The sequence below is a fragment of the Cervus elaphus genome, chromosome 30, assembly GCF_910594005.1.
Source record: "Cervus elaphus chromosome 30, mCerEla1.1, whole genome shotgun sequence".
In the NCBI taxonomy this organism is placed as follows: domain Eukaryota; kingdom Metazoa; phylum Chordata; class Mammalia; order Artiodactyla; family Cervidae; genus Cervus; species Cervus elaphus.
In genome coordinates, this window is record NC_057844.1 from 11,657,694 (window position 1) to 11,729,782 (window position 72,089).

Here is a 72,089-nt window from a genome sequence, read left to right on the forward strand (position 1 = left end):
TATGTACTTATCATTGCCCAATGTATGATTATATGTGTTCTATGACTACAGACGTCCACATTTCCTTAGATTCTAACACCAGACCCTGTTACATTTTTTTTTTCTTTCTTTTTTTTCCCTGTTACATTTATGTTGGACTTAACTCTCAATGCTCTCAGCTGTCTTAAAAATTAGAGAATTAATGAGCAGCATCTTCTAATCTGGCTCCCTTCTATCTGTGGTGCTGCCCAGATTGGACTCCAGGTTCCAAGGGTACCGATGTCTTGTCTTCGGCTCACCTGAAGTCTGCTCATTTCCTGACCACCTGGCTCTGGACACCAAGCACTTACACTCTAGGCTTATGTAAGCTTAGGTTCTATGAAATCAATTCCTTAATTACTCTTCAGAGATGTTCACGTAAGAAGACACCAGAACTGTTTCTCCAGCCACCCAGCTATTAAGAATTGTAAAGGTTAAGGTCTCCAGTAAACTGATTAGAAAAAAAATCAACAGAATAACCACATAAGTACCCACTATATTTAGCCAGCTAGTGATTTCCAGAGTAACCTGGCATTCCTGCCCCGCAGCCTTCTCGAACCCCGTGGGAAGTCTTCCGGCCAGAATATGTGATGTTCTCCTGGCCCAGCTTCTGGAGCAAGGCTACAGGGCTTGGAATATCTCGAAATATTTCAGCATCCCCCATAATAAAGGGGAGTCCAACTCCAAAAGCAACAGAAAGAAAACTACTGACTCTAAAATGGTTGGGTGAAGAAGCGCTGGTTCATAAAACAAAACTGTTATGTAAAATTTCAATGAGTCTTTTTGTTCCTTCCGTGTGTGTGAGGTATTGTCCCATTTCTTCAGTTGCTCGAGACCCTGTGGTCTGGGATGCGGGGAGGGGGTCACGGCTCCCACAGAACGGGATTCCCTCTCTGCAGTGTCTGTGCGCTCCCTGACCCCCTCTTCTTCCTTTGCCTCTCTATTCTTCCTCCTCTCAAGAAGGCCTACTTGTCACAAAGTCTGTCATTGACATCTCAGGATACACTGGAGTTCACCCATGGGAAGAGAGAAAAGATTATTGAAATAGTAACGACCAACACTTATTGAGCCCTTCCCATGAATCATCTCCATCAATTTAGGTAACTGTTCTAGATAATCTCTACCGGTTAAGGTAAGTCTTACAACCACCCAATGAGAGAGTTTGCTATTATTTAATCCTCACTTTACAAGTGAGAAAATTAAGGCACAGAGAGGCTAAGAAACTTGCTTAGGGTCACACAGTGGAAGTGAGTAGAAAAGCTGGGCTTTGAACTTAGACAATCCGATTCCAAGATCCATGTTTCCAATCTCTAAACTATTCTACCTTTCAGTAATTTTCTAACACCATCCTTCATTTTTTAGGGGAGTCTGGAGCAGAATAAGTGCTAAGTCTGGCCGTTTAAAATGGCCTTTTGATCCCTGTGTTCTAGTTGTGCCTGTTTATAACCCATGGGCTTCCCTGGTGCCTCAGACGGTAAAGTATCTGCCTGCTATGCTGCAGGAAACCCAGGCTCGATCCTCCCTGAAGAAGGGAATGGCAACCCACTCCAGTGTTCTTGCCTGGAGAATTCCATGGACAGAGGAGCCTGGCAGGCTATAGCCCATGGGGTCGCAAAGAGTTGGACACGACTGAGCGACTAACACACATAACCAATAGATCACCATCACCAAGAGGATGAGAAAGACAGAGGATGGCAGAGGGACAAGCTGTTCTTCAGGTTATAAAGGGAAGCTGTGAGTTGCTCGCTGGGGCTTTCACACCGCTCCTCTTTACCCCAGGGTTTCACTGTGGGGGGGGCAGGGCTCCGGGACCCCCAGCTTCCACCAGAGCAGCTCTGCTTCCCACTGCCTCACACGCCAGGTGTCTGGGTAAGATTTTGTTTGAACATAGAGATTCACGGCTCAAAAAGGTTCAGAAACCCCTGGGGATGGAGCAATCACCTAGGTGTCAGGTTCCTTAATTGCTAAACTCTCCTCGCGGCTGATTTACACAGCCCTGGACTCCCAGGAGGAACGGCAGGAGGGTGTAGACCAGGACACAAGCTGGAGTCTGTCTCTATGACTGTCAGCTGTCCTCACCTAAGGCGGGGAGTGCGTTCCTAGGGGAGACGGACACATTAGGAAAGACTGTGACTGTATCTTCTCCCCAGATAGGAAAGCCTGAAAAAATGTTAAAGAGTAAAAGGAAATCAGGTGAATCTGTGAGAGCCGTCCAGGATTCCCTTGTCTTCCAAATTCCTTTGTTCAGTGATGCTGTGTTTTCCTACAGTCCTCATACTATTTCTTTCTATTTCCCCATGATTAACACGTGTGTGTGTGTGTGTGTGTGTGTGTGTGTGTGTGTGTGTGTGTGTGTACATGCATCATGCACACAGAAGGCTTCAACGAGGCCAGCTCCAGGCACCGAGTTGAATTTTCTACTCTGGGTCCATTTCTTAGCAGAGCTTCTGTGGATCAGAGAACCAATATCCTCTTCTCAATTTACCTTCCAACTCATCACATCCGTCCTATTCAAGGCATTCTCAGATCTGCAAGCTCCAGGGAGGCCACAGAGCACAATGCATGCGTGTGTGTGTGTGCTAACTCACTTCAGTCATGTCCAGCTCTTTGCGACCCCATGGACTGTAGCCCACAAGGCTCCTCTGTTCATGGGATTCTCCAGGCAAAAATATTGGAGTGGGTTACCATGTTCTCATCCAGTGGATCTTTCCAACCCAAGGATCGAACCCTCATCTGCACTGGCAGGAAGGCTCTTTACCACTAACGCCACCTGGGAAGCCACAGAGCATAGTGGTCAGGGCCAAAGCCAGAGCCAGACACCAGTTCTGGGCTTAGATCCCAGTTCAATCCCTTACAAGCCAAGGCAATTCAAGATACTTCCTAATTGAAACTGTCTCAGGCTTTTCCATCCGTAAAATGGGAATAATCAGAGTGCCTGTTGGTAGGGTTATGGTTGTAAGCACCAAACATTTAGAACGATGCCTGGTGGCGAGAGTTCAATCTGCATCCACTATGAATAGCTACAGAAGCACTTGCCAGCCCCCTGGGGCCCTGCTCAGTCAGACCCACCTAATTCCACTTCGCTCGCATCAGATCTGCCGGCTACTGTTGCTGCAAAATGCAGGCAGCCACAGTCACACAGGAAGCGTCGCAGCCAGCCTTGCTGGAGACAATCAGAAGTTACAAGGTTCCTCGGAGAGGCTGGCATTTCATTAGGCTTTCTTCCTAGCATAACTTAAAATTGAAAATGCTGCCTGAAGCATCTTGCGATCAGAACAAATATTCTTCATTCATTCACCACATATTTATTGAGCACATCTTAAAAAATAATAGCCAACTCCAGATAAAGACTCCCTGAATGCGCTCTGTGCTGAGTGCTTTCCATCCATTCCCAACAACGCTGGAAGGGAGGTTACTGACATTCTCTCCAGTTTGCATTCGAGGCTCAGAGAGGTACGGTGACTTGCTACCAGTCACACAGCACATGGCAGAGCTAAGATTCCACCAGCCCTTGATTTCTGTCTCCTCTGGCCCTCTCATCAGTGAAATGGAAGACTGCTGCTGCTAAGTCGCTTCAGCCGTGTCCAACTCTGTGCGACCCCATAGACGGCAGCCCACCAGACCCCGCCGTCCCTGGGATTCTCCAGGCAAGAACACTGGAGTGGGTTGCCATTTCCTTCTCCAGTGCATGAAAGTAAAAAGTGAAAGTGAAGTCACTCAGTCGTGTCCAACTCTTCCCGACCCCATGGACTGCGTCCATGGGATTTTCCAGGCAAGAGTACTGGAGTGGGGTGCCATTGCAATTCCCTCTCCACTAGAGCACTGAAAACTCCCCAGGATTCCATCTACAAGGCATACTAAAATCAGAAGGCAACAATGTTGAACTGAGCTTCAGCTACACAAAATTCAGGCTTCAGTTTAAACTTTGCACACAGACCCATTCTATCTCTGCCGACACATTCAGATGAAACATGTGAAGAAAGCCTTCCTTGTTTGCAAGCAATACAGATGCAATTGTGATAAAAATTGTCTTGAGTGTGCCTGTCTTAGCCGTTTATTTTTAAACATCCGGGTAGGTATTTCGGGCTGCTTCAAGCAATGAAAAGCTTCGGAAACCTTTTTTTGTTTTTTAGAGAAATGAAATCCTTTGTTTATTGTAATTAGCAAAGAGTATTTTGTCAACTGAACAATAACACTAGGCCCAAAGCACAGACAGTGTAATTACAAAGGATTCAAAAGGTCTCTAAAAATATTCATGGTGACACCAAGTTAAATCTTGCTGCCTCACCCCCATACAATTCCCATTCAAACTAAGTGAAAGTCACACAGCTAACACCCCATGCAGTGCTTTGAAAATGATACCAATACAAATCCATAGAGTAAATCCTGTGGTTAAAACCATTTCTAGCACAGAGGCTGGGCCGGGAGCCCGAGGGTCCGCCTAGCTCCCCGTGGGTCCCTCTCGCTCCCCGTGGGGATTTGGTCAACAGCGCCCTCTCTCTGGAAGGGGAAAGAGCTTTCTTCCCTGGCTCACAGAGCATCATGCATCCCAGCTCTCTCCTGTCGGCCGGGTACCCCGCTGCCCGGGTTCAGCTCTGGCAGAGCCCAACCTTCTGCACAAAGCCCACAGTCTTCCGTGGGGGCCGCAGCGGGTCCAAGGAGCATGCGCCCTGGGGAGCGTGCGCACGTGGGCCATCGGGGGCGTGGCTTTGCCTTTGGCTGGATCTGAGGCCTATTCCTGACCTCCCTGAACCTCAGTTTCGTCGTGGTCTAGATGGTGAGGGTAGTACTTACCTCATAGGGTAACTGTGGGAAAAATTTTTCTTCCACAAGTAATAGTAATGGAAGTGGAAGGAAACTTCGGGAGGCAATGGATATGTTTATGGCCTTGATGGTCGTGAAGGTTGTGAAGATGTATGTTTACTCCCCAATTCATGGAGTTTGCATATATTAAATATATACAGCTTTTTATATGTCAGTCATACCTCAATAAAGTGGTTTTTTTTTTTTAAGGAAAGACAGATAAAATATATTAAAAATACTAGGAAATGCTCATTCAATTTAAGTCTTCTTGGTTGCCTTTCCCTTCTCCCAATGGAATTAGGAATTGAAACGGTTGATTAACTAGCTTGGCAAAAGTCTTTGGCAAAATCCTGAAAAAGGTGAAGCTAAAAGAGGAGTAGTGTGCTGGCGGCAGAAAATTAAGAATTCAGCTTGCCTACAGCTGCCAAAAAGGAGGGAAAATCCACACCAGAGAGGGAGGGCTCTGAGGCTGAGCCCCTCCTTGGGGCTTGTGGAGCCTGTCCACTGCCTGCCCTGCTATTCTCAGGGGCCTGTACCCCCTCTTTGTACTTCAGTCCAAACGTGGAACCTCCCCCACTCCCCTGACAAAGTTTAGACATTTTTGAAAAATTACAGTAATGGCTTAAGGATCAAAAAAGATAAATCAACTACAATAACAACATAACGAGCAGCCAGATTATCTGATATACACCACGTAGTTTATCCAGCTTTAGTAAGTGAGCCCTATGGGGACACCCTCCTGCCTGGCTCTCTGGTTGCTTCCATGTGGGGGAGGTCCCATTTAGCCCCTGCCCTCCTAGGAGATCTTGTGAATTTCTACACCAGAGATGATTAATTTGTAGCCTACGTGCTTCATTTACTCCCTATACTACTCTTGACAGACATCACCAATCAACCACAGTCCTCTTCCTCACTGAGAGCAGAGTAGATTCAGTCCTCTAGGTATTAACAACTAAAGAGTCAAACCAATCTGTCACCCCTACTTTACATTCCTCAATGTTCTTCTCTAAAAGGCCAGATCTAGGAGAAAGTTGGAACGGTCCTTTTCCTGCCTGCCTAAAGCCCACCTTCCAAGTTCTGGTTTCCTCTGAAGACCCCCTTGTGTTTAGATTAATGATCTTCAGGGAGAACTTAGGTCAGAGGTGCTGACACAAGCCACAGAGATGTCCTTCTAACTCACTAACTCAAAACATGTTTCTCTGAAAGTCAGTAAGAAAAGGCTCTTCACAGGAGTCTCACACTTTCTAACTCACCCCAGGTTCAGAATCAAAACCACCAGATACCACAGTATTGGCTAAAGAAGAACCTCGTTATCATGCTGCCATTATTCCCCTATGAGTATCCTAGCTGGAGACAGAGAAAAGTTCAAGCCACTAGCTAGTTAAAAGAATTACTTTGTGCCCCAAACTATACCTCCTCAAGTTCTATAAGCCAAGAGGAGAATCGTTTCTTCCTTGAAACTAGGTGAAGTGAAAGTCGCTCAGTCGTGTCTGACTCTTTGCAACCCCATGGACTATACAATCCATGGAATTCTCCAGGCCAGAATACTGGAGTGGGCAGCCTTTCTCCAGGGGATCTTCCCAACCCAGGGATCGAACACAGGTCTCCCGCATTGCAGGCGGATTCTCTACCAGCTGAGCCACAAGGGAAGCCCAAGAATACTGGAGTGGGTAGCCTATCCATTCTCCAGGGGATCTTCCCAACCCAAGAACTGAAGTGGCGTCTCCTGCAGTGCAGGCGGATTCTTTACCAACTGTGCTATCAGGGAAGCTCAAAACCAGCTGAGCACCTATCTAAGGATTTGAAGATGTTGGTTGAGGGTGCAGTTGTATCAGGGCCCCAGCAGGTGCCAAAGAATGTGAAGACTGTTCCTTCTTTTACCTGAACTTTCTCCTTCCCCACATGCTGGTTCTGGAGAGAAGAAACAAAAGTCACTGAGGGCCTGCTGAGCACTTTACTTATGTCCTTAAATTTTCACACTGACTCTCTGAGGTATGTGCTCTTAATGTCCATTTTACAGATCAGACAGGTGAGGCTTCACAAGATTAAGAATCTTTCCCAAAGTTACACAGTTTGAAACAGGCACTGTGCATCCACAAAACCCATGCTCTTCCTACACAATGCTGGCCATCATGTCAAACTCCAAAAGGCACAGTCAGAGGCCACGTGCAAAGCCGGACAGGCCCATGTGTGCTAAGTCGGTTCAGTCGGGTCTGACTCTGTGAGACCCTATGGACTGTATCTTGCCAGGCACCTCTGTCTGTGGGATTCCCCAGGCAGGAATATTGGTGGTGGTTGTTCACTCAGTCATGTCTGACTCTGCGACCCCATGGACTGCAGCGCGCCAGGCTTCCCTGTCCTTCACCACCTCCCAGAGCTTGCTCAAACTCATTGCAGGCGGGTTCTTTACCACTAGCGCCCCCTGGGAAGCCTGATGGGTCCATGACCAGGGTTCTATTGCTATCATCCTTGGCCTTAGGAGGTACAAGAAAAAATTTAACCCCTGAAAGAGGACTTTGATAATACTGTTCACATAATAAAGTATACAGGAGTGGTTTACAGAAAGAGCTGGCAATGACCAAATGCTGAAATCCCTCGATGACTCAGGAATCCTAACTTACTACCTCTGCGGTCATCAACTTGATGCAGGCACATGACAGAAGTGATTGATGACCATTCTCACGGATCAGAGACTCTAACCACAACCAACCCAACCAGCAAGCAGTGGCAGGCTTGCTCTAAAAATCTCAAATCAGTCCCTCCTCTCCTGTTTCTGCTCTTACCACCCTGGTCCAAGCCCTATCTTATTTCTTCAGGAACAGTGTAGTAACTCAGCTCAGCTTCCTTCAGCCACTCCACTCCAAACTCTTATCCCATAGCCATCAAATTGCCAGCTTGAAGAAGCCCGTGGCTGCTCTTCAAATAAAATCCAGGCCCCCTATGATGACCTTCAAGCCTCCACCTGCTCTGGCCCCTGCCTGCCCACCTCATATCTTATTTACTTCTTTATCCATTTTTGTCTGCTTCCAGTAGAAGGTTTCTGGTGAAAAAGGACATATTTCTGTCTTGTTCTCTTCTGTAATCTCAATATCTAGCACAGCACTTGCCTTCTGCTAAACACTCAAAAAAATACGGGTTGAATATCTGAATGAATGATATCTGTAACACTTAGAGGAATAAAAATCTCCCCTCAAGCAGCTTGCTAGATTTGTTGGTTTTAAGAGCTGGAAAGCTGTAATGACCTAGAAACTGGAAGACTTGGGTCTTAGTTGTTGCATTGCTACTTAAATTAACAACATGAGTCTGAGGAAGCCTCTTAACGTCCTTGGCCTCAGGTTCCTTGTCTGTTTTTCATTTCCAATGCACTGATGTGATGATCCTATTCATTTAGCAAACTTGTATTGAATGACTATTTGTAACTTCCTGTATCAGTTACTCGGGCTTCCTAGATGATGCTAGCGGTAAAGAACCCACCAGGAGATGGAAGAGATGTAGGTTTGATGCCTGGATTGGGAAAATCCCCTGGAGGAGGGCATGGCAGCCCACCCAAGTATTCTTGCCTGGAGAATCCCAAGGACGGACACGGCTGAAGCAGCTTGGCACAGCACCGTACCAGTTACTGGCAAGGCCAAGATGGGCAAGACACAGAACTAAACCAGAAGGAAGGCACAGATGATTTGGGGGCAGTGGAGGAAGTACATAAATATTAGTAATTATGATATCTTACTATGGGCACTAGGAGAAAACCAGTGTAGATACAACGTGATACAAAGGAGCAAGTTTCCCTTGGTATTCAGAGTGAAGACCACTCTTGATCAGGCTTTGATGGTTTAGAACTTCCCTGATGGGTGGGTCAGAGTAGAGCATGGAGCATGAGTAAATGCTTCATAGGGGACAGGTTGTTGTTCAGTCGCTCAGTCGTGTCCGACTCTCTGCGACCCTATGGACCACAGCACACCAGGCCTCCCTGTCCATCACCAACTCCCGCAGCTTGCTCAAACACATGTCCATCCAGTCAGTGATGTCATCCAACCATCTCATTCTCTGTCGTCCCCTTCTCCTGCCCTCAATCCCTCCCAGCATCAGGGTCTTTTCCAATGAATCAGCTCTTCGCATCAGGTGGCCGAAATATTAGAGTTTCAGCTTCAGCATCAGTCCTTCCAATGAACACCCAGGACTGATCTCCTTTAGGATGGATTGGTTGGATCTCCTTGCAGTTCAAGGGACTCTCAAGAGTCTTCTCCAACACTGCAGTTTAAAAGCATCAGTTCTTCAGCACTCAGCTTTCTTTATAGTCCAACTCTCACATCTATACCTGACTACTGGAAAAACCATAGCTTTGACTAGACAGACCTTTGTTGGCAAAGTAGTATCTCTGCTTCTTAATATGCTGTCTAGGTCTGTCACAGCTTTTCTTCCAAGGAGCAAGCATCTTTTTATTTCATGGCTGCAATCACCATCTGCAGTGATTTTGGAGCTCAAGAAAAGAACGTCTGTCACTGCTTCCATTGTCTCCCCGTCTATTTGCCATGAAGTGACGGGACTGGATGCTATGATGTTCATTTTTTTGAATGTTGAGTTTTAAGCCAAGTTTTTCACTCTCCTCTTTCACTTTCATCAAGAGGCTCTTTAGTTCCTCTTCGCTTTCTGCCATAAGGGTGGTATCATCTGCATATCTGAGGTTATTGATATTTCTCCCGGCAATCTTGATTCCAGCTTGTGCTTCATCCAGCCCAGCATTTCTCATGATGTACTCTGTATGTAAGTTAAATAAGCAGGGTGACAATATACAGCCTTGATGTACTCCTTTCCTGATTTGGAACCAGCCTGTTGTTCCATATTCAGTTCTAACTGTTGCTTCTTGAACTGCATACAGGTTTCTCAGGAGGCAGGTCAGGTGGTCTGGTATTCCCATCTCTTAAGAATTTTCCATAGTTTGTTGTGATCCACACAAAGGCTTTTGTGTATTCAATGGAGCAGAAGTAGATGTTTTTCTGAAATTCTCTTGTTTTTTCGATGATCCAAAGGATGTTGACAATTTGATCTCTGGTTCCTCTGCCTTTTCTAAATCCAACTTGAACATCTAGAAGTTCTCAGTTCATGTATTGTGGAAGCCTGGCTTGGAGAATTTTGAGCATTACTTTGCTAGCATGTGAGATGAGTGCAATTGTGAAATAGTTTGAACATTCTTTGGCATTGCTTTTCTTTGGGATTGGAATGAAAACTGACCTTTTCCAGTCCAGTGGCCACTGCTGAGTTTTTCAAATTTGCTGGCATACTGAGTGCAGCACTTTAACTGCATCATCTGGGGAGCAGGAAGTAGTTCTAAGTGGCCAGTTAGGGAGCAGGCAGAGAGGCACAGGTGCAAAGTGAGGTTGGACTGTAGGCTCAGGCATGGAGCTTCTGTGACAGCTAAGGAGTTTAAATCTTCTGCTGTACGAGGGGCTCTAGGCAGAGGCATGACCCAAGTAAGTGTGAATTTTAGAAAGATTACTGCGATAGCAGCCTGGAGGGTAGATTGGGAGGAAAACGTAGGAGGAGCAGGACTGCAGACAGCAAGCTAACATCCAGGCAAGCAGGGTGCCCTGGCAGTGTCTGACAGAGCCAGAGAAAAGGTAGAACCGACGTGAGCACTGGGCCATCCGCTCAGAATCTAAAGCCTAGGAGAGGTGAAGTTTCCAGGCTTGGGGGCTTGGCTGATTCCACTCTCCCAGATAGGGCCCAGAGGAGGAGGGAGCCATTTAGGAAGAAACAGACCAAGTTCCTTTCTGAACCTGTGAATCTGCTCCCGCCGAAGCACACGTGGTCAGGGCGTTGTGGCCATGCCCCTGTTGTTGCACGGGGGCTGCGGAGCGCGCTGATGCAGTCTCTGTGCTTACTGGGCCTTGTCTGTTCTCAGGCAGGAGGAAAGTGCGTCATGATCGCTTCTTTCCTCACGGGGGTGTAGTGAGGCTTTGTTTAGCTGTTTCAGGAGCCACGCCACATCCAGATGAAAGAAGGTCTGTTAGCGAGAAGCAGGAGGAGATGGAGCACAAAGAAATGTTTAAAGGGCTGCCTGATGGGTAAGAGACAGGCTTGCAGGGGGTTCCCTCTGGCTTCATAATGAGATTTAAAGACCCAGAGATGAAAAAACAAAAGGTACAGGCCGCAGAAGATACAGATTCATTCTCTCTCCAGATGGATTAACATTCAGATTGTTTGTCCCATATGTAACTGGTCAGGATTAAAAACCTACCACGCTTCTTTCCACAAGGGGCCAGGCGCTCGGAGGCGGTGGAGACCCAGGGGGCTCCGAAAGAGACAGCTGTCAGCCCATCAGCGCACCCCGGGGAGGGCTCTCTGCAGGGCTGGGGGCTGGGGCCAGTCGGGCCTCAGGCTGGAGATGCAGCTCTCCGCCACTCCAGGGGCCATCGAGGGCCCCCCACCCTCACGGCGCCCCAGGGGACAGGGCACCAGCTCCACAGCCCAGGAGCCGGTGGAAAACAAAGAGAAGTTGGCCTGGTGCTGAGCACCAGAGGGCTCTCTTTCTGAAAAGAATTTCCGAGAGTCCACAACATCCTTTCTTTTCCTGTCGCCCCTGAGGCAGCCCCTCCCAAATACACCTGCCTCCTACAAGCTGCTCTTCCCCAGGGGTGCTAGAAAAATGGGTCAGACCTGGTAAGGCCCAGAAAAACAACTTCCCCAGTTTCTAGAAGCAACGGCACCTTCTTTTGCCTGCCTGACTTGGCTCCTTCAAACTCACTCTCCCCCTCCACGCCCTGCCTGACCCATCTCTAGCATTTGAGTCTTACTCATCCTTCAAGACCCTGACAGATCACACTTCCCCCCAAAGCCTTCCTAGATTTCCCCAGCAGGACTGTGTGTGTGTCTCTCTCCTTGTCTTCCTGCCAGGCTTTATTTGAAAGTGAACGTGTTAGTCTGTCAGTCATGTCCGACTCTTTGTGATCCCCATGGACCATAACCCATCAGACTCCTCTGTCCATGGGATTCTCCAGGCAAGAATACTGGAGTGAGTTGCTATTTCCTTCTCTGGGGCAGGGGGTGGGTGGGGGTAGTGGTGGTGGTATTTAAAGTAACTCTTGAATTATAGTGGCTGTGGTTCAAAGTTTCTCTTGCACTGCTGATTTTGAGCCCTTGAAGAACAAGCCTGCGCCCAGCTCACCCATCAGCCTCCCGGCCTGGCCACTTTGAAGCTGTGTCGTCATTTGCTAAATTCATTCGATCAGAGTAGAAGCTGCAAGGTTATTCCGCTGCTGTGAGGAAAGACAGGTGTTGCCTCAGTTGGTCCGTTTCTGCTGGAGTGGCCTGGGTTTCATAACCTGGTGTTATTGTAGGGGGGCTGAGGGACATCTGGCAAGAGCCATAGTTACGGGTCTGGGAGCACCCACTGATCAGGGAGCCCAGTGGTTAGAAAGGGCAGCTTCCCACCTCTGGGAAAAGTTCAGGCTCAGGCGTGACGGGTTCAATCCAGACTCCTTCTACCAATTCGGAGCCTTGGAATAACAGGCTAGTCTCGTCTCTTCTCATCCTCAGTTTCTTCATCTGTAAAGTGATAATAGTCATTCTACCCTTGCAGATAACTGTAGTTGCACAGTGCCTGGCACCCAATAAGTATGCAAAGAGTCTTCTGACCCTGGAGAAGGGAAGAGCTACCTGCTCCAGTATTCTTCTGGAGCAGGAACTGGCAACCCACTCCAGTATTCTCGCCTGGAGAATTTCATGGATAAAGGAGCCTGGCGGTCTACAGTCCCTGGGGTCACAAAGAATTGGACATGACTGAGCAGCTAACACACACCAGTATTCTTGCCTGGAGAATTCCTGTGGACAGAGGAGCCTGGCAGGAGTCTATGGGGTCACAAAGAGTTGGACACGACTGAGCGACTAACACTTATACTTACACAAGTTCTGTAAAAGTCTACTCATCACTGATGGAGAACACTGACTAAGACAAGGCGCAGCCTGGAGATGGGGGATCCACAGCCCGTGTACAAGGCTGGTTCTTACGATGAAGCTTAGTGGAAATGACTAGGTGTTGATGCGTCTATTACCTGGGCTCTTGAGACCTGAATTCTGTCCCAGCAACTCTGATACCCCCAGAATTACTTCTCAGAGACTTGACTACCCAGGTCAAAACTGGGGTCCCACTGAGAGTTATCACAAGTAACAAATCACTCACTACAGGACTGTTGGGTCCTTTATGGAAATGCTAACATACTATGCAACTGTGCGCTCAGCCCTCAGTTAGCAAGCCATCGTTAAGGGTGAGCTTTTACTAAGGTCTTTTCCTGCTAGACTCTGAGCTCCATGGGGTCAGCAACAGTATCTGTTTTGTTCCTCACTCTGTACTCATATCCTTAACACAGAACCCAACAGACAGGAGGGTCTCAATGACTATTTACTAAAAAAAATGAACTAGGACCTATCTGGCATATTTGAACGCTAAAGCATGGAAGCCGTGATGATCTGTAATGTTTATTTCTATGACATTTCATGATTTCTAGTCAGATTGGGAGACCCATTCAAGTCAGGATGTATTTCAGCTGTTGAATCTGTGATTGCATTGTATCATGAATAAAGAATAAATCAATATTTTTCTCCTCTTTCTCAGTCTAGTCATTAACTCTGTGCAATAATTGGGGATTGGGAGAAATCCCATGTTCCTTCTTTTTTAATGTTGACCAACAAACTTGAGGACTTGAATGCATGTTAATGATCAGCACTAATTAACTTGATTCACAAGCTCGGGCAGATAACTTTTCACTGGGAATTCTGTAAATTTTCTTGACCACAGCCACAGATTGCCAAAGGATAATCTGAATGCATGACCACTATGAGCTTCCCCTGAACCCAAGACCCATGTTTCTGACCCTGCCCAACTTCATGGCTGCAAGACTGGAAAGAAAGATGGACACTACAACTTTAACATGCCAGGCCTTGTGCAAGGACTTGGCATTAGTGGCATAGTAATTCTTGCAGCCTGCCAAATAGATATTTCAGGTTCTTCTTCTGGGCACACTTCCCTGCCCCCTCAAAGTTGGGTTTAGCCTAGTGACTTGCCTTGGACAGTGATGTCTTAGCAGTAGCAATACAGGCCACTTCTGGGATGAAGTTCTAAGAGCCTGCCTGCTATTTTGCACACTCACCTTCCCTCTGCCAGGGCAATGTGCCCATCACGAGGCCTCCTCAGCTGGGAACTGGAGGAAGGATGACCTAGAACAGAGTCCCCAGCTGATTCCTCCTGACATTAGCAAGAAATACCTCTTTGAGGGAAATACTGCCATTTGCAGCAACATGAGTGGGCCTAGAGACTATAATGTTAAGTGAAGTCAGAGAGAGAAAGACAAATACCATATGATATAACTTATATGTGGAATCTAAAATATAACAAAAATAAATTTATTTAGGAAACAAATTATAGATATAGGAAACAAACAAATGGTTACCAGAGGGAAAAGAAAGTAGGGGAAGGAGTTTGGGATTCAGTTCAGTTCATTCGCTCAGTCGTGTCCGACTCTTTGCAACCCCATGAACCGCACCATGCCAGGCCTCCCTGTCCATCACCAACTCCCAGAGTCCACCCAAACCCATGTCCATTGGGATTAACAAATACAACAAATATATACAAAAAAGATAACCAACAAGTGCCTACCATATAGCACAGAAGACTATATTCGATGTCCTGTAATAAACCACAAGGGAAAAGAATATGAAAAAGACTATATATTAATGTATATATGTATATGTATATGTGAGTGCATGCTCAGCTGCTAAGTCATATCCAACTCTTTGCGACCCTATGGACTGTAGCCTGCCAGATTCCTCTGTCCACAGGATTTTCTAGGCAAGAATACTGGAATGGGTTGCCATTTCCTTCTCCAGGGAATTTTCCCATCCTAAGGATCAAACCTGGGTATCCTGCATTGGCAGGTGGGTTCTTTACCACTGAGTCACCTGGGAAGCCTATATATTTATGTATGTATACACACACATGTATAAACATAATACATACACACATATATATAACTGAATGACTTTGCTATACACCAGAAGCTAACACAACATTGCAAATCAACTATACTTCAATTTAAAAAAAAAAAAGAAATATATCTTTGGAGGCTTAAGGCACTGAAGCGTGGGAAGTCACTTGTTACCTCAGCATCACCTGGACTATCATGACTGGTGCAATATGATAGTTTATTTAATCCTCACTTAAAAAAAACTCTTAGAGGTTATGTTTGGAGATTTCTTTCTGAGTCCTATGCATTTCCACATGTCTTACAAGCAAAGCAATAGACCCCTTCCTTCCAGAATATCTTCTCAAGGATATTTGTGTAGCAAGCAGCTCCAGAGGAAAGGATGAGCATGCCTCCTGCCCATCATAAATGCAGGATTGCTAAAGTGAAAGTGAAAGTCGCTCAGTCGTGTCCAACTCTTTGCAACCCCATGGACTATATAGTCCATGGAACTCTCCAGGCCAGAATACTGGAGTGGGTAGCCTTTCCCTTCTCCAGCAGATCTTCCCAACCCAGGGATCAAACCCAGGTCTCCCTCATTGCAGGTGGATTCTTTGCCAACTGGTCGATGAGGGAAAGCCTGGGGTTTATTTTCCTATAACACAGTTCTCTGTGTGTGCAGGCATCCATCTGAGCCATTTGCAATGGAAACTTACACAAATATGGTGATGATGCTTTGCTGTGCCGTGAGTAATAAAGTCAGTGTATCTGACCCAGAACTCCATGTCTTCTGCCAGCATCTCTGAAACTGTGGCAGGCTAGCATGTTAGCTGGAAAGAGGGTAAAATTTTAGACTTTTCACAGTTCTTGACAGCTGGTATTAGCATCAACATTTTACACATGACTAAACTGAGCCTCAGAGAGAATAAGTTACACTGCTAAAAACTGGAAGATACTATTTCCCCATTATTCCTATTGCTTGCCATGAAAAAAACAAAACTGTAAATATTCACTCACTCATTCATTCATCCCCAGATTCCTGAATTCATTCATTCATTTCTCCAATTAGTGTCTTTTAAAAAACTATTTCAAGCACTATGCTAGGATGCTGTTTTCTTACACTGGAGTGAGTATACATGCCCTTATCCAAACCAAGGATAGAACCCAGGTCTCCCACATTGCAGGTGGATTCTTTACCATCTGAGCCATCAGGGAAGCCCCTTTAAAAATTAGTATTGAATTATCCCAACATACCCAGTTTTGATGCCTAAACTAAGATATTTGATACTGTCTTAATCTTGGCATATACTATACCTATTCAACTATTCCTGTCCCCCACAGGAAGAAGATGACCTGGAGAGTGTAGCAAGGGTCAGGCTGCCCATAATTTAGTGTCAAGAGTACATAGGTCTGGAACCTTTGGAGATTTCAGGAGGAAGCATAGAGTATGGATAGAGACAAAGATCTCTGGATTCTTATAAATTACCTGCTGCTCACCAAGGAGGAGTTTCGTTCCACTTCCCTGTCCTCTCCTAACCTGGCAATGGGATCAAGCAGGACTGGAGCTTAGCATATCTAAGCTATAGAGAAGTAAGCACTTCCCCACTGAAAAGCTTCAGGCTATTAGATCTCAAGAATATTGAATCAGAGCCTCACATACATCACATCATCCATCCTCACCCTTAAGTCATCCTTTTCGGGTGGAACTTTCTGGGAAGGACTTAGGCCAGTAGATCTGGGTTTCACTCTTGACTCCAACTCTGATCTACATCTTTAGGGCTATGGTACAGTTTTTTTTCAACCTCTCTGAGCTTCCATTTTCTCCTCCAGAAAGTAGAATAATACCAGCTAATGTATAAGATTTTTATGAAGATTAGTGAGGTATCATATGTAAAGCACAGTCTAGCACACAGTAGGTGGTTAACACAGAGCAGCAGCTCTCATCACCATCACCATTTGTCCGAGCAGACAGAACGTGCCTTTAAACAAAAAGAAAATTAGAGACTAGGTGCCAAGCCGCTGGCTGCAAGCCAAAGGGGGAAGATAAAGTGGTGTAATTGCCTCTCCAGGGAAAAGCAGTAGATCATGACAGTTGTGCGGCTCCCCCTCTGTGGCAGCGTGAGAGCAGGGCTGTGTCAGAGAGCGTCTGTCTCAGGATGAGTGTCCCCGTGTCTAAAGGCCTCTGCGCAGTGATACATGGGGCAGAGGGCACAGTCCTGTCCTGCCTTCCAGGAGTTTATTATCCACAGACGTGGGGACAAAGGGAGGGTGAGATAAGACGTAGATAATAAAGGCTGGTCATCTCTATTATCTGCCGAAATTGGGACAAAGGGAAGATTAGAAGTCATCATATTATAAGAGAAACTGGGGAGAGGGGTGTCCTTGGTGGGTGAGCTTTCATGCTGGTGAAAGTGCGTTAAGACAGATGCGGGTACTTGGGATGGGCACTGCTGCCGTTCAGTCGCTCAGACGTGTCCAGCTCTTTGTGACCCCACCCATGGACGGCAGCACGCCAGGCTTCCCTGTTTCTCACCATCTCCCAGAGCTTGCTCCAACTCATGGCCATTGAGTCAGTGATGCCATCCAACCGTCTCGTCCTCGGTCGTCCCCTTCTCCTCCTGCCTTCAACCTTTCCCAGCATCAGGGTTGGAATTTCAAGAGAGACATGGGAGAAGGAAGACAATTAAAGCCAAGGGAAATAATGACTCAGACCAGGATGGTGTCCATTCAGAAACAGTGAGTCATGTGGTTTGGCTGGAAATAGTTATGGAGTAACCAGGAAACAGGGGCCTTGAGAGGGTACTTAATCTGGTCATTGGTGAAGAGTGGCAGCCTCGGGACTGCGTTTAAGGAAGATGAATCTGGCCACTGGGCATAGGAGGTGTTGGAGGGGGAAGAGTTCAGCCACAGAGAGACTGATTGGGTGAGGAGACAGCACCGAGGCATGAAGAAGGCGTGCCCTCGGCTGGGGGTGGGGTGGGGGGAGTGGAAGTGAGAACAGAAAGGGTGATCCCAGGAAAGGCAACTATCCTGGATTCCAGGAAGGGAAGCTGAGCAATACCTAAGCCGTGTGCCAAGCATGCCTTGCGCTGGACCCAGAGAGGTGGCAGGAAAGCACACCAGGGCCCTGGCCACCCACATGCCGTGGAGAGACATGTGCGCATAGAGCTCTGCTTCAGAGGACCAACTGGCCAAGGATGAGGGGGTAAACTTCAGCAGAAACTCTCTAGTGAACGGGGGGCATTATCCATGTGAAAGTGTTAGTCACTCAGTCATGTCCGACTCTTTGCGACCCCATAGCCCGTAGCCTGGCATGGGGTTCTCCAGACAAGAATACTGGAGAGGGTAGCCATTCCCTTCTCCAGGGGATCTTCCTGACCCAGGGATCAAACCGTGGTCTCCTGCACTGCAGGCAGATTCTTTACCATCTGAGCCACCAGGGAAGCATCATCCATAGAGCAATAGAACAGGCAAAGGACCATGGGCTTGACTGGTCTGAAAGCTTTTACAGGTGAGTCTGATGAAGGATGCCCTTCATTCCACTGGTCAGACAACTGGATTAGATCAGCTGAGGCTGCGATGTCAGCTTGTTTGGGTACACGAGCTTCCCTAGAAGGAGATACCAAAGGACCCCCAAACTGGAGACATTTCCAACAGTCCCATACGCAGCCCAGGAACTGAAGGAGAATGAAACCAACTCTTGATTAACCAAGGGTGTTAGGCATTTGACTGCCCCTCTCACAGAATCAGCCCAGTGGGGAACACCAACCTGGGCAGCTTTGGAGCATGAGCTTTACGAAGTAAAGCATGGCTGCTTTTTGCAAAGCAGTTTGGCAGTCTGAATCAAGATTCTGACACTTGTTTATGTCGTGAGCCAATAATTTTAGTTCTCAGAATCTATCCTGATCAACAGTACAAAGATTCACAGGCCAGGATGTTTATAAAGGGAAAAAGAAAATAATAGGGGAAAGAGACTAAACTGCAGCAATAAGGAAATAGTTAAATTATGGTCTGTCTATTTATAAAATGGTGTGCAGACATTAAAAATCATGTATTTGAGAAGTAAGGGAAGATGTTCACAAAAGAGTGTTAAATTAAAAAAACACAGCCTAGTAAATCACACATACGTTATAATGCCACAATGAGTACATGGGGGGAGAGGAGTACATTCTGAGGAATCAAATTAAGGCAGCTTCCTTCTTCATATTTTTAGGAACTTGCAAATTTTTCTGCAAGTATGTACTAACAACAGCAATAATAATTATGGAAAACTTACTATGTGCCAGAACATTGCATAACATCAACCCACTTAATCCTCATAACTCTACAAAACAGGCACAGTGATCAAACCCATTTTACAGCTGAGGAAATAGAGGCTTGAAGACAGTTTCTCTGCTCAAAGTTATCTGGCCAAAAAAAGGTGGAGGCAAGACTTAGAGTCAGACCCCTGGGCGCCCGCATCTGCCTACACTGATCTACCACGTTACCTCTCCTCCGTGATCAGCAAGTATGTAGAGTGTGTAATGCTTCTAATTAAAATTGTCCTTCTTTTCCCTCTGCATTTCATGGTATAAGGCAGTCTAGGGTGTTGAGTAGAGGAGATCATGGTCCCAAGGAATTGGATTTTGCTTTCCTGCCAAGTAATTCACCTTCTATGCCAATGTCACCAAAACACTGGTGATCGGAACTTCTTTTCTGTGGGAGGAACATGGATTATAAAAGGTCAAAGAAACTACCTTCCATTGTTAACAATTAGCTAATTCAGTAAATTATGTTCAGTACTTAGCACAAGGACTGGTCATTAGCGTTTATAAGTAGATTAATCAAATAAGAATGTGTTTTTTTACTTTGGAATAAAATGAAATGGGAAAGAACTGCCCATCCCCCCCACCCCCGCCCCCGCCGGGAAATCTAAATGTGTTTCTTTGAGAGTTGAAGCAATGCTCTCAGATGCTCTCCTGGGCCTGGGTTCCAGACCAGACACTGATCAGCTGTGTGAGGACTTGGGATTTCAATTTCCTCATCTATAAAACAAAGAAGCTGGTCTAGACAATGTTTTAGTTAGTGTCTTGCTCTGATTGTCAATGTTTCTATGACAAAATCAGTTTAGAGGATAAGCCTATACCGTAAACCCCTAATATGAACCTTCAATGGCGAGCTTTCAAAGATGCAAACATGTGTGCTGACCCTGTACGCCAGCATAGTACTGTACTACTGTACTTTTCGGGGTACTGTACTGTCAGATTTAAGTTTTTTTCTTTATTTTCTGTGTTTATTTGTTTTTATGTACATATTATTTGTATGAAAAGTATTATAAACTTTTACAGTACAGTATTAGTGGCTCTCCTGCCAATGCAGGAGACTTAAGAGACCCAGGTTTGATCCCTGGATCATGAAGATTCCCTGGAGGAGGGCATGGCAACCCACTCCAGGATTCTTGCCTGGAGAATCCCATGGACAGAGGAGCCTGGAGGGTTATAGTCCGTGGAGTAACAAAGCATCAGACATGACTTAGCATGCATGCAACCATGCACAGTACAGTACTATATAACGGATTGTATTAGCTGGGTTTTCACTGTCGTTGTTCAATCTCTAAGTCGTGTCCGACTCTGCAGTCTCATAGAGCATGCCAGGCTTCCCTGTCCTTCACTATTTCCCGGAGTTTGCTCAAACTCATATCCATTGAGTCAGTGATGCCATCTAACAATCCCATCCTCTGTCATCCCCTTCTCCTCTCACCCTCAATGTTTCCCAGCAGAGTCTAGGCTAACTTTGTTGGACTTATGAACAAACTGGACTTGAGAACACGCTCTGGGAAGAGAAGTCATATGTATGTAGGGGACTTACTGAATCTGAAAAGCCAGGGAGACTATCAGGCATAGGAATCCACCCCTTTCCATGAAACTTCCTCCTCTAGAAAGCAAGACCCCCTTCCCTTCTCCCCAGCCTGCAGCCCCAGCTGAGATCACAAGTCTTAACCAAATCTTGGTGGGCTAAAGCAGTCAAAGTGGGGTGATATGAAGGAGAAAAAGTGGAATCAGGGTGAGTGAAGAATTCTTGGGTGCTGTAAAGATGCTTGGGCTTCCCAGGTGGCACTAGTGGTAGAAAATGTGTGCTGTGCTTGGTCGTGTCTGACTCTTTGCCACCCCAGGGACTATAGCCTGCCAGGGTACTCCTCACCTGCCAATGCAGTAGATGCAAGAGATGTAGGTTCGACCCCTGGGTTCGGAAGATCCCCTGGAGGAGGACTTGGCAACCTACTCCAGTATTCTTACCTGGAGAATCCCGTGGACAGAGGAGCCTGGCGGGTTACAGTCCATCGGGTCACAGAGAGTCAGACAGGACTGAAGCGTCTTTGCACAGGCGCACATAAAGAGGGTCAGATCACATTCCTACGGCAACCAGCTTGCTTTTCCTCCACATCGATTGATATTCTACTCACAGCGCAGAACACAGGAGAGTCAAGGCCAAACCCAGATGATGCTCCATAGAAACAGGCCAAGCGTGGGCCATTTGCTGGGCGACAGATCCCGTTATCCTTAATGTTTGGGGACAGGAGGGCACAGAAGGAGCAGCAGGGCTTCCGCAGTGTCTTTAAGGCACAAACACCCTTGTTAAGTCTCTACAGGGTCCAGCTGCAGGGACCTCAAACCGCCTAGAGAGCACTCTGAGCTGCCTGGGCCCTGCTCCACCAAACACTCTCTCCGCTCCCTATGTGAAGTCATCCCCTCAATCAGCAGCAACGATTGCGTGCTGAGCCAGCCAGGGCAGGTACACACGAGGCCCTACACAGTATACGAAGTTGGGTGAGTTGGAACTAAATGAAGGACTGAAGGCACATGTCCTTAACCAGGAGAGCACATGTTCCTCTTCTGCAAGTTCCTCCTGTCAACTCAAAGGCTCCTTTTTGAGAAATCGAAGTATCGTTGATATACAATGTTGTGTTGGTTTCAAGTGTATAGCAAAGTGCTTCAAATATATATATATTCAACATATATAATTAAAATGTATATATTTGAATCTATATTTATATTTGAGTTCAGTTCAGTCACTCAGTCGTGTCTGACTCTTTGCAACCCCATGAACTGCAGCACACCAGGCCTCCCTGTCCACCACCAACTCCTGGAGTTTACCCAAACTCATGTCCATTGAGTTGGCGATGCCATCCAGCCATCTCATCCTCTGTCATCCCCTTCTCAACCTGCCCTCAGTCTTTCCCAGCATCAGGGGCTTTCCAAATGAGTCAGCTGTTCGCATCAGGTGGCCAAAGTATTGGAGCTTCAGCTTCAGCATCAGTCCTTCCAATGAACACCCAGGACTGATCTTCTTTAGGATGGACTGGTTGGATCTCCTTGCAGTCCAAGGGACTCTCAAGAGTCTTCTCCAACACCACAGTTCAAAAGCATCAATTCTTCGGTGCTCAGCTTTCTTTATAGTCCAACTCTCACATCCATACGTGACCACTGGAAAAATGATAGCCTTGATTAGATGGACCTTTCTTGACAAAGTAACATCTCTGCTTTTTAACCTGCTGTCTTGGTTGGTCATAACTTTCCCTCCAAGGAGTAAGCGTCTTTTAATTTCATGGCTGCAATCACCATCTGCAGTGATTTTGGAGCCCAACAAATAGTCTGTCACTGCTTCTACATCTATTTGCCATGAACTGATGGGACCAGATGCCATGATCTTAGTTTTCTGAATGTTGAGCTTTAAGCCAACTTTTTCACTGTCCTCTTTCACTTTCATCAAGAGGCTCTTTACTTCTTCTTCACTTTCTGCCATAAGGGTGGTGTCATCTGCATATCTGAGGTAACTGATATTTTCTCCTGGCAATCTTGATTCCAGCTTGTGCTTCCTCCAGCCCAGCATTTCTCATGATGTACACTGCATATAAGTTAAATAAGCAGGGTGACAATATACAGCCTTCATGTACTCCTTTTCCTATTTAGAACCAGTCTGTTGTTCCATGTCCAGTTCTAACTGTTCTTTCCTGACCTGCATACAGATTTCTCAAGGGGCAGATCAGCTGGTCTGGTATTTCCATCTCTTTCAGAATTTTCCACAGTTTAGTGTAATCCACAGTAACGCTGAAGAAGCTGAAGTTGAATAGTTCTATGAAGACCTACAAGACCTTTTAGAACTAACACCCAAAAAAGATGTCCTTTTCATTATAGGGGACTGGAATGCAAAAGTAGGAAGTCAAGAAACACCTGGAGTAACAGGCAAATTTGGCCTTGGAGTACAGAATGAAGCAGGGCAAAGGCTAATAGAGTTTTGCCAAGAGAACACACTGGTCATAGCAAACACCCTCTTCCAACAACACAAGAGAAGACTCTACACATGGACATCACCAGATGGCCAACACTGAAATCAGATTGATGATATTCTTTGCAGCCAAAGATGGAGAAGCTCTATACAGTCAGCAAAAACAAGACTGGGAGCTGACCGTGGCTCAGATCATGAACTCCTTATTGCCAAATTCAGACTTAAATTGAAGAAAGTGGGAAAAACCACTAGACCATTCAGGTATGACCTAAATCAAATCCCTTATGATTATACAGTGGAAGTGAGAAATAGATTTAAGGGACTAGATCTGATAGAGTGCCTGATGAACTATGGATGGAGTTTCGTGACACTGTACAGGAGAGAGGGAGCAAGACCATCTCCAAGAATAAGAAATGCAAAAAAGCAAAATGGTTGTCTGAGGAGGCCTTACAAGTAGCTGTGAAAAGACGGGAAGCAAAAAGCAAAGGAGAAAAGGAATGATATTCCCATTTGAATGCAGAGTTCCAGAGAATAGCAAGGAGAGATAAGAAAGCCTTCCTTAGCGATCAATGCAAAGAAATAGAGGAAAACAATAGAATGGGAAAGACTAGAGATCTCTTCCAGAAAATTAGAGATACCAAGGGAAAATTTCATGCAAAGATGGGCTCAATAAAGGACAGAAATGGTATGGTCCTGACAGAAGCAGACAGAGAAGGCAATGGCAACCCACTCCAGCACTCTTGCCTGGAAAATCCCATGGATGGAGGAGCCTGGTGGGCTGCAGTCCACGGGGTCGTGAAGAGTGGGACATGACTGAGTAACTTCACTTTCACTTTTCACTTTCATGCACTGGAGGAGGAAATGGCAACCCACTCGTGTTCTTGCCTGGAGAATCCCAGGGATGGGGGAGCCTGGTGGGCTGCCGTCTATGGGGTCACACAGAGTCGGACACGACTGAAGCGACTTAGCAGCAGCAGCAGCAGCAGCAGCAACAGAAGCAGAAGATATTAAGAAGAGGTGGCAAGAATACACAGAAGAATTGTTCAAAAAAGATCTTCATGACCCAGATAATCATGATGGTGTGATCACTCACCTAGAGACAGACATCCTGGAATGTGAATTCAAGTGGGCCTTAGGAAGCATCACTACGAACAAAGCTAGTGGAGGTGATGGAATTCCAGCTGAGCTATTTCAAATCCTGAAAGATGATGCTGTGAAAGTGCTGCACTCAATATGCCAGAAAATTTGGAAAACTCAGCAGTGGCCACAGGACTGGAAAATGTCAGTTTTCATTCCAATCCCAAAGAAAGGCAATGCCAAAGAATGCTCAAACTATTGCACAATTGCACTCATCTCACACACTAGTAAAGTAATGCTCAAAATTCTCCAAACCAGGCTTCAACAGTACGTGAATCATGAACTTCCAGATGTTCAAGCTGGTTTTAGAAAAGGGAGAGGAACCAGAGATCAAATTGCCAATATCCACTGAATAATCAAAAAAGCAAGAGAGTTCCAGAGAAACATCTATTTCTGCTTTATTGACTATTTATATTTGAATCTACATTTGAATGTATATTTATATATTTCATATATAAATTATATATAATATACATTATATATTATTATCACACACACACACACATATATATATATATATATACTTGAAACCTATTTTGAACTGTGGTGTTGGAAAAGACCCTTGAGAGTCCCTTGGACTGCAAGGAGATCCAACCAGTCCATCCTAAAGGAAATTAATCCTGAATAGTCATTGGAAGGACTGATGCTGAAGCTGAAGCTCCAATACTTTGGCCACCTGATACAAAGAACTGACTCATTGGAAAAGACCCTGATGCTGGGAAAGATTGAAGGCAGGAGAAGGGGATGACAGAGGATGAGATGGTTGGATGGCATCTCTGACTCAATGGACATGAGTTTGAGTAACCTCAAGGAAATGGTGAAGGACAGGGGAGCCTGGTGTGCTGAGTCCATGGGGTCACAGAGCATTGGACACGACTGAGCGGCTGAACAACAACAACTGTGTGCGTGTGTGTGTGTGTGTGTGTGTGTGTGTAAAGGTTTCCCCAGTGGAAGAAGCTCCAACCTTCACAGCTGGAGCTAGGAGCCGATGTGACAGTGACCTAGTCTCACTCTGAGTACCTCTGTCTCAGGATACCTCTGCCACACAGCCACTTGTCCAGCATCATTGTTGTTCAGTTGCTCAGTCGTGTCTGACTTTTTGCGACCACGTGGACCGCAACATACCAGGCCGCCCTGTTCCTCACCATCTCCCGGAGTTTGCCCAAGTTCATGTCTGTTGAATCGGTGATGCCATTCAACCAATTCATCCTCTACTGCACTCTTCTCCTTTGCATTCAATCTTTCCCAATCTTCCCCCAGCATGTGGTACAAGAAAAGCCACATTCCAGCCACCAGGCCATCAGCAGACCAGCCTAGGAGGGCAGTTTCCCTGATGCTCCTATCTGTGGCCACCCAAGACGAGCATTGGTGTTGAGTGAGCCTCGGAGCCTAGAGAGGGATGAGGGACCCTGTGTTCCGTCTGGATCAGCATCACTATGAAGCTTGATTGGTTTTCCCAATCGACTCAACATTTCTGCTTGTCACTTAATTGCTGTATGAAAGTAGAAATATGTGTCTCTTTGCTGCTTCCTCCCAACAAGTAAAACAGAGAAAAAATAATTAAATGAAGAGATTAAATAAAAGAGATAAAACAAATGATGCTTTCCTATGAGATGCCTATGGATAGGGTGACTGTATGATTGTCAAACTAGAAACTTCTGAGAATGAAAGGGTGTCACTATTCACAATTACAGGAGGGCAACAAGCATAAGCCGACCAGCCCTGGAGAAACAAGCTGTGCGGAGAGAATGTGAGCCTCAGTGACCACGGTCCACATCTCTACTCTTTTCTGTGCAGCTTGGAGCATATTGGAAGGTGGTCAGAGCGGTGGTTGTTGGTTTTAATTGTTGTTGTTTAGTGCTAAATCTAAACTGTTAAAGCCGTGTCCAACTCTTTTGTGACTACTTGGACTGTATCCTGCCAGGCTCCTCTGTCCATGGCATTCTACAGGCAAGAAAACTGGAGTGGGCAGACATTCTCTTCTCCAGGGGATCTTGCCGGCCCAGATTCGAACTGAGTCTCCTGCATTGCAGGCAGTCTCTTCACCAACTGACCTACCAAGGAAGCCCAATAATACTGGAGTCGGTTGCCATTTCCTTCTCCAGGGGACCTTCCTGATCCTAGGGATCCAACCTGCGTCTCCTGCATTGGCAGAGAGATTCTTAACCACTGAGCCACCTGGGAAGACGTTGTTTTTAATACTATCTATAAAAACAAGAAGAAAAAAGCAGGAGTTTTCCCTGGCAGGGCCGGAGGGGGAGTCAGTAAATGTATTAACAGGCAAAGTGTGTGCTTCCTGCCGTTGTCTCTCCTTCCCACATCCTGTAAGCTGTCAGAGACTCCTCTAGCTGGCTCAGAGGTTAAAGCGTCTGCCTGCAATGCAGGAGACCTGGGTTTGATCCCTGGGTTGGGAAGATCCCCTGGAGAAGGAAATGGCAACCCACTCCAGTATTCTTGCCTGGAGAATCCTATGGACGGAGGAGCCTGGCGGGCTACAGTCCACGGGGTCGCAAAGAGTCGGACATGACTGAGGGACTTCACTTTCACTTTCACCCCCACCTTTAAAGTCCTCAAGCTCCCCGTTCCTCAGACCTTTCAAGCAAGGTGTCAAAAACAAAGCAAATTCTCTTGGCCAAATCCTTTGCATTTTAACTGAGAACAAATCCCTAAGGCACTGAGTGACCTTGAGCAGCCTGAGGCTTCTGAATCCTACAAGGCACAGCTATACCCACCCAGGTCTCTGGGCAGGTGAGGCTGGTTCAGAATGAAAAAGCACCTCCTCTTCCTCACCCTGTCCGAGGGCTTAAACTGTCACTCTTGAGGACTGAATCTCTAGGCTCTGGCTCTGGATTTTGTCGATTCAGGGCCAACAGGAGCCTGGCCCTGGGAATGGGATGATGTGTGGGCTTACCATCCCTCCCCAAGCAAGAAGGAGCCATGGAAAGCATCAGCTCTGAAAAACACCACCTCTGAGATCTCCCAGCGCTGTGAGGCCCACTCCACAGTCTCCTCTCTCCTGTTGACGAAAAGGAAGCTTCTCTGGCTGCAGGCCGTGATGACAGCTGGGCAAACGGGAGCTCTGCTGCTGGTCCGATCTGCAGCCAAACGACAGGAGAGCAGCACCAAGAGAGAGCTTCCAGGATACTTCCTAATTGGGTGCTCGGAATCCAGAGTCTGCTAATAGACGTTTACATACAATACCATTAAGTTGCATTGCTATAAAACTACCCGCCACATGCAAAACAACCAGATTCACTGGTCTGTTTGCATCTGGTTGTACCTTCTCCTGGGCTCATGCCCCATTTGTTCAAATGGCTGTTTCCCCATCTGCTTAAAGGCAAGCGTGCAATACAGCCCCGGGGCCCTGGGGTGCCCTGTGCGCCCGCAAGATGCCCAGAACAGGGTCGGGAGGGAGGGCGGAGCGGAGGTCAGATGGCTGCGGCTCTCTGCTTTTTATTAAAAACAACATTTAAAAAGAACAACGGTTCTATGGCCACCAGAGCATTTTATTTTTCTGCTGGGAGAAGACAAGCTCTCCAAATGTTTTATTCAGCAGAAAGTAGAACACTGTTATTATAAACTTTCTTTCCCAAACAAATTCCCTGAGCTTTATGCTGCCAGAAGCCCTCCTCTCCAGGGTAGCTCTGCCTTCACTCCCTGACTCCTGAGACCCTGCTGGAAAGTCTGCCACCCTGGCTCCAGCCAGCGGCAGATGGTCTCAGAGGGGCAGGGGGGAGCTGCAGAACTCAGCCCTTCCCAGGAAGGTTCTGAGAAAATCCACAGCCTGTGTGGTACCCTTAGAAGGAAGATCCTGTTACCGTACTCACACCTACCAGGATTCTCTTCAGCAGCAGGTCAGAGGCTATTGAAGGCCCTGGGTGTCCCTATCTGCCCTGTCACCTCAGAAATTCTGAGTCAAACATCACCTCCCAAAAGCAGCCCTTTAGCCCGAGGACCCCTGGGTCTGCCAGGGGTCAGGGGGGAGTATCGGTCAATACTTCAGGGATGACAGATGGGGAAAAATAAGGAACATGGCTTATCCCAAATTCTGGAAGTTTCTGGATGGTTCCACTAATAGAAGAGAGGGCTTCCCAGGTGGTCCTATTGGTAAAGAATCTGCCCGCCAATGCAGGAGACTCAGGAGACTCGGGTTTGATCCCTGGGCAGGGAAGATCCCATGAAGGAAGAAATGGCAATCCACTCCAGTATTCTTGCCTGGAGAATCCCATGAACAGAGGAGCCTGGTGGGCTACAGTCCAAGGGATCGCAAAGTGTCAGACACAACTGAGCAACTGATCACACATACACCATAGAGAGATCCTTGTTCTTAGCCTCAAAAGGGAAGTGAAGAGCCTAAGCCTTTTTCAGAGGACTGGTGGGTAAGCAGATGGATTCACCATGGGTTACCATTCCAACATCTCTGACAGAGTCTGGTAGAGGAACTATAAAGTTCTAAAAAGTCACGTCACGTCTCCTTCTTAAGCTCCTTCAGAGTGAGCTGTTGGAGGAGAAACTTTCATTATGGCAGCATTGGGCAAGGCCATCACTGGGTTTGAGCGTAAAAAAGAAAACTAGTGATGAATGATCTGGAGGGAGGATGTGCTAAAAGAAGTGGTCACCAGAGACAAAATGGGAGCATCAGAAATGGTGTAAGCCAGAAGTCCCTGGTGGCCCAGTGTTAGGACTCCCCACTTTCACTGCCAAGGGCCCAGGTTCAATCCCTGGCCAGGGAACTAAAATCCGACAAGCCACGTGGCACAGTAAAAAAGAAAAATGGTGAAAGCGGTGATCATCAAATGAGATTGCCATGTCCCAAGCTTTTCTGTCATCTTCTCTGTATCACAGGGGAAGGAAGAATAAACTACATTTCTCAGCATCTTGTGTAGACACAGTTCTGGATTCATGTAGGGTCTGGGAAGACAGAAGGCTTTCCTGGTGGAGTTGGCAGTAAATCGACTCCATTTCACAATGTCTGGTACCAGTGTGAAGGGCTTCCCTGGTGGATCAGACGGTAGAGAATCTGCCTGCAGTGCAGGAGAGTGGGATTTGATCCCTGGGTCAGGAAGATCCCCTGGAGAAGGGCATGGCAACCCGCTCCAGTATTCTTGCCTGGAGAATCCCATGGACAGAGGAGCCTGGCGGGCTACAGTCCATGAGGTCACAAAGAGTCAGACACGACTGAATGACTAACACACAGGGTACCAGTTTGAAGGGCGCAGAGATATCACCAGTGGCTTCCTGATTTCTGTGGTTGATATGGTAGTAGATGTGTGTTCTCCATCTCTGTGTGATTGGTAGGGGCATGACCTCAAAGCTAAACACTAAAATGGCAGCTTCTGGCTCAGTTGGTAAAGAATCCGCCTTCAATACATGAGACCCTGGTTCGATTCCTGGATCGGGAAGATGCCCTGGAGAAGGAATAGGCTACCCACTCCAGTATTCTTGGGCTTCCCTTGTGGCTCAGCTGGCAAAGAATCTGCCTGCAATGCGGGAGACCTGGATTTGATCCCTGGGTTGGGAAGGTCCCCTAGAGAAAGGAAAGGCTACCCAGTCCAGTATCCTGGCCTGGAGAATTCCAAGGACTGTATGGGGTCACAAAGAGTTGGACATGACTGAGCCACTTTCACTTTCACTGGTTGTCATGCCTCCAGCCTTTCCAGGGATTTTGTAAAGTAACTAAATCCTTTTCTCCTTGCAATGCCATTTTCTTTTCTCCTGTGTACCCATCTGCACGCTATGTTTCCCAGCTTCCCTTGCAGCTGGGTGTGGCCTGTCCGCTGGGTGTGGCTCGGCGGGTGGTGAGCCATTGTGGACATCAGACCTGAGCCAAACAGCCGCCACCCAAGGCCCTCCATGCTACTCTGCCTTTGTTTCTCTGCCTCAGACAAGCGCCATGACCGTGGAAGCCATGGGTGGGGACGCTGGAGCCCCAGGTGGGGGTGGGGGAGTCTGCATCCCTGAGTCACGGTTTGGAAGAGAGGTATCTTGGAAGAGAAGCTCTATCCCATCAGGGTGGCACCGGCCACAACCACCACTGCACGCTGGGGGTGGAGAAAGTGATGTTGCAGATGAGGAAGATGTTAGAGATGGAATAGCCAAGAATAAAATGGCAAAAGCAGTGTCCCCAAAGTGAGGGAGGGGAACCCTACTCTTGTGCTGCATTCCTGGAGCTGTGAGGTTTATCTAATATGGCATGAGCATCAGCCCAGTTAGAAGAGGTGGTTATGTTTCTGCACTAAATTCTGACTGATAACAGCCACCGGGGTGAAAGCCAGAGTAAGTCACTGGTAATACTGACGTGAAAACAATATATGCCACAACCAAAAACAAACGAAGCAAAAAGTATAAGCAAACAAACCAAAAGCAACACATAAACTGGCAGAATTCAACCAAAAAGAGAGAGAGAGTTGGAGATCAGCGTAAATTTCTCAGGTGGAAGGCTCAGGAATGAAATTCCCTTGATGTCATATAAACCCCACCCCTGCTCATCGCTCCATCCTCATCCTCTGTCACCCACCATATACACTGAACTGCAGAAAAAGTCCATAAAAGCCTCCACATAAACTTAGGTTTCTTAGCCCTTTAGTATTCCTGCAGGGATGAGGTCTAGAGAACCATCTCACAGGGGAACACCTGGTTCCAAGGTGTCCAGGGAGGGCACCCAAGCAGAAGCCCCCTCTCTGGATGGGGTGGAGTCCATCTTTCTCCACAGTGGACCTCAACAACAGGGGCTGTTCCCTCTGAAAGTGATCCAGGAGCAGATGACGATCTCAGAGACGAGTGGGCGCATCGCAAGCTACAGATGTGAGACCTGGCAGCCCAAGTGACAGCTCAAACAGCATCGCCGCGGATGAGCCAGGCCAGCTGGTCTGTTCCCCTGGCTGGGAGCAGGCCTCAGAAATGCGCCTGCCTCTCATTTTCTGATGCGTCACAATTTACCCTTTTGTTGTTCCGGAACATTCTGGAGCACAGGGGGCTCATCATCCATCATGGTGAGACATCTGCTTGTGATGACCGGGGGCTCAAGCCCAGAACATCCCAGCATCATCCTGGAGGCGGCCACACGGTCACCCTCCGCCTGTTCATGATCGTTGCCCTTTCACTGGTTCACAAATCAAGAAGAGAGGAAAACGCACTCTTAAGTCTGGCAGTGACAACAAATCCCAAAAGATAAATTCATTTTATTAAGAGTGAAGCACAAAATAAATACTCACCCATGTTCTGAGAAGACAAATGTGCTTATTATAAGACTCCAGCAAAAACTGGGTTTCCATTCCCTTCTCCAGGGGATCTTCCTGACCCAGGGATCAAAACTGCGTCTCCTATATTGCAGGCAGATTCTTTACCATCTGCACCACCAGGGAAGCCCCAAGCAGGAGAGCACGTCCATCTATGTTGGCCCCATCCATGGGGCTTGACGACAACCAGCTTTCACTTAGGTTTTCGGTGGCTCAGAAGCAAAGGGAGGCAGTCTCAATTTCTGCTGCTCCTGTCAGTGTGGCTCGTGGAGTCCAAGGATAGAAAACATCAGCTCTGAGGACTGATCTTGAACATGAGGAGAAACAGAGTCCCAACAGATGGAGGTCCTCTAAGCCAAAAGGGCACCTGCTCAAAGAGTTACTTTGCCACAAGTTTGTAGGGGAGAGGATGTAAACTCTAATCCCAGTAAGCTTTGTATCTTGTCAACCAATGACCACTTTGAATCTAAAATCCAAGACGATAAACAGGGATAATAACTTTTAGTTGAAGGAAGTGTGTTAAGTCACTCAGTCATATCCAACTCCTTGCAAACCCACCAGGCTTCTTGTCCAAGGAAATCTCCAGGCGAGAATACTGGAGTGGGTTGCCATTCCCTTCTCCAGGAGGTCTTCCCAACCCAGGGATCTGGGTCTCCTGCATTGCAGGCAGGCAGATCCTTTTCTGTCTGAGCCACCAAGCAAGGCTGCATGTGCCCAAAACGGAACTGAACGTTTTATATACTTCGTATCTTTTAATTCACCCAACAGGACTCTGAGGTAGTTGGTTTTATCCCATTATACAGAAAATGACATTGAGTGTCAGAAAAATTAAGGAACTTGCCCAAAACCATACCACCTATGAGCAGCAGAACAGAGTCAAATCCAGTTTGGCTTGACTACAAATCTTGTCCTGTTAAACACAATGCTCCCACTATCCATCATTCTCAGGGCTCATCTGGATCCACATGCTGATGACACAGGGGTAGACATTAGAGAACAAATACCAAAAAGGGCTGGTGGAAAGCCAACTTCCAAGCTTGGGGGGTGAGGCCAGGTGGGCTTGATTGCCGCTCTGAGCTAGATCCCTCTGCATGCCAGTTTCAAGCCATCCACCAGGGAACAGTTATAAAGGCAGGAGCTCACCAGAGCTCTTCACAATCCCCTGTGCAACCTCCTCCCAAATAAGAAAACACAGGGAACCCCGAGAACCACTGATAATGTCCAGCTATCCCTTGGATATCAAACTAATTTGACCCCATTAGTTTTCTTTTTCAAGAGGAAACTGAAGAAACCGAAGACTCAAAATGCTTCTATGGTGCAGCTCCACAGAGACAGAAAGCAGCTCAGTAGTTGCCAGGGGCTAGGAGCTGAGGGGAAGAGCTGGCTACGAAAGGGTGCCAGAGAACCTTCGAGAGATGACGGAAATGTTTTCTGTGGTAATTATCATAGCCTTCGCACAACTGTATACATTTGTCAAAACTCAATTAATCACACACTTACCGATGGCAGATTTTACTGCATGTAAATTGCTTCTCAATAAAGTGGATTTAAATATACAATACACTTCCCCCGCCCCCCCACCCAAGGATGCTGGCTGGTGAGCTTCAGCTAAAATTTCCATTACGTAGCTGCATTGCAGTAAACCCTTGATCCAGAATCCCTAGGTTGTTCAACCTACCCAGCAGGGAGATTTCCTGCAGGCTGATCACACTAGGTCCAGTGGCAAGAAGGGTTAGAGCATTATTTTCATGCAAACGCTTCTGTTGCCTTTTAAATAAGGAACTGTTTGCTAGCGTTACCTTGGCTTCCTGCCTCCTTTCCTGAATCTTCAGAGGTCATCCTGTGTACTTGGTAAAAACATTCATCTGGAAAATTGCCTAGAGCCAGATTAAATATAACATCACTGTTTTTAACTTCTATCTCACATGACATACCTGTCTTTATCTTCATATCTTGTTGCATTTTGAAGGCCATACCTGTCTCTATGCTCAGCCCTGAAAGATACAAAAAAAATCTTGCTAAAAATACTCACAACGCTTGGCGTGGATTAAAAATAAGCCTTTCAGTTACACTCACTCCTCTCTCTCAGCCTATGTGTCCTTTCAGCTCTAGGTCACTCATGCCCCAACACATTCTTTTTAGTAAAAATATTTCTTTCCCCAGTGTGGCCAGTTAGGCTCTCTGCTCTCTATCCAAGACCTCCTATTTGGGGGACGATCTGGCAGCTTCTGACCCAGGTTAATAGCTCAATCGGAAAAGGAGCATAAGCCACACAAACACAGTCTAACATTGGAAATAATCAGATCAGTCATGCAAATTAATAAGTACATAAGGTTATATCCCAGAGGAAAAGAGTGCAGGCTCATACAACAAAAGCTGCCAGAGAGAATGGATTTTAAAGGGAAATGAAAACTAAAGAGCCGGCCCGGACTTTGGAGTCTTAAAAGCTATTGATGTTCTCTGCTCTTAGGTGTCCTGGCTTTTGGGAGGAAACCATTCTCTGAACCTCACAGCAAAATGTGGACTGGTCAGAGGTTTCTTGGTAATAAAATAAAAGAGTGAAAAAACACAAAAGACAACACTTTTTCCAATCACATTTAATCATTTATTAAAAGGGGCAGAGTCCAGCATTTAAGGAGCCAGTCCTATCAACGAGAACTTCTGAACATCAAATGAAAGGAGTCCAAGACCAGATGATAAAGGCATTCAAAAGCACAGAAGCACACATACCTGCAAGGTTTTCAGATTGCACTGATGTACTACAAACTTTCAATGGTTTTTATTTTCACATTTCTTTCTCAAAAAAAAAAAAATGTCATTTTCTTACAAGTTTCAGGCTTCAAGACAAAAATTGCATTAAGTCATTGATATGACTTAATACAAGTCTAACATACGCTCTAAGGGCTTTATAATAGGCTATCATTTTATCACTGCCATTTGCTTTTCTTGTGGTCTTAGAGTCGTGAAAGTAAAAGTTTATGATGAGACAAAAGAAAATTAGTTTTGCTTATCTTATATTCATTCCATAAAAAAATAGTTAATTTTTTTAAGTAGGGTTTGGGAGAGAGTGAGAGGAAATGATTGTTAAGTCCAGTTCTAATCTTCTGAGCTGCCTTTGGAATGAAGTTATGAGGTAGGAGTCTTCTACTGACCCTTATGAAGGTGTCCAACAGGAGAAAAAAAGCACAAGCGCCTCCTCTGTAAATTCATCTGGGACTGATTAGACAATTTAATGCCAAAAAAGAATTTTCTCCAGAAAACTCAGCATTTCATAGATATAACACAAGCACGCTAAATTTATATATCTGCTACATACCAAACATCATGCCAGGGACTACTAAAAAAAATAAAGTTGAAGGTTTGGACCCTCAAGGAGTTTCAGAAACTAATCTGCCTGTTAAGCCCCAGATTTCTTGCAAGTGTGGAAGAATCACCCAGGTTATGAGAACTGGCCTTTGAACCCTCTTTTGTACAAAGAATCGCCAAAAGCCATACAAAGTTCTCTTTATGTCCCTTAATTTTCAGATGTTACCTCACAAAGCTTTCCTTAGAACCATAATTCCCAAGACCTCAGACAATTCCAGATTAATTCAGTCTGAGAGATGCATCCCAGGAAGCAGATGGCTTCCAAGAGAGCTCATCCAATAAGGCAATGCACTGAGTCTCTAGCCTGGAAGAACCCAACTCCCAAATATTACAACTAAGCACATATCCTTTTGGGTCTTGAGCCCTGCCCCGTCTCCCCACCCCACTCCCAGCCCCTAAATAAGTGGAGAAGACCACATTTTTTTTTTTTCCAGTAAAAATTTTATTTCCCTCTACCCTAACACATGAGAGTTTACTGGGGTAGTGGCCGGAAGACAAGATCATAATTCAGAAGGTAACCATCATTATAGACGAAAAGCTTCTGCTCGAAAGGGTGGTAGTTAATACTTTGCACATTCTCTTGCATCTTCTGCATCACAATGCTAAGTTTGCCCTCTTTTCCTGTGTTTGTGTCATAATAGTAGAAAATTTCTTCTCTTCTGGTGTTGAGAGCACGCGTGGCATACAGAACGCCACACACCATGAACGTGTTAGTGACAGATGGTTTATACTGCTTGGTATGCCAAGTGTTGAGCACCGCAAGCGTGCTGTCGTTGAGTTTACTAATCACGATGTTACCAGTGCTGGCTTCAGTTGCATAAATCACCCACAATCCATTCTCATCCACAGCAAAGTCTATGTCTTGCCAACCAACATTAGCATACGAAAAGCGGTTATTATAGGCAGCATCAGGGAGAGTTTGGGTCAAATCAACCTTGTTGGTGGTCAGGTTAATTTTGGCCATGTTCCGGGTGTTGTGCCAATTGACATACATGTTGTTCTTATAAACTACTGTACCACCGCCTTGGCCATACAAAATTTGATTCTCTCGGGCATTTGTATGCAACAGCAAATCATCCATTGTATTGTAGAGTCTATAATATCTCAAAGTTCTCCCATCTGTATCCAAAGGTGCCACCCAGTACAGCCCACTGCCTGGATTCTGGGGAGAGTAATCCCGACCCCAGGCACCATACTTATAGTTAAACCCTAGCCAGTTGAGCTGAACCACAGCTGGTTTGCTGATGTTCACCACACCACCATGAGCACAGCTCCCTAGAGGGACAAAACAAATAAAAGGATACTCTTAGAGAAAATGCGTGACAAGATACAAACAGTTCAATATTCTAAGAGCCAAAGCAATCCATAGACATTTTTCTTGTCAACACCATGGTTCTGATGGAGAAGAGGCAAAAGCTACCTTTGGCCTTGGTCTCAATGCAAACGTGCCATCAGTTCTAAAGAGAACTATCTCCTGTTTACGTGGATGGGCCTTCAATCTGGAAAATGGGAACAGTGGAACTGTGAACAACCACTTTAAAAAGTTTAAAAAAAGGAAGACTTGGTGAATCTAATATATTTTCTTCTATGAGAATGCATTTCAGCAATATTATTTTATTTCATTTTCCTTATAGAGAAATCAAGAAAGCAAGATCACAGGAGAATGCCTTCCTATTCCCATAAAGCCGTACTTACAGTGGTGCTATTCACCAAGGCCGGGAGAATTGGGATGAAGGAGAAGTTGATCCTGGGCAAGTCTTTCTTCCCTTCCCGTCCCTCTGCCCTTCCCTGGTACCCCAAGGGCATGTCCACACCAGGTACCAATGCTGCCCACGTTAGCCCCAGGAGAGGAAGTTTCTACTATGGCATTTTAAAGATACAGAACGATGGTCCTTGTCCATCCCAAACTCCCTAACTATCCCTTCTCCCCGGCAACGATCAGTTCGTTATCTAAGTCTGTGAGTCTGTGTTTTGCAACAAGTTCATTTGTATCATTTCTTTCCTAGATTCCATATATAAGGCATGTCATATAATATTCCTCCTTGTCTGTCTGACTTACTTGGCTCAGTATGACAAGGTACACACTGCTGTATTTAAAGTGGATAACCAACAAGGACCTACTATATAGCACATGGAACTCTGTCCAGTGTTACGTGGCAGCCTGGAGGGGAGGGGACTTCAGGGGGAAATGGATACGTGTGTGTGTGTGGCTGAGTCCCTTCACCGTCCATCTGAAACCATCACAACATTGTGAATCGGCTATACCTCAATACAAAATAAAAAATGCTAAAAAAAGAAAAGAAAGATGGCCCTCGATGACCTCTAAGAGGTCCTCTAATGGTGGGATTTCAGCTTTGAAAAGTTACGAAAGTTGTTTTAGGGCAACATTGCCTTCTCAGTGCCCAAAGCGTAGATGACGTGGTGACCGTCTCGCTGCAGAGTTACAAGTTGGGCCTTGTGGCTCATAAGCCATAGTCTGCTGTGCCACAGAATGACAGGCCAGCACGTCATCGCTCCCAGTCTGACGCTGTCATTGTCACAACGGGTACAATCAAGTGGGATCAGACTCACCATTCCGCTGAATCTACATTCCCCGAAACACCCTGATGAATGACTCCGGCTGGGCCTTTTGGCCCTGTGCAGAGTCCTCCCTCTAAAATGCCTGCCAACCCAGACATTTATGAGCCATAAAAAAATAGAATAAAAATCCTCCAGTATTTTTATAATAGCTATCTAAAGATTTGAACATACAGTTTCTGGAATCTTAATAAATACCCTTAAAAAGCTGACCAGAAATTTTATTGGAATTACAGAGGAAAGTCGACTCCAAGTACATTGGAGGTCATTTTCCCCACCCTGCTGCCTAGAGTAGAGCAGGTGAGGGAGGAGGGGACAGAACCTGGCTGTAAATGCGTGGAGGGACTCAGGGAGCCACCGAGGGCACACAAGGTGAGCTCAAGCCAGAATCAGAGCTCCAGAGAACTGCCTGATATTAACACTGTGGGGAGCAAGGGGGTGCAAAGCATCCGGCTCCGAGTCTCCACCTCTGATGGCCACAGAAAGACCCATTCCTTTCCTTGTTAAACGCCTCTCCTCTCTCCCCTCCTCACTCAAGGACTGTTCAGAGGTGAAACCATTACTAGAAATCCTGCATTTATTTTTCCAATCTGCTGGGGCTTTTTGGTCCCGGAATTAAATATGTGCTCCTTAAATGCTCTCATAAATCCGCAGTTGGTGGGAAAGCCAGCCAACCATACAACAGGTAGAGAAATGAAACTGCTCTGTACCCAACCTCAAATAATTTTGCATATCATTAAGCAGAACACAGTCGCGGGTTTATTTTAATAATGCATGCACCATTTCATAAATAAAAAAGCAATGCATGTTCAGCCAAGAGACTGCTCTCCACTAAAGAAATAATAAATAAAATTATAAAGTATTATTTCCTCTTCTAAAAGTGATCTCTCAGATGAATGCTTGTTTGCTTTTGTTTATGAAACAATGCATGAATTATTAAAATAAAGTTAGCAGTGTGTTCAGTTTAATGATAGCAAAAACTGTTTGAGTTTCCATATGCTACTAACCAGATTTTCTAGTTAAAATATCTTTCTGAGAACTTATTTATTCAATGACACTTCACCCTGAGGAAATGAAAGAAAGCCACTTTTTTCTTGCAGGTTAGAAGACTTAGGCATTGTTTGCTTAATTGAATCTTGCCCTCCTGGAAAAGAAATATCCCAAACCAACAGCAACAAAATAGTTAAGGAAAACTTATGTGCTATAACAGAGTCAAGCATTTGATCATGGGATTAAAGATAATAAACTATTCTGTCCCAGAGGGGGAAATCCTTAGATATGAAGGATCCAAAATAAACTCTTAAAAATTACTACCACTATTAATAATAATAATAATAACATTTATGATTTCACAAATTGACCAAGAGATTAAAATTGTACCTCTTATAAAAATTCAAAAAGACACATGTATATGCAATGGAATATTACTCAGCCATAAAAAGGAAAGGGTCATTTATAGAGATGTGAATGGACCTAGAGTCTGTCATACAGAGTGAAGTAAGTCAGGAAGAGAAAAACAAATATTGCATATCAACACATATGTGTGGAACCTAAAAAAAAATGGTACAGATGAACCTATTTGCAGGGCAGGAATAGAGATGCAGATGTAGAGAATGGACGTGTGGACACAAGGGGAGAAGGGAGGTTGAGACAAATTGGGAGATTGGGCTTGGCAGACGTGCACGACCGTGTGTGAACTAGATGGCCAGTGCAGCCTTGCTGCATAGCGCTGGGGGCTCAGCTCTGTGCTCTGTGATACCTGGAGAGGTGGGGTGGGGGGCGGGGGGGTAGGGAGGGCCAAAGGGACGGGCTCTCTGTGGACACAGAGCTGATCCCCTTCTTTGTACAGCGGAAACTCATGCAACACTGTAACGCAATTATACTCCAATTAAAACATAAAATTGCACCTGGTATGAAAGTGAAAGCTCTTTTCCTCAGCCCACAATCGTTCCTAAACACTCTCTTGGCCTTTCTGTTATCCTCCGTTTATCCTCTAACTCCTCTGGACTGTTTTTATAGCCCTGGCTCCCAACAAAAGCAGAGGAAATAAGACTAGAGCGAAGTATTGTCAATGCTACCGATGTGGCCACGGCAGTGAGAGATCAGTGACAAGGCTACGGCAGGCTCCCTCAACTCCTGGCTGCAAACTATCCTAGAAACAAGGATGAAACTGACAGGCAGCCTGGTGCCCACTGCCAGCATAGAGCCTTGCATGCCCGTCTCATCTAGCCCCGAGAGGGACCCCATCCCATACCCCGTCTACACTGAGCCTCTCCCCACGCTGCTTTATCTCATACCCTTTCCCAGCCCCTTCCTGCATTTCAAAGACTTGAGATACCCCATGTCTTTCCTTATTTATCCCAAATTTTTCCTGCCACTGGAACAACAACTCACTGCCCAACCATGACCCAAGAGTTGTGAAAGACCGATGAATCTTTTGTGTTTTCTGATGGAAGAGGATACACCACAGAACTGAGAACAAAAGTACCCTTTCAGCTACTCCACAAGCAGGAAAGCCAGGATAATTTGGTATTAATCAGGTTAGTGAGCTGTTGGAACTTTCTTGTCACCCCAGGAATCACAGGTGCAAGCTCTTTCTCCACTTGTGCATCTGAGGAAGGCAGCCTGGTACAGTGAAAATGTTGCCAGACCGGTTCCAATTCCAATCCTGCTCCAACACGAGGGAGCTGAGGATCCTTGAGTGGCTTGCCTAACCTTCTGAGTGTCAGCTTCCTTGTGTTAGAAGAAAAAATAATAATACCTACTCTGCAGAAAAGTTAAGAGTACAGAAGACAGGTACATTTAACTCAATAAATGATCAGCATTATAATCACATCAAGTTACAACTGAAGGTTTACATTAAATAGTGGTTTCTGGAGGTTTATGGACCCATCCTGGTAGCCAAGTGCCCAGAACAGAACCAACCACACAGTGGCACGAAATTATGGAATGAAGAACTGTTTAGACCTCCCCAACTCACCTTTGTTGTTACGGTTATCATTTTAGTCGCTAAGTTGTGTCCTTAGCTTTAATTATAAAAACACCAGCTCTTTACCCGAGAATATATCTGAATGCTTCCAAGAGCCTGGTATTCACTGCACAGAACATAATGCAAGGAATTCTCCATACTAGATAACCTTGTTTGGCAATCACTTCATCATGGAAGCTATTAGATATTGCCATGGTATTCTGAAAATATCCTAGGAGGCCACAAGGTAAGACTTTAAAATACTCAAACTTGGTTGTGTTTTTTTTTTTTTTTTAAAGTCTCATGGTTAGCAGCACTTTTTTAAAAAAACTAAAGATTATATACCAGCAGAGGAAACAAGGGGCTTCCTACATGCCTCAGTGGGTAAAGAATCTGCCTGCAATGCAGGAGCTGCAGGAGATGAGGGTTTAATCCCTGGGTCAAGAAGATCCCCTGGAAGAGGAAATGGGAAACCCCTCCAGTATCCTTGCCTGGAAAAATCCCATAGACAGAGGAGCCTGGCAGGCAACAGTCCATGGGGTCACAAAGAGTCAGACATGACTGACCACACTCAACAAAAGGAAACTTAATCTTGGATCCACCAATGCTCCCTCTCACCTGGGCAACTGAACTTGGAGCAAAGATGAGAATACAATTGACTTGTGAGACTCAGTCAATCAAAATGGTCATAATCGTAAAGTAATTAAGATGAAGTTGACTCTGAATTGTTGGATATAGGCTCCCCAACGCTCAGCTCTCCCCTAGGCTCGGGATTTTGGCCAATCAGCCTACATCTTTCGTGGGCCATTTACTGTGCACCTACTTTGTGCCAGCACGGAGCCTTGCATCTCCACCTATAACAATGACGATCTGAGGCATTCGCATCCCATTTTCCTATCTACAGTCCTTTAGATCCAGGGAGAAGCACAGACAGAAACCGAAGTTGGTTGTTCTTAGGGAAAACAGCTAACGAGCACAAGGCCAATTATCTTAGATTAGGAAGTTCTATGAAATGAAGCAGAAAAGGATGCCATTTGTGGCATAAAGCATCTATAAAGCACATTTTATCGAACCCTAATGCTATGCATTGGTTCTCAGATCAAGGTGACCATGCGGGTAGCAAACGGCAGCTGCCTGCAGGGGCCAAGACAGCAGAGAATTACTTTATAGCTGAAATTGCAACGAGTCTTTCTTTCTTTTTTTTTTAAATTCTCTGCAACTCTGCAGTGAAGAAAAGCAAACAGGCCAGATTTTAAAGTCCCATAATAGTGAGTAACTTTAATTAAAGTCTCCACAGGCTCACAGTGTGGCGGTGCCTGGGGATTTTCCAATCCTGCATCATCAACCAGTCCAAATAGAAGGAGAGCGAGTGAAAGAAATTGATTTCAAAACATGACGAAAAGTCAGTTTAATATAAACATCATAAATATAATATGAACAGAGCTGGAGGAGGGCCAGGCGGCCTGGCAGGAGTCCAGCTACAGCCAAGGTTGTGGGAAAGTGAGAGGGAGTCTGCGTCCAATTTGTTTAAACAACACAGCTGGGCTGGACTGGCTCACAAATGCTTAAGTGTTGAGGACCTGGGGGAAAGTTCTAGGGAAAAAAAAGCTAACGAAAATAGGAAAACAGACTGACCATTTGCTTTCTTCCTTAGATCCTAATAAGCAATGTGCTTTCTGCCCCACCACCGGCCTTGAGGTGCTGACGCCGGAGGTCCCCAGATGATAGGCAGGAAGGGGTCCGGCACCTCAGCCTCAGATCCATCACCTGTGATCTGTGTGACCCCAGGAAAAGCTGCACCCTCCCCACCACGCCCCCTCCTCTGAGACATGGCGACCCGAACCTCCTTTCCTGCCCTAAACCGTCTTCATTCCAAGGGATGCATAGAAAACTGCCGGAAAAGTTATTCCATGAGGACAGTTTGCTGAGGTTTAAAAAGAGACGGGGCGGGGTGGGAGGGGGCGGGTACTTCCCTGGTGGTCCAGTGGCTAAAAATCCACCTGCCAAGGCAGGGAACGGGGGCTCGATCCCATATGGCACCGGGCAACGACGCCTGCGGGCCGCAGTCACTAAAGCCTGTGCACCAAGAGCCCGTTCTCTGCACCCAGAGAAGCATCGGCGATGAGAAGCCCGCGCCTGCAGCTGGAGAGTGGACCCCGCTCACCGCGGCCACAGAAATTCTCGCCCAGCAGTGAAGACCCGATGCAGCCAAAAATAATACATAAACAAGCGAATGAAAATAAGTTCTTTCAAAAAATAAAAAGAGAGAGAGAAAGAAGGGAAAAAGGAAGGGACAAATGAAGGGAGGAAAGAAAGACATGCTCAGGTCATATCGAGAGGGGGTCACTGTTTGACTCCTGCCCTCAGGGAGCCCTTCGGGGCCCCGCAGACCGAGCTCTCATTTCCAACGACCTTGACACCGCTCATCCCAGACCACATTTAGCCTAGTTTATTACAGAGGACAGAACATGGCCTTTGTCCCAGACCTCCTCTGCGTGTCGTATTGTGACAGAGTCTCAACCACAGAGGAAGGAAAGATAGGCCTCTGAACAACACCAAGAGGATTATAACAATGGCAGTATTTAATTAAATCCTTAAAGAAACCTATGACAATGACAAGGATCCAGAAATGCATGGCCTGAAAGGAAGCAGCTTGACAATAGGAGTGAATGAGAATCTCAAGAGCTGTATGATGTGATGAACGGATACAGTCCCCATTCAGGCTGAGATGCTCAGGACTTGCAGAGAGAGCTTCCCTGTGACCCCGGCTCCAGGGCTGGACACTACGGCTTTAGTTCACCTGGAAGGATGTGCTGAATGGCACACGGATCTAGCTCTGCTTTTTTGCAGCAAGGTGTTCACTTTAATTATCCTCATTAATGCAATGACAATCGCCAGTGTATAAAGGTTAGTCACAGAGCTGTGAGCTTCTCAAAAATTGTTTTGTGAATCCTCACTGCAACCCTGCAAGGTTCCTAGTACTGTTCTTCCATTTTACCAAGGAGGAGATTAAGGATCTTTTTGCCATGGCTGTGTAGCTGGGAAGCTCAGGCCTTTGGCATCCCATTGCCGAGCTCCCGATCCGTACACTCTGCCACTCCATTTAAGGAGGCAGTTCAGTTACAGGCGCCCATCTCTATGCTACACCTAACCACCCCCCCCCCTTCAAGGGTGATTCCTTAGAGATGGACACACCATTCCTGCCCTCCAAGAACTCGCAGTCTAAGGAAGATGGTAGGACACACCTACATGGCATTGGACATGTGGGTACGTGCTTAGTCATGCTTAGTCGTGTCTGACTGTTTACAACTCTTTGGGCAATAGCCTGCCAGGCTCCTCTATTCATAAAATATTTCAGGCAAGAAAACTGGAGTAAGTTGCCACTTCCTCCTCTAGGGCATCTTCCTGACCCAGGGATCAAACCTACATCTCCTGTGTCTCCTGCATTGCAGGCAGATTCTTGACCCATTAAGCCATTGGGCCATCCATTACATCCTCACTGAATCCTATGACATGCTACACAGCATGTGCATTTAATGGGAGCAGGAAGGAGAAATAAAGAGGTGGGAGAAGAGAGGGAAGCTGGGGGAGATGGAAAAGAGGCAAGGAGGATTCAAGGCACGACCCGACTCATCAGATAAATGGGCCAACCAGCCCTGAGAGTCCTCAGGACAGCGGAAGTGATGCCATGCAGATTGCAGACGTTTTCACCTGGCCCCACTAACCAGCCCATCAGCATAGAGATGTTCTCCCTGCTAGCAAATGCAAAAAGGTTATGTGCAACTCGTGGATTTTATTTTGAATCAACTCATCGTCCGTGCTTCTCCTCTGTGTGCCCCAGAAGGTGATTGTAAATAGAACTGGTAGGTGAGATTTAAAAGCACAGGAGAATAAACACAGAGTTGCAAAAATCCCATCCTCCCTTCCCCACCCCAACTTCAGCCCCTCCAGAGCCTGGGAAAGACAGCGCACCCTTACCTGGCGCAGGGGGCAGGGGGGCACTTTCGACCTTAGAGGCCTCGCATTCCTTGAGCCTGTTCTTCAGAGCCAGGATTTGTCGGCGAATGGCAAGGACGTTGTTTTTGTCCAGAGTCTCAAGCTGCTCTACCAGGAGAGTCATATTCCTGATCTAAGGAAATCAAAATTCAGAGCGATTTTCTGTTATCATGCAACTTTTTTCATAAACATTCCAGGGCTGAATTTGTCACTTAGGGAAAGGTTGCCGGAGAATACACCCAAGATTCTTCTAAACGATTTCATTTGGAAGAATACATTTCATGGTTTAGCGTGAAAGCCTGTCGGATCTCAAGCCAATGTGTGTGACAAGAAGAAAATGGCCAAGATTTTAACAGCTGTAATGATGGAGAACAGGTTCCATCGAAGAATCCCCAAACGTCCATTAAAGTTCATCTCTGACAACTTTCCCCTGTAAACTCGTGTTTACTCATGCCATCTTATAATTAAGTTCCTAATGAATGGTGAGGGCCAGAGAAAGCCTGAATCCTAAAACACAGAGCTGGAATTCTCAATGCTGTTCCATGTCATGACTGTGCTAGGAAACTCCTCGCTGATGTAAATTATCCTAGCCTAATATGAATGGGATGGTCTTTATTCACAGAGCTTAAAAGCCTTCAGAAAAACATACTTACAAGAAACTCCTTTAAATAGACTTGCTAGTATGTGGAGAAGCATTCCAAGAGGGATTAAAGATTTTATGCTCATTGGAAAGAAGAAACGGATCAAGCATGTCCAAGATCAGGTAAATTGCGACTTTCAAGTCCCATGAGGATAAATCCAGAATGAAGAAGACCCCCGATCTAGCTTGGCCTTGGAATTGTTCGCACTTATAGATCATCTTCTTTCTAGAGATATTGAAAGTCATTTGGCTCTGGAGTGGGACTCTGACCACTAGACAACACCTACCCCTCAGTCGGTATGTTCCCTGTGTGTGTAATTTACTATTCAAAGCCAGGCATCCCTCTAAAGTAGAACACAGGATGTGCTAGGTGGTCATGAACAAGTATAGAATTAGACATCAGAAGGAAAAGATTCCTCTCCTGATCCTAGCACTTGCTCACCAAAGAGTGGAAGTGTTAGTCACTCAGTCATATCCAATTCTTTGCAACCCCATGGGCTGTAGCCCGCCAGGCTCCTCTGTCCATGAGATTCTCCAGGCAAGAATACTGGAGTGGGAAGCCATTCCCTTCTCCAGGGGATCTGCCCAACCCAGGGATTGAACCTGGGTCTCCTGCATTGCAGACGGATTCTTTACTGTCTGGGTCACCAGAGAAAGAGACTTTGTTACTAATACACAAGCAGTGATTTCGTACCTCCACTTCCAACTGGTCTATGATCACTGTGCTTCCGGTAAAGCCGACCTTCAGCTGCTTGATCAGTTTCTCCATCTCCTTCACTTCCATCTTGATCAGCTCAAAGTCCAGTTCAGTGTAAGAAACAGAATCTTTTTCCATGATCGATACTCGGACAGTCAGGTTTAAGAGTCTCTCTTCATACACGCTGATTAATTTGACATACTCCTTTACCTGAAGGGCAAACAGCTCGAGTCAGTTCTCAGGGAGGTGTCATGCAGCCTTCCTCTACTACCAAGTCCTCAGGGATTTGATCGCGGTCAATCTTTTTTAAGTAAAGCAGAGTATCAAAAATATATTTAACTAGATATTTTTAAAAATCAATCCAAGTACAAACTAAAAAGAATTTATTGTTACATGGGGAAGGAGGTGGCTTTTACACTTGCCTAGACTAAAAATAATTGTGCTTCAGATCATCAATCGCAACTACAGTTTAATCTCCACTTTAATGTTTGAAGATATTAACTCTCCAAACTACAGAGGCTTGAATCAGGCTTTTGCCCACCCTCTTCCACTCAACACACATGCTCTAAATCAAGGTTTCACAACCTCAGCACTTTTGACATTTGGGGCTAGATCATTCTTTCTTGTGCACTATGGGATATTTGACAGCATCCCCAGCCTCTAAGTGCAAACACCACCCACCCACCCCCAGCTGTGACAACCAAAAATATCCCGGACATTGCTAGATGTTCCCCAGGTGCAAAACCACCCCCACCCAACCACCCCCTCCCTCCATTTAGAACCACTGCTTTAAATTGAATTATTTTCTAGAAGAGGGAGAAATGCTCTAAGAAGAATTCCCTCTTTGATTACCATATGCAATGAGTTTTGAATCCCTCTGCCTTCTGCAAAGTACCATAAAGATTCAACCTACAAATTATGGTTTTCTCTGGAGTGTCCAGGAGTGGGATTTGCTGGATCATATGGTAGCTCTTTTTTTTTTTTTTTTTAGTTTTTTAAGGAATCTCCATACTGTTTTCCATAGTGGTTGTACCAATTTTCATTTCCACCAGCAGTATAGGAGGTTTACTTTTTCTCTACACCCTGTTCAGCATTTTTTATTTGTAGACTTTTTGATGATGACCATTCTGGTGGATGTGAGGTGATACCTCACTGTAGTTTTGATTTGCATTTCTCTAATAATTAGTGAAGTTGAGCATCTTTTCATGTCTTTTTGGTCATCTGTATGTCTTTGGAGAAATGTCTATTTAGTAACCAACAAGGACCTACCATGTAACACAGAAAACTATACTCAGTTTGAAATAACCTATGAGGGGAAAGAATCTGAAGAAAAATAGATACATATGTATGTATAACTGAGTCACTTTGCTGTACACTTGAAATTAACACAATACTGTAAATCAACTATACTTCAGTTAAAACGAAAAAGACCCAACTTACTCCACAATATGTGAGATATGTGCTACTATAAAGTGCACATTTCATTAACTGCATCCCCATATTTATTCCAAGTTTTTTCCAAGAACTGATTATTGCAATCAGACCTTTAAATTACACATTTGTTGCATATATTTGAATGTCTGATCATTAAGCTAAAATACTTCCAAAAATTCCCATGGTGGCTTAGTGTATAATTGGAATCTCCAAATGGATATTTCAATAAACACAGTTGGTGGTTCTTTCAGTATCTGATCTCTAAAAGAAATGCCATGGCTTTTTTAAGGACCTGCTCATTAAAAGTTGCCAGTTTTTACACTCTTAAAAATTTGAAGAGAAGTGATGCTTTTCCCCCAAACTGTGCTAATGTCAAGTTGCTGATCCACAGGGCCTGGATGAATTCAGAGCCAGATGTCAGCTTTTAATCCTTCTAATACCAAAGGCAGCCCTAACTTCTGTCATTTTAGCCCTTCCACTTAACCCCACTGTACAAATAGGGTAGACTCATAGGCCACAGACCTAAAGGCCTAGGGCTGCAGGCAAAGAGGATTTTAATGAAAGTTGAAAACACAGCCCTTGGCACTGCTAGTATATCTCCTCGGGCAACGGATGCTCACTGCCATCAGAAGAGGCCGATAAGGCTGGTGACATTTTGGTGGATAAGGAGGTTAAAAAAAAAAACAAAAAAACACGTTATATGTATAAACCTAGCAAGTCTCACTCAAAACCACAAACGCAGATATAAGGTAGCCAGGTTTCAACTTCTCTAAAAATCAGGGATAAGATTTTTGGCTGTGAGAAAAACAATAATAATAATGAAGTGCCAACCCACGGCAGAAATGGAAGTTCGCAAAATGAATATTCTTGTTGGCATTTGGCCTTGCCAGCTCTTGGAACAAATGAAACACCCTCAGCTTTCCTGGAACATTTTGGTGGCATATCACAGCTGTTGTTCTATAAAAATGAGTGATTCAACTGTCATTTCTGCTAAATGAAATGTGGCTCTCCCAGATTCGCCCTGCACACCAAGGCCGATCCTGACGTTTGCTGCCTCGGAGTGCGTGCAGTGGGCCTGCCCTGCTTCTGCCACAGAGTGAAGGGTCTTGAAAGGTCTGTTTAGGGAGAATGTTGAGGTTCTGTCAACTAACATTTCAAGAATAGCTCCAGGATGTTCAGGAAAATTGGAATCATCCACAGAGTTATAGAAGGTGGGAGAGAATCTGAGAATGGGCCAGAAAGACTTCATGGTGTGCACTGTCATCATTTAAAGAGATTATAAGTCTGAACCCTTTGCAGGTATGGATCTCTAGTGTTGATATGGAACGGACAATTCTGGAAACATCCCAGCTCCTTCTGGAAGGTGCAGCCTCAGCAGAGGCAGCCCAGCTTGCCCAGGGTCATCTAGCCCTAAGGGGACACCTCCCTGCGTCAACATTTCCACTGCAGAGCTCCCCATCGCTACAAATTTGAGCTTTAGATGACTCATCTACACTTGTCTTCAAACCCTCAGCCCTTCATGCAGAGTTTTTCATTCTTCTGTTATGCACATATCATATCATTGCTGGATGCTCAGGATCAGACTCTACAGAACAACAACTACTGGGGTCTGGTTGCTGTTCTCTACATCATGGTCTTGCAATAGGTAAGAATTCAGCCCCACTGACTAAAGAATTAATCTGGCTCCCGTTTCTGCCAGTCCCTCAAAACCTGTGATCTTCACCATAGCCAGATTATTCAAATCAAGTAAATGCACTTTGCCACATACTGTCATTTTAGTATATTTTTAACAACAAGATTAACTGAGTGTGAATTGATCATCAAGACATATGAAGTGAGACTGTGGAGCGAGACCCTCCTAAGCACAAATCAGACTTCTGTACTTCATGGGCAAATCCCTTAATTTCTCCAAGCCTCTGTTTCCTCCTATAAACTAGGGATAATGGTATCACACTTACAAGATGATTGCAAACACTAGAGATAATGTATATTAAGTGCCTGGTATAGTGGGTGCCCTATAAATTACAGCAATTATTACAGAGACAGTGATTTAAGGCTTTTTTTTTCAATCTGACCTTTTAATTTACTATATTTCACTGCACAAAACATCGCTCAATCGATGTTGTTTGTTTATAGGTTGCCTAAATGTCTCCCGGGCTGCCTCAACTCTCTCATGCATGAGGGACTATTAGCAAAAGTGTCATATTAAATAACTTGCCCTGAAGACCATAACCCTCTAGAGAAAAAAAATTCTCAGCCGCCTTTTGTGCTGTCTCCTTCCTAAGTACAGTCACAAGGGGACATCTCAGAAACCACAGCAAAGCAAATGCTTTCAGCATCTTGTGCAGGGGCCATCCCTGTCTTCTCCGTGTCCTGACAGATAATGAATCAATGTCTGGCAGTCCAAATCCTTTTCTACTGGCCTGCTCAAACAGGCATTCCCCCAGGCCTCCAGACAAACGGGGATTTCCAAGGCAACCTAAGGACAGCTATAATAATTCACCTGGAACTCAAAAGCCTTCAGCTGAAGAGATAACTTTGGACGGGAAGCATTACTGACCTGCTGCATCTCTTCCTGTGTGCGCTGCGCTTAGTCGCTCAGTCGTGTCCGACTCCTGACCGCATGGACTGTAGCCCACCAGGCTCCTCTGTCCATGGGATTCTCCAGGCGAGAATACTGCAGCGGGTTGCCATTTCCTCCCCCGGGGATCTTCCCAACCCAGGGATCTTTGAATCTGTGTCTCTTGCATCTCCTGCATTGGCAGGGGATACTTTACCCCTGAACCACCAGGGAAGCACGCGTCTCTTCTTAGAGGATGGTAACAGCATGGCCAAGAAGAAAGACAAGTGGACTGATTCCAAGACCCAGATTCCTGACTTGGCGAAGCCAGCCAAGAGACCTTCACATTTATGCCTCTTTACCCGTATGAACCTCAGTTGATCCATCCCTACCATGGGGGAAAGAACACTGGCCTACCTGCCTTAAAGGGTTTATTGAGTGTAGAACCAGAAACATTCAGAAAAAGCACAGAGGGAAGTTGTTTATGTTACTGTTGTCATCCTTAGCTGGCACAGCCTGAATCCATTATGTAAATCTCAGGGGGCAGGTCAGTTCCTTTCTTAGGCCTCAGTTGAGAATTCATTTTAGGACCAGCTCCTGACACTTTCGGAACTGAAAGTTTCTTCATCTACTCTATACTTCTTCCCCATCAATTATTAGCAAGGCAGGTGCCTCCTGCCCCACTCACAGGATTAGGATTATATATCCCAGATTCACAAACCTCTCCCTGGAGCAGCCTGGGGTTTCAAACAGCCCTTCACATCCCTGCCAGCCAAGAAGACATGCAAATCAGTAGCTTCCACTATTTCAAAGCAAATGACTCTAACTGAAAATATCCTTACCTAGGATTTTCCTCCACTTGTTATGTTTTTATGCATAACTTCTTATCTGTACTTGATTATGCTGGAATAAGACTATGAATATTAATGATTGGAATTTATAATTTAGTGCTGTGCCTTTTCTGCTGATTAATTCAAGGACATTTTATTTCCTAAGAAGCTAGGCTCCTGGAGTCGTCAAACACATTTTCCTGGACACTCATTTAAACTCAGAATATTTATCTACCAATTCAGGTTGAAAGCAGGGGCTCAGCCTCATTGGAATTTTGTCTTAAAAGATAACTAGGCTGAATGTTGAGGTAGCTGAACTGAAATTTCTAGGAAAACTTATTTTGAATCTTGCAGGAAAGCCAGAGCTCCTTGGAAGTTAATGGAGTGGTATTATTAGTAAATAATGCATCATGTGATGATAGCCTAGTGTGGACTTCACCTGTGCAGAAAGCAGGAGCCTTTCTAACTGATCTTGACTTGGCTAAAAGGGTTAAAGGGGCCAAAACTGGAATGCCAAGTTCATTGTTCCAACCAGCTCGGAGAAGGGCTAACTCAGGGATATGATGTCCTCGGGCTGAAGAAAGCAGTAATCAGGGGTTCGGGAGGTTTCTACTAAGGCTTAGTGACCTACTAGATTCAAATTCCCAGGAAAGTCTTCAATTTGGGGTTAATGCGAGATTTATCTGATATAATGTCCCTGCTGAGACAACAGAGGCTAACCCCAAGAAAGAGAGAGAGGCAGAGATGGAAGAGACAAAACAGGAGGAAGGGAGGAAAAGTGGGGAGAGGGGGGAAGGTGAGAGGGAGATTCGGGGGAGGGGAGGAGAAGGAAGGGGAGAGACGATGCAAGAGAAGACCCAAAAGAGTGAAAAATGAAAACAAAATGAGAAAGAAGAGGAAAGGACTGAGGTGAGAGGGGAAATAGAAAGGAAGGGAAGAAGGAATGGAATAGGAAGAGGATGAGAAAAAAGCAAGGACAGGAAGACAGAACCTAAGGACAGAGGAGAGGAAAGAAAAGAAGGCAAAGCTGGAAGAACACCAAAGAAGAAGACCAAAAGGAAGAAGAAACCACAAAGCCAAATAAAGGTTGCAGGGTTGAAATTTACAGGCTCCCTTCAGCTTCCTGCACACCACGCTACTCAAGAGAGCTTGTCCTGTGGGGCGAATCATCTCCACCCCGTCTTTGACCTGCAGGCTCACCCCTCCTGCTATAAGGAACTCCATAGGTTACTGTGACGCCAACGCTAAAACACCCATTAGATGCAAATGTGCTCCTTGAGAGAGTGAAGAGTGGCCGCTTACACAGCCCTGAAGAAAAGGCTGTTGTCTGTGTGCAACAAGGTATTGTTGGGAGAGGCAAAAAGAGTAAAATGCTTACTTTAGACAGCTCTTTCTCGAACTTCTTGGAGATAGTCTGAGCTGTGATTTCCAGGCGTTCCACTCTCACCACAGGAAAGGTGCTGTCCGGCAGGATAACGGAGCACTGGCAGACCCCACGGTCATCTCTGTTGCCCGTGAAGTTGGAAAATGACTGCAAATACAAGTTCAACATCAGTGATGAGCTGGGCAGTGAGCTTTTTGGCAAGGGGGGTGGCAGAAATTGACTTGTCAAAAGAGTGCTTCAGTTCAGTTCAGTCGCTCAGTCATGTCTGACTCTTTGCGACCCCATGGACTGCAGCACGCCAGGCCTCCCTGTCCACCCCCAACTCCTGGAGTTTACTCAAACTCATGTCCATTGAGTCGGTGATGCCATCCAGCTGTCTCATCCTCTGTCATCCCCTTCTTTTAGAGGCTAGCAAATGGAACCCGATACGTAAATGAACAGAGTCACAGAAACACCCCAAAGCTGCCACCGTGTCTCACGGGCACAGCTCATTCAATGGTCAGCCACCTCTGCACCTGTTAAGCAAACCATGTGGTTCCCCTTTCCAGGAGAGTCTTAAAGAAAATTATTACTGTCCCCATGTAAGGAAAAAAAATTAAAGTGATGAGAGGCCTAAGATTGAATTCTAATTCTGCCAGTTACTGGATCTGAATTCTCTTCAAGTCTCCGTTTCCTCATCTGTCAAACAGAGAAGATCTACTGCACAGGGTTGTCCCCAAGAGGAACCAAGTAATGTAAACCAAGTCCCTGGTACATGGTAGGTGATCAGTAAATGGCACTTTCCCTTTTCCTTCTGCTTACTCCTTTTCTTTCCTACACCTCTATGCCCGTCCCAACTCATTGCCTTCCAGTAGAATGAGGAAAACATCAAAGACAGGGGTTACAGTGAAGATGTATAGTGCAAAATCACATTCTCTCTTCACCTGGGAAAATATATAATTAATATCCTTCAAAATGGCAACAAACCAGCCATTTGTCACAAACTGAACAATGTATGAGTTTGAAGGTTTTGTACAAATTTTTTAAAGTTTTCCAGCTTACCACTTGCAGAAAAGTCGTTTTAAAATATTTGATGTTTCTTTAATATATTCAGGCTCACACTTTGGTGCCAATGCATATTTTAAAATGACAGGTTTGAAAGATCCTGTTTTTCTTTTGTCCCCTTTGAACTTCCCCAAGGGGATCCCGGCACAATTAACATTTTTTTTATTACTCCAATTGCTTTGCAGAGTAACTCTTGGCAGCCCGCTGACTGTGCCTTTCAATGATCTTCTCTGACGGCAAGCCCAAAGCTCACCTGTAGAACATCAGCCCGAAGGGTCTCTTTCTGGAACTACCAAGGGCAAAGTGATGGTTTTCAGAATTTGAAGAGATGCAGGCTACACTTCTCAAAGTTTCAGAGGTCGCTGGCTGTTGATGAGGTTGTGTGCTCTGTGATTTAATGTCTGCCACCTTCCCTAATTGCTAAACAAGCTGAACCTGGATGCTTGTATAATCAAGATCTAGCCCACCAGTGACCCCTGGACCAATTAATTCAGTCTTTTGAAGCTAAATTGCTTGTTTCGTGTGTGCGCACTAAGTCGCTTCAATCATGTCTGACTGTTTGTGATCCTTCGGACCATAACCCACCAGGTTCCTCTGTCCATGGGAATCTCCAGGCAAGAATACATGCCCTCCTCCAGGGGATCTTCCCAACCCAGGGATCAAACCCGCATCTCTTATGTCTCCTGCAATGGCAGGCAGGTTCTTTAACACTAGCACCATGTGGGAAGCCCAAATTGCTTGTTATTTTAACCTAATCTTCTTTTAAGATGAGCAAATTATGTATATATATGAGTGAGTGAAAGTAATTCAGTCATGTCCAACTCTGCAACCCCATGGACTGTAGTCAGCCGGGGTCCTCTGTCCATGAAGTTCTCCAGGCAAGAATACTAGAATGGGTAGCCATTCCCTTCTCCAGGGGATCTTCCTGACCCAGGGATCGAACCCACATTGCATGCAGATTTTTTACCAGCTGAGCCACCAGGGAAGCCCAAGAATAAGGGAGCAGGTAGCCTATCCCTTCTTCAGCAGATCTTCCCTACCCGGGAATCAAACCAGGGTCTCCTGCATTGCAGGCAGACCTCTTTACCAGCTGAGCTACCAGGGAAGACAAATATATATATTTATTTGTACCCAAAACACTGTGTGGCATGTTAATTCTTAACATTGGCCTCAACTTGTTTTGCCAATCACACCCCACTCCTGCAAACCTTGGGGAGTAAGAGGAAGGACAAGCAGGTTTATGCTAAACACTGGGGCTGGGAGGAAGGGAAGGGAAGGGTCTTTACCAGGGACAAATAAGGACTAGACAGGTCACATCAGCAGCCTGTGGGAGATGCCAGCCTCCCTGGAAGCCAGCTTTATCACTCACATGGAAGGTAGAAAGCCTCCAGTTAAGGATGCCAAGGTTTTTACAGGAGGAACCATATATCATAGGCCTTTGAAGAAACAGCTTATTATAACGACTGTCTACCAAAAGGTCCTGCATTGCATTTTGACAAGAGGAGGTCAGTTAGCTGCAGAAGACAGGGTTGGACCATTCTGAGAGTTTTTGAAAAAGCTCTGTCAACTCCCCATACAGTAGAGATCATCAAGCAGTTTCTAGACAATCTACTAGAAACCACCAGCTCACAACTTTTCGTCCTGAAGTTCACCTGAAAGGCAGGCAAATAATTATGAGCCCTGCTGACAGCCATCCCACTGTCTTGAATTGAACATCTCTGTCCTAGTGCTGTGGACTCCCCAGCTCCCATCCTGCTTATCATCAGCCCAGGGTGCTCAACTGACATCACAATGGTCCATAAGTTTGATCAGTGTTTCCCATTAGAGATATTTCTGTTCCTTGCATTCAGAGATGATGAAACTAATGGTGATGGGTCTCCCTCCGTGGCAGATGCTTAATCTCTATGTGAGTATAATGTGGGGGATGGGCAGCAAAAATAAGTGCTTGTCCCGTTGGCCTTTGGAAGGGTACATGATCCACCCTGTGGACCCCACAGACACCTAACACTGATCAATTCTCACTCAAGCTGTGTTCAATTCACATTTACTGGCATCTACAATTTTCCAGGCTCTGACTAAAGGAGACAAATAAGACCCAATTCCTGCCCAGTGAATCAGGCCCACTGTCATTATGAAATCCTTAGTGCCTTTTTTCTCAACAAGTCCCGTAGTCTGATGACAAAATCACCTGGCTTGTGGTTCTGACCCTGCCTGTTGCTGTGTGGGGCGAAGCGTGGAGCCTTACCTTGTCTGTGAAACAAGGACCATGACAGCACCCCCACCCCTGCTTTGGAGGGTGCCATCTGAGGCATCTGAAGTGCCCTGAGCACGCCAGCAGAAGGTGAGGGGCACATTTGTGATTTCAGGCTGCAATTGGCTCTAATTAGCAGCCAAGTCTAAGTGCCTGTAAGGATTCAAGGCATGAAATAATGGTACTCAATGTTTTCAAAGTACAGAAAATGATACATTTGGAACTAGCTCAATGACAGTTATAAAGGGGTTTTCTACCACTTTCCAAAGAGCTCATCAAACTGACAGCCAGCCCTAGAAAACTGGGTTTATAGTGGAAGTGACACCTAGCCTGCTCTAAAAAAAGAAGTTGGAGTCACGATACTAACTCACCAGAGGCAGATAAGTAAACCAGGAAGGAAATTAAAGCCTCTAAGTATAATTTAACAACCATTCGTTATCTACTTTTAAATATTTTTCTCCTTACCAAACAACAGACACTTTGGGTTTCTCTGTTTCTTGACTTACATTTTCTTTTCTAGTATTTTAGCTCTCATCTTACCCAAAAGCTGGTTTTTAATTGGTGATCAAACTCTGACCTCATTTTTTAAAGAAAATGCTAACTAGGTCTCATTGTCCCCAGAAATCATTTAGTATCATGGAGTAAAATGATGTGGCTTCTGGCTACAAAGAAGCTTGGTGCATATTCATGGCTCTCAAACCATTCTTTTAAAATGAGCACTTTTCATCTATGCTCTCTGAAAATAAAGAAAGCTGCATGGAGACAGACGGTGGAAAGCATGAGCAGCTAGGGGTTTCCCAGGTGGCTCAGTGGGTAAAGAATCTGTCTGCAACCCATGAGACACGGAGATATGGGTTCAGTTCCTGGGTTGGGAAGATCCCCTGGAAGAGGGCATGGCAATCCAGTATTCTTGCATGGAGAATACCATGGACAGAGGAGCCTGGCGGGCTACAGTCCACAGGTCACAGAGAGTCAGACACATCTGAAGTGACTGAGCACTGAGCATATGGACAGCTAAGTCTGAGCTGTATCAGTGGCTGCTTTAGTGACTTTAAGCCAATAACGTTATCTCACTAAGCCTCAGTTTTCACATCTCTATAATGGGACCATAAATTTTACTTACCTCTGCAATTAAATAATATATATTATATACTTAATGTAGTCATGGCATTTATAAAAAGCATTCAGAGAACTTTATTGCTGCTTTTTCTATCTGAGCCCTATGCAAACCACTTGATAACTGCCTTGAGGTTATCAAATGGTTTTCATTGCCTTGAGATTCTGATGATGAAATGGAAACAAACAAAAGCCTTTTCCTCCTCTTTTCCTATTGGCCCTTCCCATCCAATGATCACGTAAGCAGCCACCTGAAATGTGAGTAAAGATCATAGAAATACAGAGGACAGAAATCACACCATAGCACAGAAAGCCTAGTCATTACAGAGTAGGACTCCTACAGAAATATCCAGAGCTGATGTGGGCAGAGGTGGAGGATGGAGCTGCTTCCTGTGCCCAACCTCTCACCCCTCCAGGCCTCTTCCCACTTCCTCAAAGGAGATCCACCCCCTAAACTAAGGTCACCGTACGTCCCAGTGACGGTTCCGACTCTTCACGATCCCATGGACTATAGCCTGCCAGGCTCCTCTGTCCATGGGATTCTCCAGGCCAGAATACCGGAGTGGGTTGCCATTTCCTCCTCCAGGGGATCTTCCCGACTCAGGGATCAAACCTGGGTCTCCTGTGTCTTCTGCATTGAGGGTGGATTCTTTACCTGCCGAGCCATCGGACCAGTCCCTTTCTAGCCCTTGCTTGTTTTTCATTTGTTTGTTTGTCTTGTTTTTTTTCGCCCCTGCTATTGTCATTTTGAACTGGAAATGACTGTTAAGATTCCTTATAAGAAAGATTGAAAAGAGTTAACACTCCTCCAGGGAAATACCACATGTGACAGCACTTTCCCAAAGACCAGGGTCTCTTCCTCCTAGTCTGTCACCCATCTGCTTGCAAACAAGGCTCAGAGTCACTTTCAGGGCTCCAACAGAAGCATCGAGGGTCCCTGATGGCAGCAAATCAACTAGACAAACTTTTCTGGAGCTTCTCTTGGCGGGGCTCATCCCGTTACTATTCGTTATCTGGGTTAGAACCCAGGCAACTTCATTTTTTAAGTCTCTCTCCACTCCACCCCAATTCTAAAGTACAGTCAGGTTGGAGAACCTCTTGAAAGCTTAGATTCTTTCCCTAAAGCCCCCAGCTGGAGAACCAAAATGCTGTCTCTCTTGCTAACAATTTAATTATTTTACCCAGGGTTTTAATTCATTTTCAAGGCACCTGCAGTTAACAAAGGGAGTCATAAATCTTTTAGAGTGTTCAGGACTACCCACCCGTGAAATGATATTCAGGTCTCCAAAAATTCAAAGGAAGGGACAGAACGCAGTTCGTAGACTCTGGGGCCTCCTTACCTGGAACTTGGAGCTGGAGGTGGGCCAGGCAGAGTCAGGGGGGGAGCTGGAGCTGAAGTTCGAGGTGGGGAAGGAGGTGGGGGTGGGGAAGGAGGGGAAGGTGGTGGTGACCCCCCAAACTCTCATTACAGCCAAGTGGAGGAGGCCCAGGAGGACCAACAGACCGGGGAAGCCCGGCTTCATCTTGTGCTCTAGGATGAAGTCCCTGAGTTTGGCAGGAGGCCCCGGGCTTCTTAAAGGACCCGGCGGGGATTTCCCCCCAGGCCGGTTTACAGGCAAAGAGGAAGCTGCCAGAGAGCACGTGACCACCCAGGAAGGTGAGGACACCCAGGGTCCCAGGCCCCACTCTGCCAGCTGCCCTTAGACCTGGGTATCGCCTGCCAAATATTAACTCAAATGAGCTTGTTGAAACCCCATATCTGGTTTCTGACTTAACACTTCCTTGAAACAGATGAGATGAAAGTAGTCTTTGTGGATGAAACAGAGGTTGGAAGCGCTGGGAAAGAAAAGCAAGCCTCCACACTATTCCCAGAAGCCACCTCTGTTTGTCCCCTGAACCTCCCCCCAACATTGTCCTGAATGCTGCCTTCCATGGACGGCTGGGGAACGCCATCTAGAGACCGTGACTCTCCCCAGGGACTCCGTCTTCACTGGTTACTACCCAGGCTGTCTCCGACCTCAACCCTGCAGTGTATGCAGCTAAACAGAATATCTCAACAGCCCCACTAGGAAGGAGACGCCTGCAGTGAGTCCACCCTGGAAACCCAGTCAAGGACTCTCTACTCTCAAGCACTTGCCCCTGTGAGCTTGACAGAGGAGAAAGGACCCAGGCAGGAAACTGCCCCACACCTAGTCCGGAGGCCCATGTTGGACAGTTTCTTTCTCCAGAAGGTTCTCTCTTGACCTTCTTATCCCAGGCCCTGTTGTGATCCGCGTGGGCATTCAAGAGCTCAAGGTGTATTAATGAAACTGAGAAATAGGGGTTGTCTTCAGGCCCCACGTGCAGAGGCTCCAGAGGATGAGATGGCTGGATGGCATCACAGATGCAATGGACATGAGTTCGGGCAAACTCCAGATGGTGAGGGACAGGGAGGCCTGGCGTGCTGCCGTCCCTGGGGTCGCAAAGAGTGGAAATCACTGGGTGACTAAACAACAATCAGGGCCCATGTGCACCTCCCCACCATCTCACACACCTCTGTGACCGCCACCTTCTGCAGAGGAAGCAAGTGAGTTGGCCTGAATAATAAAAACTAGCTCTCTCTCTCCTTAGTCAGTGACCTTAGGCAAATCCCTGAGTCTCCTAGTGTTAGAACAATTCCTAAGTCATTAGAATTTAATGCAACATTGTATAAGAAGTTGCTTCTCAGCTTTGAAAGTTTTAGTGTCTCAGTTCTGTCCAACTCTGTAGCCTATGAGACTCCTCTGTCCATGGAATTCTCCAGGCCAGAATCCTGGAGTGGGTGGCCATTCCCTTCTCCAGGGGATCTTCCCGACCCAGGGACTGAACCCAGGTCTCCTACGTTGCAGGTGGATTCTATACCATCTGAGCCACTCAGATTTTTTTGCGTGCTTTTTTGGTTTTATTTTTTATTTCCTAACCCAGATCAGTATGTAAAGTTGTTGGGTTCCAAAACGGAGAGAAGGGCCCTGCCCCACTCCACTCCCACCCCTCCCAGGAGTGCTTTGGAAGACTGCGTCTGAGGGTTCTTTCACCTCAGGGGCTGCACAAACTCAGAATGAACACGGTGCTCTTGTGAGAAACAGGATCTTAAACTCCTAGCACATTATTCAGATAAGCAGGAGGGGATGAGCAGGAAAAATAAGAATGAATGAATAGAGAGTGAGGGAAGGAAAAGAGACAGGGGGGAAAGATACACTCAAGGCACCCTGAGACCGCATCCCTGGCTGTCTGCCCCACTCAAACCCCTGACCCAAAGTGCTAACTAGACACTAATGCACACCAGTCCCCCAGGCTTTAGGGTCCACCCCACTCTCACCATCCAGCCTATCATCACTGCCTCCCCCGCAGAAACACACCTGTCCAGCTCCACAGATGCCTTCTGCGGCCAACCTTATACCCGCAGTCAGGTGGACACGGTGCTCAGAGGCAGTTAGAGCAAACCCAGAAAGATCACAAGCATTTTCCCAGAAGCTTTCGGGGAGCAACAGGGTCTGTCTACATGATCTGCTCCAAGGCAGTCTGCAAAGAAGACTGAGGTCAGAGACAGGGGATCCATGACCTGGGTCAGGAAGATACCCTGGAGAAGGAAATGACTACCCACTCCAGTGTTCTTGCCTGGAGAACCCCTGGGCAGCAGAGCCTGGATAGCTACAATCCATGGGGTCACAAGAGTTGGATATGACTGAGCGACTGAGACACATCCAGGGCCAGCTGTTAGTGGATAGGAGGTGGACTCTTTTTTTTCTTTCTTTATTGAAGTATAGTTGATTTAAAATGCATTAGTCTGAGGTGTACAGCAGAGTGGTTCAAATTTTTATATATTTGTGTGTACACATATGTGTGTATGTATATGTATATTCTATTCCATTTTCTTTTCCACTATAGGTTTTTGCAAGATATTATAAAGTCCCCCGTGCTATATACAGTAGGTTCTTATTGTTTATATATTTTATATATAGTAGTGTGTATATGTTAATCCAAATTCCTAATTTATAAAATTAGGAAGAGTGTTTTAAAGCCCTTACCTCTCATATTCTGCCCTAGGATGGGTTGTCAGATGTAGCAAACGAAAATACAGGACACCTAGTCCAAAATTTCAGACAAATAACAAATCATTTTTTAGTATACATCTGTTCCATGTAAGAGATTTGGGACAAACATATACTAGAGTGATTATAGATTGCTTATTTAACATTTGATTTAAACTGGCTGACTGTGCTTTGTCTGAGACCTGACTGCTGAAGGCTGCTGGCTGCGCCTGGGCAGTGCCTCCTGCGCAAGGGTGGGAGACTCAAAGTTCACTGTTCCCCGTGGGAAGCAGTTCAGCCTTGGCCTCAGTGTTCCAGCCACTGAGATGTCTGACCCAAGACAACAAAAGCAGAGTAGAAATTGGTGCGCTGAGCCTGTTAAGGGAACCACCGACTGAAACCACCTACGCTGGCCAGGCAAGAGCGTAACCACTTGCATGAGTTCTCTTCCAACAGGGGGTCCTGGCAAGGAACGCAGAACTCACAAGTTACCACCAACCGGAAGAACTCAGGAAAGGTCAAAAGGAGAGAGGTGACATCAGTCCCTATATCTTACTAACCTCCCAAATTCCTTCTGGCTGGAATCCATCTTCACTGAGGGATGCACACGTCACCAGCAAGGACCCTGAGTCAGAATGACTGGCCAGAGACCACCCAGACACTAATCCCATCACCATAACACCTGAGCCAGCGAGCCACGTAGAGGAGCGGTTCTCCTGGGTCCCCTCACCCTGCGGCTCTCCACCTGGGCACCTTTTCCCAATAAAGTCTCTTGCTCTGTTACGCATGTGTCTCCTCAGACAGGGCATTTCCAAATGTTAGACACGAGCCTACTCTTGGGTCCCAGAAGGCAACAAATCCATGACCGAGATGAACACTATGCATATGGAGACAGGGAGGAGAGCTTTTCTCCATCTCCCATCACAGTTTCCCTCTTCCTCCTGCTTCCCACCAAAGCAAAGGGCAAAATCTTCTCTCATTTGCTAGTAGCCTCTGTCTGTGGCTATAATGAGCTTTCCTTGTTCCTTTTTTCAAGGAGCATGTCAGTGCTCTTGTCAAAAAAAAATAAAATAAAATCTCATTAACAATGGTAGCCGGTAGTCATGACTACCCTCAGGACCCTCTATGGCCAATCTTTTTAGAGACGCCTTTCCAGAGGGGTTGCATTCCTGCAGGAATTCCTGCAATTCTCTCAAACCCAAGTGTGCCCTAGACAGGAAAGGCAGTCCCCCACACTGCCGCTGTGCTCACAAGCTGCTGTGTTCCTGTGTCCCTCTGTAGTTTGCAGATTCTGGGCTTTTTGGTAGCAGCAAAGGCACAAAAGCATTGGTGATGACTCAGTAATGAGATTATTAATAATAAGAGTTTGATCAGTTCCTCTGCAAATACCTTTGTCCTAAGAAGCAACAAGCCTCTTGGTTATCAGCACTGCAAAGCAAACAGTGCATTATTTATAAAAATTTGTTCTGACACTGGGCTGTCTCTAGAGTAAGAGGTCACTGAAATTCACTTGAGTAACAAGGCATTCTTCACTGACAGCTTGAAGGAAAGTTACTGTGTGTGCATTTCATTAGGGGAACTTCCTAAAGCTGTACTACTTGAAAAATTGCAATACACAGGAAAAATACCCATCTAGATAAAGCTTTAATTCAATTCTCCATCATTAAAAAACAATGTCAAACCTACCATGGTACTTTCAGAAGACAATGTCTTAGGGTATCTGATCTATAAAAGGACGATAGAGGCCATGTTTAGTCAACCGACTGACCACAGAGGTTGTGTTGGGGTGACACTTTCCTTATCTGCTGACCCCATCCCCAACAACCCTGAAGTTTCTACTAGCAATACTCAGAAATGATATCATTTCTGAGTAATAATCAGAAATAATTCTGAATTATTACTGAATAATCAGTAATAATCAACTGACATCATTCAGGTACGCTCAAAAGAAGGTTAACAATGGGTATTGGGTCTTCATTGACAATGTGTATCAGGCCCCACTCTGTACAAAGTCTCAGGCCCTGTGAAGATTTAAAAAGAAAGAAGAAAGCATAATTATTGATAATGAAAATATCTCATCCCTCAAGGGGAGGCAGTTTTACTTCAAAGAATATCCTAGGAATGAAAACAACAGATTGGACCCGAAACTAATTACTTGAATACCGAGGAGTGACAGGATGGATGATGGGGCCCCAGTCTGAGTGGGTTGATGTGGGAACATGAGCCAGGAGATGAGCTTCTTAAGGATGGAGACGAAGGATAGAGACCTTGTTGGTTTCGAACCTCCAGCACCTCGCCAAGTGCATGGGACCTGGTGACCAATAGACATCTGCAACTGAAAAGGGACACATTCAATAAATACATGAGTGAACCAATGAATGAATGGGTTGATTCAAGAACTGTCAAGAATTGTGAATTTCTTAATTGTTGGAGAAAACAGAGTGAGTTCCCAGCCAGAGAAATTACAAGAGTATAAGAACTCAGGCAACCTGAACTGCCTCCAAGGTCATGGTGCTGGTCATGCCGCTGCGATCTCATGTAGCCACCCTCACACTTAGGTCAGTTCCTAAGGTTGCTTCTTGTGCATGCGTGCACGCTAAGACTTCAGTTGTCTCCAGTTTCTTGCCACCCTACGGACCATAGCCTGCCAGGCTCCTCTGCCCATGGGATTCTCCAGGCAAGAATCCTGGAGTGAGTTGCCATGGCTCCCTCCAGGGAATCTTCCCAACCCAGAAGTCAAACCTACGTCTCTTATGTCTACTGCACTGGCAGATAGATTCTTGACCACTAGCACTACTTGGGTAGCCCAAAGTTGTTCTTCAGCTTGACCCAGACATTCTAATTCCCTAAGCGACTAAACCACCACCACCAAGCATATCCTGTATCAGGAACTACACAGATTTGGCCATCCAGTCATGGTTTAGGAAATTCCACCTTCAAAATACAGGATTTTCTAGCCAAATGCTTGCTTTCTTAATCTGCAGCAAAATCATCAACGTTGACTCAATGCAGAACCAAGCTAGTCCAAAGAGCAACTGATGGAAACCAGTGCAAAGTTCTGTGCAAATGCTGAAAAGCAAAAGCAACAACCAAAAAAAGTGTTAAAAGTTGACATATGCTAATTTTTTTAGGAAAAAGAGAAATTCTACACCCTCAAAAGGTAAAGCTTGGACTAATAAACCACGTGTTCAGTCACTTCAATTGTGTCTGAATCTTTCTGACCCCATGGACTGTAGCCCGTGAGACTCCTCTGTCCCTGGGATATTCCAGGCAAGAATACTGGCGTGGTTGTCATCCTCTCCTCCAGGGAATCTTCCCAACCCAGGGATTGAACCCACATCTCCTGCACTGTAGGCAGATTCTTTACCCAGTGAGCCACCTGGGAAGCACCTAATGAGCCACAAGTATATTCAAAACTATTTCTCTTAGGGATGTCTGTGTACAGTCAGAAAAAACCTCCATCAGAGTCCAGTGGACATGGGAAGGACAGGATCCCAGACTTATCTTCGGATCCCTCCAGAGAGACTCTGCCCAGAGACTTGGGACCAAGGACTGGCCCCTAACTTCCTCTTGCTGTCTCCTAACCACTGCCTTCACTTCACCCCACAGCAGCAACTGTATTTTCCATACCGGTTGGATATTGTAAATCACCCCAGTCATTCTTTTAAAGGCTGGTTAAGTTGGTTTCTCCAACCCGAGGTGAAGCTTCCTCCTCTTGCTTATCTGCCCTAAGCAGAAGCTCTGCCTACCTCTCACCCCAACCAGAGGTTATAATACCAGCCACCCCATTTTCCCCAGCATTACTTGCCCATGTTCAGCCTCATATACCTCTCACGGTGAGAAAGAGGCATACTTTCTACACGTATGAGAAGTTGTCACCTGGAAATTCTAATTGTGACCCCTGTCACTCCTGCAGCATTTTCAGATTTCGTCCCATCTTTTATTTTTCTGTTTCCATTACCTCCCTGCTTGAATCTTCTCGAACCCTGTAAGTGGCAAGCCCGAGCAAGGTGTCAGAATTCTGTACTTAGAGACAAGTTCATGTAGTGAAAAGGACAGAGTCTAAAATACTGAGCAAAACTACTGGATCTACCAACTTCCTTGCTGAGTGACTTGGGACATGTAATCACAGCAGGACATGTCAAACCTGAGCTTTCAATGTGGTAGCTACTAGCCGTGTGTGTCCACTGAGCAGTTGAATTGTGGCTGGTACATACCTAAGTGTGTTGTAAGTATAAAATACACACTGGATTTCAAAGACTTAGTATAAAAGAAAAGAATGTAAAATATCTCATTAGTAATTTTCATACTGATCACCAGTTGTAATGGTAATATTTTAGATTTATTGAATTTAATAAAATATTTTAATTCATTTTACTTGTCTTTTTTTTTTTTAATTTTTTAGTGGAACTCCTAGGGAAAAAACTGACACCTTATGGGGTTTACGTTATGCTTCTATTGCTATGATGGAGAAGCTTCTGGAGGTTACAGAAACATCGGAAGCTATACCAACATCGGAAGCTGCCCCTTCCCACTGACAGGAGGTTAGCCAAGCAGGTGAGTTGCTGTCATTGGATTTCAAATTTAACATTTCTTCATAAGTGTTAAATGTTACAGATGTTCTCTCTAAAGACCTTCAGAATGAAATTACAGGGGTTTTTTTTGTCTTTTTTTTTTTCTTTAAAGGTTTTATCATGTAAGAGAAAGGAAAACTATTTCAGAACCATTTGAGACAAAGGGAGGGAATCATGTTAAGAATTACTTCTAAGGGCTTCCCTGGTGGCTCAGTGGTAAAAAATCCACCTGCCAATGCAGGGGACACGGGTTTGATCCCTGGCCCAGGAAGATCCCACCTGCTGCAGAGCAAGTAAGCCCGCGGGCCACAAATACTGAGCCTGTGCTCTGGAATCCGGGAGCTGCTGCTACTGAACTCACATGCCACAACCACAGAAGCGCGAGTGCCCTAGAACCCATGCTCTGCAGCCAGAAAGCCACTGCAATGAGAAGTCCATGCACTGCAACCAGAGAGTAACCCCTACTTGCCACAACTAGAGAAAAGCCCGAGCGGCAACGAAGACCAAGCTCAACCAAAAGTAAACAAATAAATAAAATCATACATAAAAAAGAATTACCTCTGCAAGAATGCTCACATGGTATTTAATTTGAGCCCATATTTTTAAAAACCAAGAGATTTCACATGAATTCCTATGTTGGGAGCTCCTTTGGGGCAAAAGAAAGTTCTGGTAACAGCAGATGTACATTCCCCATATCAGTAAACCTAAGTGGCCAAGCAGCTGCTCCCTTAGACCACAAGCCTATTCCCCAGTTGGCCACATTCCTATCAGTCACACCCAGTCTATTTCCTTTATATGCATGACCTATCTAGCCTGTATAATCCTTTTAGATATGCAGCTATTGTGCTAACGCTTTTAGATTTGATAAACCAGCTTTTCAGAGACAAAGTAAATTTCCTCAAAAAAAAAAGAAAAAGAATGTGGCAATTTGGATATTGCATTTCCCCTATTTCATCAGAAGAATAGCATCATGTTAGAATGTATTACCAAGGATTACATGCCATATCACTAAACTTAGATTTATGAGTTTTGGGAAACTATCAGAACACAATGAGACAAATTTCGAAACTGCAATTTAAACAGAACAAAATTTAATGAATCATAAAATGAAGCCATAGCCAAACATGTGCAGGAAATTTATGCAAATATGATCACAAAACTCTCAAATAACCCAACCTCATCTATGATCATTTAAACATAATTGAAGTTGGCTCTTGCCTTGTCCGTCCTGAGCCCCACTTAACAGTCCCTACCCAGCTCAGCTATGACTTAAAAATGAGGCTTGGCCCATGTAGGCCCAGTGCAAAATGAAAATGTGGACTCCCTTGTTTAAAAATGATTAAGAATTTTAAGACATTGATAGCAAAGAGTAAAACTAAGTGCGAAGCCCTTGTAAGTAGGGAGCCCTGTGTGACCACACAGGTAGCATGCCCATGAAGCCAAACCTGACTACAGCAAGGGGCATCTAGCAAATTCTGGGGGTTTAAGAAAGTAGAGACATTACTTTGCCAACAAAGGTCCGTAGTCAAAGCTATGGTTTTTCCAGTAGTCACGTTTGGATGTGAGAATTGGACTATAAAGAAAGCTGAGCACCGAAGAACTGATGCTTTTGAACTGTGGCGTTGGAGAAGACTCTTGAGAGTCCCTTGGACTGCAAGGAGATCTAATCAGTCCATCTTAAAGGAGATCAGTCCTGGGTGTTCATTGGAAGGACTGATGCTGAAGCTGAAACTTCAATATTTTGATCACCTGATGTGAAGAGCTGACTCATTGGAAAAGACCCTGATGCTGGGAAAGATTGAAGGCAAGAGGGGAAGGGGCTGACAGAGGATGAGATGTTTGGATGGCATCACCGACTCAATGGATGTGAGCTTGGGTAAAATCCAGGAGTTGGTGATGAACAGGGAGGCCTGGTGTGCTGAAGTCCGTGGGGTCACAAAGAGTCGGACATGACTGAGCAACTGAACTGAACTGAAGAAAGTCTTCCTGCATGCAGGCTAAGTCGCTTCAGTCGTGACTGACTCTATGACTCTATGACGGTAGCCTGCCAGGCTCTTCTGTCCATGGGATTCTCCAGGCAAGAATACTGGAGTGGGTTGCCATGCCCTCCTCTAGGAGGTCTTCCCAAGCCAGGGATTGAGCCTGAGTCTCTTATGTCTCCTGCTTTAGCAGGTAGGTTCTTTACCACGAGCACCACCAAGGAAGCCCCAAGAAAGTCTTCCTACAGGAGGTAAAAGCCCAAAATGAGACTTGAAGCCTTATTTTCTAATCTGTATCATCTAAAAATGGACTTTGCAGCATCAGGTTGGAAGAGGTACTCTTTGAGCTCTCCCTGGCCTAATCAAACTGCCATTGGCAACCGGCAAGTAGAACTTGAAGGTGCCAGCAATACTGTGATGAGAGGGACTCTCAACCTCCTCTAATTTAATCTTGCTTTTAAGAATTTCCAACTCTGGCTGCTATATAATGACATTTTACAGTTTCAACTTTTCTTACAGGATGTAAAGCTTAGAGTTAGAATGATGGTGACTTTGATGTCATGAAAATTAATATTTAATGAAAAGCTTCCAAGATTATTTGAAAAATAAGTACCATGTATAAAACTTTAACCTGATTTTTTTTTCAGTTTTTGCTTAGTTACAGCCCCCTGGTGACCTGACCAACCATTACCAAAAATAAGTAATCTCTACATAATCTTGACCATGTGTTCCATCTGATCCCCTTCCTTTAGTCAAACACATTGGTTATGCCATACCTGTGTTTAGTTAAATTATGTTTTGTTCTGTTTTGTATGTGTAGGTATCTGTAGGTGTGAATACATGTTTGGTGAATGCATGTTTGTGAATACATGTCACTTTGGGTCCTTTGTTTTAACTTCTTCTCTCTTATTTCTGCACTAGGTCTTAGTGCACTGGGTCTTTGCAACACTTGAGATCTTTGTTGCTGCATCCAGCACCTTTGGTTGCAGCATACACACTCTTAGTTGCAGTATGTGGGACCTACTTCCCTGACCAGGGACCAAACCCAGGCCCCCTGCATTGGGAGTGCAGAGTCTCAACCACTGACCCCCAGGGAAGTCTCTGACTCCTTATTAAGTTCCCAATTCTTTCATTCATAGAAGGGAGAAAAGAGTAATAATAATACTTAGTTAATAAAACCGTTCATTTATTTACAAATCTTTAATGAGTGTGTCCTACGTGTCAGGCAATGTTCTGGATGCCAGGTGTTACAGTAATTAAAATGCCTACCTTCATGGGTCTAACATTTTAATACAAGACAGGCAATAAAAAATATAAATAAGTAAAATATATAGTGTGTTAGATGGTGTTGAGTGCCATGGAGAAAGAATACAGTAGGAAAAGGAAACAGGGAGATTCGGAGTTCCGTGTAGGAAGAAGGGGCTTCCCTGGTGGCTCAGAAGTAAAGAATCCACTGTAATGCAGGAGACATGGGTTCAATCCCTGGGTGGGGAAGATCCCCTGGAGGAGTGCATGGCAACCCACTCCAGTATTCTTGCCTGCAGATTCCCGTGGACAGAGGAGCCTGGCGGGCTGCAGCCCGTGGGGTCGCAGAGTTGGACATGAAGTGACTGAGCACGCACTCGGGAAGAAGACATTTGAGTCAAGTGTAAAGGAGACGGGCGGGGGGGGGGGGGGGCGGGGGGAATACATGGGGCTCCCTGCGGGGAAAGCAACCCAGGGGAAAGCAAAGGCAAGCCCACAGGGCACACGTGTCACCTGGAATTGAGTGACAGAACATGGAGGTCAGGCTGGCTGGCGGAGAGCGAGGTAGAAGGGATCTGCCAGCGGCAACAGAGGAAGTGCCGTATTGCACCGAGCTTTTGAGACCATTACAGAGACGTTGCCTTGTCTCTGGGTAAGCGGGGGCCATTTGAGGAGAGGGATGACGTGAGCTGGTTTCTGTTTGAGCAAAATCACTCTGATGACTCTTTGGAGATCAGACTGTCCTGAGCCTGTTGTCAGACTTCTGTGATAAGCCAGGCAAGAGACAACGGTGAACAGGGCCGACTGACAGCAGTTGGAGATGGTGAGCAGTGGTCAAGTTCTAGATGAAACTTTATGTTAGAGATGAAGATGTCTTCTGTGTGCTGGAAAACCAAGAGAGGGGCCTGCTGTCTCTGGTCTTCACAAATGGATGAATGACATCGGCATTAACAGGAAGGAAAAAGACCACAGATGCAGCCTGTCTAGAGCGGAAGTTTGTGGACTCAGCTTGGGAATGTAAAGTTTTTTTTGAGGTGCTTTTTTGACATGTACAGGCAGTGGGATATACATAAGTCTGAAATTTAGAGCAGAGGTCCAGGCTCAGAGAATTGTTGGTGTATTGATGACATTTAAAACCATGGGACTTGGTGAAATCACCAATGAAGTGATTATAGATTTTTTTTTTCTGAGTGTCTTAGATATAAGACCTAGAAGACTCTAAGAATAAAAGTCAGGGGGATAGGGAGGTAACAGCCAAAGAGATGGAGAACAAACTGCTTTTGAGGTCAGAAGAAAGCCAGGCAAGTGTGACATTCGTGAAGCCAAATGAAGAAAGAATTTCAAGAGGGAAAGAGCAACCAACTGTGTCAAACAATCTAAATGGGTCAAGTAAAATGAGGAAACTGAATTGATGATTGGACTTAGCAATGTGTGGGTCAGGGTGACCCTTGACAGCACAGTTTTAACAGAGTAGTGGGCCTTGAAAGCATGATTAAGGACATTTAATAGTGAGAAGAAAGAAATCAAAGCCACTAAGTACAGGCAATTCAATCAGAGATTTGTTTAACAGGCATCAATAAAATGTAAGGACCAAATGAGGTACTACATGTAGAAGTGCTTTGAAATTATAAATGCACTATGTAAACGCTGGCTGTGATTATAAGAACCTGAATCTTCTGTGTTCCAAGAATATGGCTTTCAGAATGTCAGCCAGACTCAAGCATTTCTGTGCCCAGTTAGAGCCTTGCACCTCAGAAGACTGTGTTCTCACTGTACTCACAGTTGTTCCAAGCAGTCACTAAATCTTCCCAAAGAAATCAGAGTTCAAAGACTCCACACAGTGACAAGCATGGTCTACTCAACTCCACTTCCCAATCTGGCTTTACAATCACAATCACCCCCACACAGTACAGAGGGAGGGAAAAAAATCAAAGTTCTATACACACTACACACAAAAAAGCTACAGATAGTCTTTAAGAAAACAGGTCTTCGTCCTGCAAGGGTACAGAGCCTTGGAAAATTTCCAAATCAATCAACACATCTTAATTACGACATCAAGATAACATAAAATGAGAAGTTTCCAGTAAGAGAAGTGTCCTCATCCACTGCTAATGAGAGCGAAATGCCCCTGATGGTTATTGAAGGGCACTGCGATTTTTCAAAATGAGCATCTGTCCTGTTCCCACTTGAGGGTGTCAAGTGAATATTTTATGACTGAAGATGTGGGCGAGATGTACTATGTGCCTGCAGGACCGAGCCCATAGACTCTAGGCAACATATCTCACCCCAGTTTTCCCCATTCCTTGGAGATGGAGGCCTGTTGGAAGACTGCCCAACTCAGAGCAGTCAACACGAGAAGGCCACGGGGTCACGCCTGAAAAAGTCAGCTCTTCCAGCAACATAAGCTAAGGCTGAGGTTGGAAAACAGTCACCCACCCTTTCCCTTTCCCATAGACCTATCCACCAATTCATTCACTCACCCATGTGCCAATTCATTCACTCAACCCATGTGCCAGGCTATCAACTCTAAGGCCAGCACACTTCAAAGGAGACATGATACAACTCACAAATGCAAAGCCTCATATGTGATTGTAAATTTTCTAGTAGCCAAAGAAGTAAAAAAAAATACAAGTGAAATTAATGTTAGGAATATGTTTTATTTAACTCAGTACGTAAGTCTTATCATTCCAACAAGTGCTGTCCTTGCTGCTGTTGTCCTTGTTCAGTTGCTGAGTTGTGTCTGACTCTTTGCAACCCCATGGACTGTAGCCGGCCAGGCTCCTCTGTCCTCCAGTATCTCCTGGAGCTTGCTCAAATTCACATCCACTGAGTCGGTGGCACTATCGAAGCATCTCATCCTCTGTTGTCCCCTTCTCCGTTTGCCTTCAATCTTTCCCAACAAGTAATCAATATTAAAAAAAGTTATGAAGACTATACAACTATTTTTCATTTTTTGTACTAAAATCTTCGAAACTCAGTGTCTGCCTTATACTTCTAGCACATCTCAATTCAGAGTACCCACATTTCAAGCACTCAGTAGCCACAAAGGGCCAGTGGCTAACAATATTGGCCAGAACACATCTAGGCACTGGGGATTCCACAAGGAACGAATCACAGATCTTGCCTTGGAGAAGCCTACAGAAATGGCGGGGTGGCCAGGGTTCAGACAAGTAAGCAGGCTATTAGAATTGTGTCAAAATAGAAATAAAGGCAGAGTGTCCATGGCTTGCAGGAAAATAGCTCCTAACAGGATCTGAGTGAGTGGGGTCAGAAAGACTACTTCAGGAAGTGAGATGTTAGCTGAGCCCCCCAAAGTATGTAAGAATTAAAGGGGCAGAGAGGCAGGAAAGGGCATAGGAAATGCACGGCTAAGACTGCAGATTCTGAGAATAAGAGAGACTACGGCATGTTCTGGGAACTGCAACGCATTCATTACCACCAGAAGTTGGAATCTGAGAAGGAGACTGAGAAGTCCTCCAAGTAAAGACAAACCAGACCACACAAAAGGCTCTGTGAACCACAGTGAGAAGACTGGGCTTCCTCCTGATGGAGATGGGAGTCCTTAAAGAATTCCAGGAGGGGTCTTGGTTGCCCCATTTTCCAAGTTCACCTGCTCCAAGCCCATCTTTTTAATTGCGGACTGGTTAACTCAGACAGGTGAGGGAAGCTGCTTAGCATTGCCAGCTGGCTGATGGCAGAACTGGAGACCCACAGAGTCCTTTCACAGCCCCTGCCGCTGCAGGACACAGGTGTGTCTGAGCAGAAAGGGAAGTGCCATTGCTCCACACTGCAGATGAGGTACCAGAGCCCCTTGTACCAGACTGTGATGCAAGATGGTCAGGAACTAACCCCATGCTAGGAAAAGGGGGAAATGGGGTTGTACAAGAGGGGCAACATCTCACCTGCTGAATGTCTGGGTGGCCAGCTCTGAGTTCTCTTCACCCGCCTGATCCCACAGTTGGAGT

At 45.5% G+C, this 72,089-nt stretch overlaps 1 protein-coding gene across 1 annotated transcript; it reads right to left on the reverse strand.

Annotated features, from left to right (window-relative positions):
* Nucleotides 1–35,198: 35,198 nt before the first annotated feature.
* On the reverse strand, nt 35,199–57,986 carry OLFM4 (olfactomedin 4). Its single transcript, XM_043892406.1, has 5 exons — nt 57,618–57,986; nt 51,861–52,013; nt 45,656–45,868; nt 44,304–44,454; nt 35,199–36,055 (listed from the first exon to the last, which is right to left on the reverse strand). Exons 1-5 carry the CDS (start codon nt 57,798–57,800, stop codon nt 35,253–35,255), a joined length of 1,503 nt encoding a protein of 500 aa, XP_043748341.1. The 5' UTR covers nt 57,801–57,986; the 3' UTR covers nt 35,199–35,252.
* Nucleotides 57,987–72,089: the final 14,103 nt, after the last annotated feature.

Coding starts and splice junctions, on each gene's coding strand:
- OLFM4 (XM_043892406.1), bottom strand. CDS start 57,800: ATGAAGCCGGGCTTCCCCGGTCTGTTGGTCCTCCTGGGCCTCCTCCAC. Junction 45,869..51,860: donor TCGAGAAAGAGCTGTCTAAA/GTAAGCATTTTA, acceptor TTTGCCCTTCAG/GTAAAGGAGTATGTCAAATT. Junction 44,455..45,655: donor TAGACCAGTTGGAAGTGGAG/GTACGAAATCAC, acceptor TGATTTCCTTAG/ATCAGGAATATGACTCTCCT.